Source organism: Thalassophryne amazonica, chromosome 19 (genome assembly GCF_902500255.1).
Source record: "Thalassophryne amazonica chromosome 19, fThaAma1.1, whole genome shotgun sequence".
In the NCBI taxonomy this organism is placed as follows: Eukaryota; Metazoa; Chordata; class Actinopteri; order Batrachoidiformes; family Batrachoididae; genus Thalassophryne; species Thalassophryne amazonica.
The window spans coordinates 43,615,497-43,687,585 of record NC_047121.1 but is presented as its reverse complement, the minus strand read 5'-3'; the positions used below and the strand labels follow the sequence as shown (position 1 = coordinate 43,687,585).

The following is a 72,089-nucleotide window of genomic DNA, read 5'->3' as shown; positions in this document are numbered from 1 at the left end:
TTGTTCTCCAGTGTAACATCATACTGACCACACCTTGCCCTAGACTGGTTTACCTACATTCATGCCTTTGGGTCAGATTGCCACTATCCCCTGCTAAAAGGGTTAAACTGAGTGAAAATAATGAGCTATCTGGAGCTGCTGACGTACCAAGGTTTTGTGTAAGGTTGTGTACAAAAAACATTTTACGCAAGATGAGCGATCTTGTTTTTCAGGAATGCCTGATACCCAAAATCAAGCAAGAACTTTGTTTAATGTCTCTGCCTGCCTGTATTTGTCAGTGTTACTGCATTGTTTGTGTGGTTGCCATCACTGTCCCACTCAATTACATTCATTGCTGCTCATAAATTTCTTTGCTGTTGTTTCTGTAAATTAACAACAATCAATTTAACTGGTGTTGTTATGGATGGAGGAACAAAGATAGTTCAAATTAGGTGTGTCCATATTATCTTGCACTGATTTGTCATTAATTTTGTAAAATATTTTCATAAAAATATAAACTGATCTAAAAACAGATTGATATATTTTGGAGTCAGTTGGAAGACAATACTAGAGAGTACAAATACACACCCTAATCATTTTTATTTCTCCTTTGTCAGCACGGTGGCTTAGTGGTTAGCACAGTTGCCTCACAGCAAGTAGGTCATGGGTTCGATTCCCACCTGTGGCTTTTCTGTGTGGAGTTTGCATGTTCTCCGTGGGTTTCCTCCCACATTTAAAGGTTATGTAAATTGGAAACTTTATAATTGCCCAGGCCTCCTTTGCAAAATAGATCTCAATGAGTCTAACCTGGTTAAATTAAACTGTCTGTTGCTCTAGTGCAAGTCAAGGGTGGCTCATACCATAAAGTAATGTTGAAGGCTGTTTCATTGACATCAAGTGATACGATTTCATATTGCAACCCATCCTGCACTATGATACTGCCTGTCAGAGTGCTACATAACACGCTTTTCACAGAGTAGTTCCAGTACAGCAGAAAAAAAAATTTAAGAATCAATGGAGGATAATCAAGAAAAAAAAAAAGGCTCACGAGGTGCCGTTTGTTCAGTGCAGCAGTTCACAATTAAAATGTTTAACACAAGGAAAGAAGAAAATGCTCTACAGATTTCACAGCAATGAGCATCAAAACAAACCAGGAATTAGGGACAGCGACTGCATGGATGAAATGTTTTATTCACTGTGCTGGAGCTGTTCTGAGTTCAAAACCTGTCAGCTCTTTATCTTTGGCATAGATTACCCACAAACTGCCAGGTGCACGTTCCTCACTTCCTCTTTATTTACATTTAAACAAATAGGAGGAGCGCTCGCTAATCCGTCCCCCGAGTTTGTGAGTGGATCAACCAGGATGTCTCTGGTGTTATAACATCAAACTAGAGGTGGGCGATACTGGGAATTTTGGTATTGATCCGATACCAAGTAAATACAGGCCCAGTATTGCCGATATCGATATCGATACAGATACTTTTTCATATTTAAGCTTCATAGATCCAAAGGATCCAAAAGACCTAGGATAGAATTTCGCCAAACATTGTACATGACAACAAAATACTTTATTATCACAATCAACATGTTTGTTTAAAAAATATCACTCAACACAAAACAAAATCTCCTGAGGTAGAGGGCTGACTCGAGGCGGGCGGTGAGTGGGCGGGCCAGGCTGAGCCTACCTGCATGGGTGTTGGCTGGTGCCGCTGAGCCACGTGACGGCGCAACAAAAGACCGGGGGGGTGATGCGCTGCTCCTTGTTGTGTGACACCGTGCAGTGCTGCTCTTACAGACAGAGAGTAGACTTTGATGAATCTGCATGTGCAGCAGTCAGTGCGTGCGGGAGAGAAAAAAGCTTGACTATCGATCTTTTTACACGAGGATTGTCAATATCAATACCAGCGTTGGTATCGATATTATCGATATTAGGATCGATCCGCCCACCTCTACATCAAACTTCAGATTTCACACAAAAAGTCACACAATGTCTGTTGGGTTGCATGTTTTATATACACACACACACAAACTTTGCTCATTTGAGTGGAAAATAGATTCCCCAGCTCGGCTCAGAAAGAAATAAGCAAATGTTAATAGAGCTACAGTTGGCACATTATGTAGCGAACTCTGCAGTCTTGTATGTCAGCGGGACAGACTAAAGATGTCCCCACACTCTCACGAGCGCCACTAGCTTAGCTTATGGCAAGCTAAAAGTGGACGCTCTTGTTATGGCCGAACAACTGTCCAGTTTCTGGGTATTCTGTGTTAGTACACACCCGTGGCTGATGTGCTTGATGAATTCCTGCGCAAAAAGTAGTTTCTAGATAATTGTGATATATTCCTGTGAGATAATGAGTATATCTCATCTAAATTAATTCTAAAATTTACCAGTAATAAAATTAGAAAGATAACTGAAGTTTTAAGAGTGGCCGTAAAAAATATTTAAGAAACTTAAACTTTATGAGCAACTTCACCTGTTATTGCTCAAGCACATTGGAAACACTGACACGATGGATTTTGATGCGGAAGAGTTCAGAAAGATATGATTGGAATGTTTTGATTACTATTTACGGTTGCCGATGAAAGACTTGGGTGTTAACTTCTTGTTAAAGTCAGAACAAGAAGCTGCACTGAAAGAGATCTATCTGGGAAGAGACACATTCTGTGTGTTGTCGCTCCAACAAGAGCGGCACACTGAGCACACACTCTCTCACAAGCGCCACTAGCTTAGCTTATGACAAGCTAAAAGTGGACGATCTCATTTTGGCCAAACAACTTTCCACAGTTTCTGGGGATTCTGTGTTAGTACGCACTTGTGGCCATTGTGCTTGATGAATTACTGCGCAAAAAGTAGTTTCCAGATAATTGTGATATATTCCTGTGAGCTAATGAGTATATCTCATCTAAATCAATTCTAAAATTTGCCAGTAACAAAATTATAAAGAGAACTGAAGTTTTAAGAGTGGCCATAATAAATATTTAAGAAACGTAAAAGTTTATTAGCACTGTAAACAATGACATACAGTTTGATGCGGAAGAGTTCAGAAAGATATGATTGGAATGTTTTGATTACCATTTACGGTTGGCGATGAAAGACTTGGGTGTTAACTTTGTGTTAAAGTCAGAACAAGAAGCTGCACTGAAAGGGATCTATCTGGGAAGAGACACATTCTGTGTGTTGTCGCACTAACGAGAGCGGCACACTGAACAGTGTGAAAATAAGTGTGAAAGTAGTCCGGCGAGCTCAACCTGTGGGCGCGAGCTGTCCCACAATGCCAAAATAGCAGAGATGTAGGTCCAATGAGAGCGGCACTCTGAGCAGGGTGAAGATGTCCCCTCTGGACGGTTACACTGTTAGGACAGCTAGTGGAATACCACAAGGAAGCAAGGAGGATCCTTCCATGGAACAGCAGGGTGTTGAACTAGACAGTGGTGGGCACAGTTCTGCTAATCCACTAACCGCTAATTATCAAAGCTAATGTTTTCGTTAACGGATTAGCTATTCAGATAATTTTGAAAACCATCAGCAGACCAATTAGCTTCCGATAAATTTAGGTCAGATAATTTTTAGACTGCTAACATATTTTTGTGGGCATAGCGAATAAAGCTTCACAGTTAAAACAATTAAAAAGTCTGAAATCAAAGGTTTTAGTGCCTGCCTGTTACAGCTTTTGTAGCAGACAGACAGCTATGAGAGGTACAGCTGTATCCTCTGTAGGCAGAGGAGAGCTGACTACCAGACAGAAATGAAGAGGAAGAAAAAAAAAAAGTTCATTTCTCTTCACACCATACAGACTAGTCAGCATATCACCCAAGTCATGCACAGGCTGAGAGTTTTGACTTATGGTTAAAATTGTAAACAAACTAACTCCAGACAAGTTATTTAAATTAACATCATATCTGTCATTTTATAAAGTGAAAATATCAGATATAGTTTTAGTTTTAAAGTAATGCACTAATTTTGAAGGTTTTAGACACACATGCGGCAGTGCTGCTGAGCCAAGGAACACCTGAGATTCATCATTTCCTCGCACCTGACACTCATGAGCTCCCAATCATGAGCGAGCTAGTTAAACCCTGGCTCACTTCTATGTGCTCCGACGTTTGAGCTTCCTGCAGCTCATCCTAAGGTAACTTGGCTACTTCTAATTTCCGTATTAGAGTTCGTTGATCTTTTGGTGTTTCTAGACACCTTTCTGTGCGGCACCTATGCTGCACTGTTTCTGGCTTTGAGGGATTTCAGGCTTTCAGGGATTTCAGGGATGATTCTATGGGGATCACACAGATTAAGGAGTGTTACAACCGGTTTAAAGATGGCGCATAATGGCAGAGGGCACGCCGCGCTCCGAGCGGCGATCGACAGGCTGAAACGACCAGATCATTTCCAAACTGAACGCTGTGTTGATCCGGGACGTCGTCTGACTACTACAGAAATGGAAGAAGATGTGGACATACCACTTTTTCAGCACATTCCACTGTTAAAGGAGTTTTTGTCATGGAAAGAGGAGCGGAGGAATTCGCCACGGAGCCGGAGGACAAAAGCACCTCCGTGTTGGTCTCACAGGACATGTTGTAACATGCCCAGCTCTTGCACCATTCGGAAGATTCAGACGGCTTTCGGTGGTTTTTCAGTCATGTGACTATCCGAGAAATTGTGGATGAGCTGGACATGCCACAACATGTCCTGTGAGGCTTCATCACAGCATTGCTTTTTGTCCCGCGCCATTAGCGGCTTCGTCCCAGCGCGCGAATTCCTCCGCACGTCTGTTCATGACAAAAACTCCTGTAACAGTGGAATGTGCCGAAAAAGTCGTATGTCCACCTCTTCTGCCATTTCTGTAGTAGTCAGATGACGTCCCGGATCAACACAGTGTTCAGTTTGGAAATGATCTGGTCATTTCAGCCTGTCGATCGCCGCTCGGAGTGCGGCACGCCCTCCGCTATTGTGCACCGTCTTTAAACCGGTTGTAACACTCCTTAATCTGTGTGATCCCCATAGAATCATCCCTGAAAGCCGTCTGAATCTTCCGAATGGTTTCCACCTGGCTGTCTCTCATAGTTTCTGGAAAAATTTGATGCAGCAAAGCTCCAATTCAGACATTTTCCTCACAATGAAAATCCGACGAGGGGGGTGGACTACTGCTCACTCAAAGTGTGCTCACAGGTGAATGACGCAACCGACAGGCGTGAAAAAACTCACGCATGCGCACAAAGGTTCAAGCTTGGCTGATGCAAGTGCACATGATTCAAATCCATATAGTTTTTGCAAAAAATAAAAAGGTCGGATAGTTTTCTAACAGACCTCGTACAGTGCTACCAAAAAAAAACAAAAAACTTTGTACCGTATCAAAACAAAATGAGTCAAAATCTGTGGAAAGACAATAGAATTGGATGAAACTGGTGATTTGGATACTTCACAGAGAAGCAGGCATCAGGTACCGGATTACACGTTGTGTGAGAGCCAGGTGAGTTACTCTGTTTCGTTCTTCAGTAAGTTAGAATTTAAAGGACGTTGCACATTAATTAATGTCCCGGTTCATAACACAACATCAAAGTATTCATGATTATAAGTCTATCTGGGCACATGTGGTAATAATTAGTGGTTACTGATGTATTTTATTGATGAAAATTAGTGACAGGGGAGGTGATTGTCTAGTGGTTAAGCGTTGGGCTTGAGACCAGAGATCCTTGGTTCAAATCCCAGCCTGAGCAGAAAAAACACTAAGGGCCCTTGGGCAAGGTCCTTAATCCCCTAGTTGCTCCAGGTGTATAGTAAGCACCTTGTATGGCAGCACCCTCACATTGGGGTGAATGTGAGGCATTATTGTAAAGTGCTCTGACCGTCTGATGCAGATGGAAAAGTGCTATATAAATGCAGTCCATTTACCATTTACAAAAAAGAAGCGTTTTGAACCACTGAATCAATATGAAGCAATGGTTCAGTTTTGAAGCTTTTGATACAATTAGATATGGCGACATCTGCTGGCCAATCTTGAACATAAGATTTGCATGGAACAATAAAGGGAAAGATGTCATAAAACAGTCAGGCTCTGTTATGTCTGTTTAATAATAAAGGTTCTATGTGCTTCTTGAAATTTTTGATGATATTTTTGTTTAAAAACATTAATAATATACTTGTGTTAAAATGTGATTGTGCCATCATAAAATACATCATCATGTATAAAATACATAAAATAAATAAAATAAAATACATCATAAAAACAAAAATAAAATACACACATGCTCACAAAAATAAAATACATCATAAAATACATCATCATAAAATACATCATCATGTAATAGAGATATAAATTGTGAAAATGCTTATGCAACTAGGGACTGTTATGACCATTATACATATTTGAATTGACATATAAATGACAGATTTTATGATGTAAGCTGACAATGAACATCCCCTCTATGAAAGACCAGCAGCTGCCACTGGTGAAGTGAAAAACGTAAAATTGTCCATAGGTGTGCATGCAGGTGTGAATGTGTTTGTTTGTCTATATGTGGCCCTACGGCAGACTGGCGTCCTGTCCAGTGTGTACTGCAGGGATAGGCTCCAGCCCCTGCGACACGGCGTTGGATAAGCCGTTGAAGATGAGTGTGTATATACAGCTCAAAAGTTTACATACCCTGGCAGAATTTTTTTTTTTTTTTTTTTTTTTTTTTACCATTTTCAGAGAATATGAATGAAAACACAAACTTTTTTTTCACTCATGGTTAGTGGTTGGTTTAAGCCATTTATTGTGAAACAACTGTGTTTACTATTTTTAAATCATAATGACAACAGAAACTACCCAAATGACTCTGATCAAAAGTTTACATCCCCCTGTTCTTAATATTGTGTGCTGCTCCCTTTAACATCAATGACAGCTTGGAGTGTTTTGTGGTAGTTGTGGACGAGTCTCTCTGATGGTGAAGCTGCCACTGAATGTGTCTTGGACTTTATTTACATCAGTTACAAAGAAATACAAACAGTATGGCACTCTGTGGTAAATCTGTGTGGAGTAGACAGTTCTCAAAAACTGAGTGACTGTGGAAGAAGGAGAAGATTGAGGAAAGACACCAAGACACCCAGACAACCCAGAAGAAGTTACAAGCTTATGTGATTGTGACTGGAGAAATTGTACACAGTGCAAATTTTGCATTTTGTATCACACCCCCCCCAACTTCATAGTAGAGTAGACCAGAAAAGGATTTTCTTTCACCAAAATGAATCAAATCTAGGTGTCACGATTTGGCCCTGATCGGGGCTTTGATTCTATTTTTGATTCTATTTCTTTTCATCACCTTCTGCCCCAGCTTTGATTTATTAATTGTTTGATTTTTGTCAAGTGTTTATTCTCTGTTCTGTTTGGCTTTGTCACTTTGTTTCTTTGTTACATTTTAGATTTTGGCCATAGTTCAGTTCCGTTCTATTTTTGTTTAGTCGGTTTGTGTTTTCATTGTTTATCATTAGATTATCACTTGTTTATTTTGTTCTCTTCATCTGTGATATATTGTCTGTTATGCTTTTGAATCTGGTTTTGTTTTCTGTTATCATGTAGTCTCTGTTTTACTTATAGTTTGTTTAGGCACTTTCTTTTCTTAGTCAGTTCCAGTTTAGTTTCGTCTTAGTATTCATTTTTCTATTATTCGCTGATCAGCTCTTATGTAGTTTTTCTTTTGTGGTTATGATCTGATGGTTGCTTTATTATTCTGCCCTTGCTTTCTGTTTGCCCCTTATGCTCTGTTTTCCCTCATTCTATTTTGTTTGTTCTCACTCCACGCCCCTCCACCTGCCTCGTGTCTTTGTCTCTCACTTTGTTTCTGTCTGCTTTGTGTTTTCTTTCACTCATGCTCTTGGCACCTGTTCACATGATTTTGTCTTTAGTATGGGAACAAAATGGGAATTAGTATGGGAACAAAATGCAACACGAAATTTGCTTGTTGTTTAAACCAACAATTTATTGTAACATTATACAAACAGGAAAATAAAATAATTGCAAAGTGCTACCTGGTAATAAGTTAAATAAAATGTTCTCAAATAAACAACAAATGTATGAAATATTATAAAAAATACATTCCTAGTAAACAGCTTTCCACAAGTAAAGCACACCACAATAGTTCCAGCATGAAGCCTTGTTCAATTTTATTTAACCTTCATATTTTTTTGCCAGAAAAATGAACTTGTCCAAAACTGTCACACTCTATAAGGAATTTGTTTAAGAGAATCAATGTTAAAGAATCTCTTTACGTTTGTACAATTTATTTTATTTTCTATCTCTTTTTATTTATAATAATACTGTGAATGTTATTGTGGCCTTAACTGTTCATTTAATGTTTATTAATATATCTTTTTCAATAAAGTTTTGAAAACCAAACCATTTTGGGAGAGGCAAAAAAGTGAATAAAACCACCTTAAAAATATTTAGAACCACAAATAAAATTGATTCCTGGTTTGTTTATTTATTTTGCCATAAAATTGGCCATCACTTATTAAACCAAAATAACTTCTCAAGGCCAGGGCTTCTCAAATTCTGGGGCCTGTTTAATCACAGTGCAGAAAACAAGGTCAGTTGGCTGAGCGAGCCCGAGTGAGGTCAGCGCTTTACAGGCTGCTGCAGCTGAGGACGGGGAAACCCAATGTCGCTAGGTAACAACAGATACTTTCACTTTCAGTCATCAAACATAAGAAAAGTTTCCGATAACGGCAGGAAAAGTAGCTAGATTTGTCGCAAGTCGCTTTTGACAAAATAAGTCACCAAGAGGGTTTGGAAAGTCGCCAGATTTAGTGAGAAAGTCGCCAAGTTGGCAACACTGAATGTAAACACACGAACTCACCCGTGAACAGCCCTGTACCGAACCGAACGTCCCATACCGAAATGGTTCAATACAAATACATGTATCATTACACTGTTACTGATGTCTGTGTTTGCTCGTGCCACTGAACCCTGCTTGACCATGACTGCGTTTTTCCCTGATCCTGTTTGTACCTCTGCTCCGCTGATTGACCACTTGTGTGCCGTACCTGAGCCTGAATTAAAGACTACTATTTCTTTTACATCTAAGCCTTGTCTGGGAGTCTGCAATGCAGGTCCAGCCACTTCGGGTGCCTGGCACCCACCAAGCATGACACTAGGCTTGCATCTCAGATGTACCTTCTGGCAATTTGTAGCTAAACTTTCACGTCTTATTTTTTAATAAAATCCTCCTCTATCCACTTCATCATGAAGCTTTATAAACGGTGATACAAAATGCAAAACTTCACTGTGCATAAGTTCTCTAATCACAGCCACAGAAACCTATGTACAACCCCAATTCCAATGAAGTTGAGATGTTGTGTAAAATGTAAATAAAACAGAATACAGTGATTTGCAAATCCTCTTCAACCTATATTCAATTGAATACACCACAAAGATAAGATATTTAATGTTCAAACTGATCAACTTTATTGTTTTGTGCAAATATTTGCTCATTTTGAAATGAATGCCTGCAACACGTTTCAAAAAAGCTGGGACAGTGTTATGTTTACCACTGTGTTACATCACCTTTCCTTCTAACAACACTCAATAAGCGTTTGGGAACTGAGGACACTAATTGTTGAAGTATTGTAGGTGGAATTTTTTCCCATTCTTGCTCGATGTATGACTTCAGTTGTTCAACAGTCCAACAGTACCCCTACTCTTTTACTATGAAGCCACGCTGTTGTAATATGTGCAGGATGTGGCTTGGCATTGTCTTACTGAAATAACCAGAGACGTCCCTGAAAAAGATGTTGCTTGGATGGCAGCATGTGATGCTCCAAAACCTGGATGTACCTTTCAGCATTGATGTGTAAGTTGCCCATGCCATGGCCACTAACACACCATATACCATCACAGATGCTGGCTTTTGAACTTTGCTTTTGAACTTTCCATTTCAAATGAGCTCGAGCCTAGAGAAGGTGGTGGCATTTGTGGATGTTGTTGATGTATGGCTTTCGCTTTGCACGGTAGAGTTTTAACTTGCACTTGTAGATGTAGCGAAGAACTGGGTAAACTGACAATTGTTTTCTGAAGTGTTCATGAGCCCACGTGGTAAGATCCTATACACAATGATGTTGGTTTTTAATGAGTGCGGGATCAAAGGTCACGGGCATTCAATGTTGGTTTTCGACCTTGCCGCTTATGTGTAGAAAGTTCTCCAGATTCTCTGAATCTTCTGATTATATTATGGACTGTAGATTATGGAATCCCTAAATTCCTTGCAATTGAATGTTGTGAAACGTTCTTAAACTGCTGGACTATTTTTTTCGATGCAGTTGTTCACAAAGTGGTGATCCTCGCCCAATCTTTGCTTGTGAACAGCTGAGACTTTTAGGGATGCTCCTTTTATACCCAGTCATGACACTCACCTGTTTCCAATTAACCTGTTCACCTGTGGAATGTTCCAAACAGGTGTTCTTTGAGCATTCATCAACTTTCCCAGTCTTTTATTGCCACTGTCCCAGCTTTTTTGAAATGTGTTGTAGGCATCCATTACAAAATAAGCAAATATTCGCACAAAAACAAAAAGGTCTATCAATTTGAACATTAAATATCTTGTTTTTGTGGTGTATTCAATTGAATATAGGTTGAAGAGGATTTGAAAATCATTGTATTCTGTTTTTATTTACATTTCACACAATGTCCCAACTTCATTGGAATTGGGGTTGTAGATTTGTGCCTAAGAGAATTGTAATTATATGTATGTTATTACATATGACAATCTTTTGTGTCTTTAAAGAATCTTACTTGTCTCTTTTTGCAAACATGTCCTTCCGTTGGCCTTTGCCAAGCAAAAACCGTTGGATGTGTTTGCATTGAGAGCCCTCAGGGAGCTCTTGTTTCAAGATGAAGGTATCTAGTTTTTTCTTCCAAAGTAAACGTAATGCATCATATGACTCATCGCCTTCAGGTTGGAAAAAGCGGTGATATGTGTGTGTCACTGCAGATGTATCCAACAGTAGCAGCCAGTGAAAGGTTCAAATAACTTCCTCTTTAGTTCAGAGCAAAAAGGTGTGAACGGCTCAAATCAGAAGACAGACAAACGGGCTGTGAGGGGCCATATGGAGTCCATGAAAGGCTACAAATATAAGATGGAGGTATGTGTGGTGTCATTTGATTATTGTCACCTTCCGTTAACAGTCCGTAGCTTTAGGCGTATTGGAAAGAACTGAGACACTGGAGTACCTTTGCACGAAGAAAAAAAACTTTTTCATCTTTGGGCGTAACGACAGGAGGTTTGAATTTTTTTTTTTTTTTTGCCTTGTTTTGGGGGTTTTTGTGATCGAAACCAATCCCACGGAAATGCTTCACATATGCTCTTGCCTATTATTTAGATTTTTTCATTTCATTTTAAAATCTGGCCACATAAGGACATAAGTATGTCATGGGAAACTTTTTTCACAGTCCTGTGTCACCTTCTGTTTGGCGTCGCAATAGTGGGAAGCATTGCAGCTTTGTTTTTCATGTATTTTACACCGACCTTCAACATGTCGAGTTCTGTCGAGCCAACGATAGCCGCAGACCAGGTGAAAAACGTCTGCCAACTAAAAATGATAAAATCCCGATCACCGTTTTGATCTGGCTCTGGCCGTTTGGACAAGCTGCTGCTCCTGGACAGGAATCAAGAAATGTACCTCAAGTACTTTGAGTGGCGACGTTACTTTAAAGTAAAGAAAGCCATATTTTGGGCAGAACACACATGCAAAGCTTGTGAATATTTGCGTCGGCACAAAGAGTACAAGACAATCAATCTTGATAAGTGGTACTGGGGTTGATCGGGCTTTATTTTTTGTGAAGGCTGTCGTTAAAAGATTCTTCAAGGGTTTTTATAAACTCTTCTGAGACATATTTACAAATCAGTTGAGATGTTGCACTCAATTTTAATGCTGGGACTGACCTAATTGGTGAGTGAACTGGATGCCACACAGTTTAACAAGGTGCAGTGTCGTCAGCTGTTTCATAGGCACAGTTTGCGCTGTTATAACTGAAGAGGGGATAAAATTTAAATTAAACTAAATATATATTAATTTATATAGCGCCAATTCATAATGGGGTCGCCTCAAGGCGCTTCACACAACACAACTTAAAAAAGCAAAACAAAATGAATTAAAAGATTCAAAAAACACAGTAAAAGGATAAAAACATAAATAAATAAAAAGAATAAAAGAAGACACAGAATAACATATAATACTAGCGATAAAACAGGGAAAAAAAGATGTCTTCTGTTTAGATTTAAAAATCTCCACAAAGTCTGACTGTCGTATGTGCAATGACAGGGACGTTTTTTCTTCTTTTTAATCATAGGTGGGTCACATTTGATTGGATTAAATTCCATAGCAGATGACATTGTGGAGACATTAAGAATATTTGATAAATTTCATGATATAGATACCAACTTATATACATCCTATAATACTGACTTTAGTGCTACATTTCAAGCATGAGCTCAGATCAGCATTTCAAAAGCATCTTTTCAGTTTTACTGTAACTTTGGCTGCGTAAATGAAAGAGACAAACAAGCTAATTTCAAGCAATAACTTCAAAGCCACACATATTTTTAACACATTTTATATTTTTCCTCATGATTTATGACTGTTGTTTGACTTTTAGAAGGCAACTGCTGCTAAGCAATCAGAAACTAATGGTTTATTTTGCTGATTTCATTCATTTCTGTGCAGAAAGGGTCTCTCTCTCTCTCTCTGTCTCTCTGTCTCTCTCTCTCTCTGTCTCTCTGTCTCTCTCTCTCTTTCTCTGAGACAACCACACCTCATCCTAATTCTCATCATCTATTTGATGCTGGTGACAGTTTTGTTTTGAATGAGCTTTAAAAAATAAAATAAAACTTTTATCCAGGTTATGTGACACAGGTGTGCCAGGACATGTCGCTATCCATTCATTAATTCTATCAGGTCTGGGTGAAGGGTTTGGCTGGACGCAAATGCAGGACTCAGACAACAAGCTCTGTAAGTAAAAGCAGGGTCCGGTACACAGCAAGGCAGTCCAACAAGAGTAACAATATCAAAATCATCAGGCAAAAGGCGTGGTCGAAGATACAGGCAGGTAATCGTAACACACGTGACGCAGGCAGGTTAAGAATACACAAGACAGAGCTGGAGAGAAGGCACAAGGCAAATCAATCTGGCGAAGGAGTAAGGCAAACTGAGGAGCTTATAAACAGCCAGGTGATGAGGTGCACATTGAGAGCAGGTGTGCGTGGAACAAGAGGGTGTGGCCAGAGAGAGGGAAACACCCAGCACCAAGAGTCAGCAGAGACAGACAAGAGAGAAAGGGACAGACAGACCCAAGCAGGAAAACCCCCAGCAAGAGACAAAACATAACAGAAAGTAACAGAACAATCAAACCAAAATAAAGAAAAACAGCAAACAAAACCCAAATCCTGACAAATTCAGTTTTTATTTTCCTCTTCTTTTGCATATTTCATCAAGTATTTTGCCCTGGTACCAGGCATCAGGGTTGCTATCTTAACTGATTTGGCTTGATTTGATTTACACATATTTGTTGAGCTAGCGAGAGAAAGGAGCAGTGTCTGTTTTGGCTACATTCAGACAAAATGCTGGCATGGACTGAAAATAATGGTTTGTTTTTCTGACGTAGTAGTTTCTCTTTTTCTGTCTTTCTCTCTCTCTCACGATTCTCATTCATTGCATACCCAGCACAGCCATTTTATTTCCTCTCTTTTTTCGTGGCTAAATTCACACAAAATCATTTCTGCTGGGTTGAGTGGCGTTATGACATGTTGAGGTTTAAAACGTAACAATTGTGAAACAGTCAGAATGTAACAGTTTATATCTCTAATGTGGTTCATTTCTGTGTCTCTCTCACTGCAACTATTCCATCACCAATCCAGGATCCACTAACCCAAAGGTTCCCAATTTTGGTCCTCATGGACACTATAAATGGAATGTTATTCAGGTGCCTGTTAGCTCTTCATTGGCTGAGCACACCTGAATATGCAGCCCAGTCTGACGTTTTTTTTTTCATCCTCCCGTCACAAAATGATTCAAATTTTCGTGACAGGGTTTTTTAACTCACTATTACTAACCCGACTCCTACCCCCAACCCTAACCTTAAAGTCGACCTGCATTGAAATAAATGTGGTCAGATCTCAGAAAGAAATAGCTTATATGTATTTATAAGACCCTTATGAATGCAGTAAAGTAAATCTGCAAGCCCAAATTTGTAATTCAGCGGAGAAATTTTCGTTTAAAAATGACAAATTTGCAGCTAAAATTTAGCCCTCAGCGAAAACTGTTTGTACATCCGGGTCATTGCAGTGACGTTCGCAGAAGACGGAGCGCTCCCGCCTTCAGTCCGATCCCGCATTGAAATTGATTTTATCTGTTAGTAATATTACTGTTATACACATCCTGGTTTCAGCATCCAAAAGTAAGCTGCAATGAATGTGAGATACAGCTCTGCATGCTCAGTTCAGCGGTGAGCGACATCGACAGCAGGCGACGTTCTTCACCGACGCCTCGCTTTCTGCCTCCGCTGAGCTTACCAAGTCGTGCTCGGTAACCGCCAAAGCGAGCCACTCACATCGCCCATGTCTGCTGTGCAGCTGGCACCACATCCCTGTCTACTGAATGGAGGTGCAGCCAACTTGGCAACAAGTCCAGAGACTACGCTCGCTGTTTTGATGCGAGCGGCCGGTGACACCTGTTGCTGCAAGGACAGACTTTCCGCAGCGCCGCACGTCCCGGTAATCGGAGCCGCAGAGCTCCGTGGCCGCTGAGAGAGGTTTATATCTTTTTAATGACTTGGATTCTTTGCAGGTCTCGCCTCCGTACCCCGCGACGGTAACACCGGAGGCGAAAGACAGTAGATTTTCAATGCGACACCACTCAATCAAACGGGCATATGAAAAAGTCCCCCAAAATAATTTTCAAGCACAAATAAAAGAAATGTGTACTCACCAAATGTGCCGCAAGACAATATGAAGTTTTAAAAAAAGTAGATCCTTCCGTATAAGACAAGAAAAAGGTGCAGATGCAAACTGACGTAAATGCACAAATTACAGTTGGCGCGCGCAATGCATGCTGGGATAGGGTCGTCTCCCTGACGTCTCAGCAGCGTCCCAGATGTGATGACAGTTTTGCGGAGGGCTAAATTTTAGAGGTAAATTTGTCATTTTTAAATGAAGATTTCTCCGTTGAATGACAGATCAGGGCTTGCAGATTTACTTTACTACATTCAGAAGGATCTTATGTGTAAATTTAAGTCATTTTTTGGTCCAAAGATCAGACTGCATTTATTTCAATGCAGGTCTACTTTAACCATAACCCCCCCCCCCCCCCCCCCCCCCCGCTGCACTTTTAATTACGTGTACCCATCACAGAATGAATTACAAAAAACTTGTGCTCCCATGCCGAACATTTTGCACTTTTCGTGACAATATGACAAACCAATAGATTAATATATATTTTGTGCTGCTGAATCACGACGTGCCGTGAGACTGTGTTGGAATATGCTAATCAGCTTTTAGCAGAAAAAGGACAGACGGAAAATGTTCAGGTTTGTGGGGGTCAAAGAGGACCACTGGGATAATCATCCAGCAGGGGGCATATGCATCCATAAGATATTACATAGGCAAAAGAAAGTTGCTTTTTTTATTATTCATCTGGCACATCAAAGATTTGTCCTCATGATATGTCATTTTATTTCGGAGACTTATAAATTACCAGCAATTATTGTTTTTGAGTTACTATGTCAACAATGTGAAAGAGACCTAGCCAGCTAGCGAGCTATTCACTCAGGGTACGTGCCTGCACTTTTCCACAGGCCCAGAATATGTGGGTTTTCTGAGCTGTAATCTGCTGTAATTTCTTTCTTCTTATTATTATTATTTACTGAATTACAAATATTTTACAATTATTTCAAATGTCTGATGTGACATGATTTTCTGCTTTTATTAAAGTTTCTTTGTTTTTTGGTGTGACTGTATGATTGCTGTACATGTTTTTCCCCTTCAAATTTTTTTTTATCATCAAAGTTATGAACAAATAGATGTCACATTTCTTCAAGTAAAACATTCTCATCTGTGCTAGTAATGTACAGTAATCACCTTTGAATCAATTATGGAACTAAAATGTGAAAGCAGTTTTACTATGTCTATCTTCTTGTCATTCATTCTTGGTGTGATCAGTTTTTCTTGTGAGGGCTCTGGTGTAGTTTTTAATAATGCTGACTCTGTAAAATGAATTCATTTTAGAATAATGAGTCCTTTTCAAGAGAATTTTACCTTCACCTATGCACTTGTGAAACATGTGTTACCAACATGGGTGTGTGTGTGTGTGATGTAAATAAAATGCAAAGAACAAACAGCTTGGTTTTCATTCAAACCTGCAAAATTCATTACATTCATTTTTTTTTTAATCTACTCAAACCATTAATTTTACAGCTAGTGCTTGTTATGGATTTTACAGTTATGCTTTAGAGACTATACGAAGTACAACAATATTACCGAACATCCTGCCTGAATGGCCGGATAACTAAAAACACTGTTCCAGTACTGTGGTCTGTGTGCTGAAGATATCACCCAAAAATTCAACATGTGAAGGGCTGAGTCCAGATCAAACTGACAGCAGACACGTTTGTGAAAACAAGGTTTGTGCCATTGTATATTGCCGGTATTAAAAATGTGTTGATTATGTGTGAAATGCACCTGGAAAACAATCTGAGAAACCCAGTAAGAAAAATTTGCTCTCAAAATTACTAAGTCAAACTAATTGCACCCGGTTTATATAGTTCCTCATCACTATTATCCTTATATACAACCCCAATTCCAATGAAGTTGGGACGTCATGTGAAATGTAAATAAAAACAGAATACAATGATTTGCAAATCCTCTTCAACCTATATTCAATTTAATACACCACAAAGACAAGATATTTAATGTTCAAACTGATAAACTTTATTGTTTTTGTGCAAATATCTGCTCATTTTGAAATGGATGTCTGCAACGCGTTTCAAGTCATCTAACTTGATTATTTTCAGACTGAGTAATCAGCAAAGTAACTATTAGTTACTTTGCTGATTACTCAGTCTTAAGAGTAACCAAGCTAGATTACTAGCTATCTTATTAGTTAACATTAATTATTAGTTACAAGATGCCAGCACCTTGTAATAAAGTAACTGTATAAAGCTACTAATGAAGTAACTGTATATAAAGAAACAAAAAGTAACTAAAAAAGTACCTTTTCAAAGTAACTGTGGCAACACTGGTTAATTGTTCAAATTGTGTCTCTGGTGTGCACATTATTCTGATGACTTCTTGTTTTCATACTAACCATTAACAGTTTCCCAGCATCACCTCCACGTGTCGCCAGTGGACCACTAGCTGTAGAAACGTGCGTATGCCAGCCATGAAGTTGGCGTGGGGCACCGCACATTTCCACAGTCATTTCACTTTTGATACATCTGAACGTTAGCGTGAAGACGGACGTACGCCACATTGTTGTGCTTACACACACTTTGTACATGAGGTCCCAGGTCTTTCAACTCATCCTCACCAGTCCATTCAGTATCCTGAGTGGTATAGTTAACAACGTTTACCTGTGTCCCTTGTGGCCTTTTTTTTTTTTTTTTTTTTTTTGCACCTTTTGGATGGTGTTTTTGTGGACTGATCCTAAGTTTGTTCCTGTCTTCATATTCTCAGACACCACCGCAGCTCCACTGATGCCAACCTCGACCTGGCAGCTTTCAAACCACACCCTGGCTGACTCCCAGTGCTTCTTCCTCTTTCCGTGCCTCATCCCAAGTTCCAGTTTGCATGTTTAAACAAACACATTACCCATTTTATTCATAGTCCGCCTCATTGCAATTGAGTCGAGTGTTTCATCCCTGGTTTATCCTAACATTTATAATGTGCTTTAAAAAGGTACTTAGTTACAATTTTGCTGACAAAAACCTTATAGCACATCTTCAGGTAATGTTATATGCTGCCTGGAAAAAAAAAAAAGAGAATTTAACTATTTGTGGTTTTTGAGGTTTTCATCACACAGACTAAACAACACACATGACACATAGGTTTGTGCCTTAGAGAACTGTATTTATATATATGTTATGACATATGACAGTCTTTTGTGTCTGTAAAGAATGTCACTTGTCTCTTTTTGCAAATGTATTCTTCGTTGGCCTTTGCCAAGCAAAAACCGTTGGAATGTGTTTGCATTGAGAACACTCAGGGAGCTCTTGTTTCAAGATGCAGGTATCTTATTTTTTTTTTCTTCCAAACTAAATGTAACGCATCATGTGACTCATCGCTTCCAGGTTGGAAAAAGCGGTGATATGTGTGTCACTGCACATGTGTCTAACAGCAGCAGCCAGAGAAAGGTTCAAATAACTTCCTGTTTAGTTCAGAGCAGAAACGTGTTATCACAGGTCTGAACGGCTCAAATCATAAGACAGACAAACAGGCTGTGAAGGTGACCGTATGGAGTCCACGAAAGGCTACAATTACAAGATGGAGGTATGTCTGGTGTCATTTGATTATTGTCACCTTCTGTTAACAGTCTGTAGCTTTAGGCATGTTGGAAAGAACTGAGACACTGGATTACCTCTGCACGTAGAAAAAAACTTTTTCATCTTTGGGCGTGACGACAGGAGGATTGATTTTTTTTTTTTTTTTTTTGCCTTTTTTTTGTGATCAAAACCAATCCCACGGAAATGCTTCACATATGCTCTTGCCTATTTTGATTTTTTGTTTTCATTTTAAAATCTGGCCACATAAGGACATTAGTATGTCATGTGAAACTTTTTTCAGAGTTCTGCGTCACCTTCTGTTTGGCGTTGCAATAGTGGGAAGCATTGCGGCTTTGTTTTTCATGTATTTTACACCGACCTTCACCTTCAACACGTCCAGTCCTGATGAGTCAACAATAGCCACAGACCAGGTGAAAAATGTCTTGCCGACTAAAAATGATAAAATCCTGATCACCGTTTTGATCTGGCTCTGGCCGTTTGGACAAGCTTTCAATCTGAGTCCCTGCAGCTCTCTCTTCAACATCGAGGGTTGTTTCCTCACAGCAGACAGGAACTTCTACAACAAGTCAGACGGGGTTGTGATCCATCACAGAGACATAAGGAGTGACCTGTCCAACCTTCCAATGCTTCAACGACCACCTTTCCAGAAGTGGATATGGATGAACTTGGAGTCTCCAACACACTCTTCCAAACTTCCTGGGATCGAGAAACTTTTCAATCTCACTATTAATTACCGCCAGGATGCCGACATTGCAGTGCCTTATGGTTCGATCGTACCGGCAGAGGATGACGAAAACTTTGTCCTACCTAAGAAAGACAAGCTGATATGTTGGATTGTGAGCAACTGGAACCCAAACCATGTGCGTGTGAAATACTTCAATGAGCTGACCAAACACGTTCAGGTTCACAGTTACGGTCAAGCCTTTGGTAGCCGCATTTCTGACCAAGACTTCCTTCCCACCATCTCCAGCTGTAAGTTTTACCTTTCATTTGAAAACTCCATCCACAGGGACTACATCACTGAAAAACTGTACAATCCGCTCTCTGTGGGGACGGTACCTGTAGTTCTCGGGCCACCTAGGCCAAACTATGAGAGGTTTATCCAAGGAGACGCCTTCATCCACACTGATGACTTCAAATTGCCTAAAGAGTTGGCCGACTACCTGCTGCTCCTGGACAAGAACCAAGAAATGTACCTCAGGTACTTTGATTGGCGACATTACTTTAAAGTAAAGAAAGCCATATTTTGGGCAGAACACACATGCAAAGCTTGTGAATATTTGCGTCAGCACAAAGAGTACAAGACATTCAATGATCTTGATAAGTGGTACTGGGGTTGATCGGGCTTTATTTTTTGTGAAGACAGTCGTTAAAAGATTCTTCGGGGGTTTCTATAAACTCTTCTGAGACATATTTCCAAATCAGTCAAGCTGTTGTGCTAGATTTTAATGCTGGAACTGACCTAATTGGTGAGTGAACTGGATGCCACACAGACTAACAAGGTGCAGTGTTGTCAGTTGTTTCATAGTTTCATAGACACACTTTGAGCTGTTATAACTGAAGAGGCAACAAATTTCAAATTTAAATTAAAATTTATTAATTTATATAGCGCCAATTCACAACGGGGTCACCTCAAGGCGCTTCACACAACACAACTTAAAAAAGCAAAACAAAATGAATTAAAAGATTTAAAAAACACAGTAACAGAACAAAAACATAAATAAGTAAAGATAATAAAAGAAGACACAGAATAACATAAAATACTAGCGATAAAACAGGGAAAAAAGATGTGTCTTCAATTTAGATTTAAAAATCTCACAAAGTCTGACTGTCGTATGTGCAATGACAGGGACGTTTTTTCTTCTTTTTAATCATAGGTGGGTCACATTTGATTGGATTAAATTCCATAGCAGATGACATTGTGGAGACATTAAGAATATTTGATAAATGTCATGATATAGATACCAACTTATATACATCCTATAATACTGACTTTAGTGCTACATTTCAAGCATGAGCTCAGATCAGCATTTCAAAAGCATCTTTTCAGTTTTAGTGTAACTTTGGCTGCGTAAATGAAAGAGACAAACAAGTTAATTTCAAACAATATGTAATTTCAAAGCCACACATATTTCTTGAGCTGCTGCCCCCGTGACCCGACTCTGGATAAAGCGGAAGAAAATGGATGGATGGATGGATATATTGATATAAGAACATTTCCTCATGATTTATGACTGTTATTTGACTTTTAGAAGACAACTGTTGCTAAGCAAACAGAAACTAATGGTTTATTTTGCTGATTTAGTTCATTTCTGTGCAGAAATGGTCTCTCTCTCTCTCTCTCTCTCTCTCTCTCTCTCTCTCTCTCTCTGACAGCCACACCTCATCCTAATTCTCATCATCTATTCAACAGTCACCAGTCGGTGGCAGCATAGATGCTGGTGAGAATATTGCTTTGAATGAGCTTTAAAAAAAAATTAATTAAAATAAAATAAAACTTTTATCCAGGTTATGTGACACAGGTGTGCCAGGACATGTAGCTATCCATTCATTAATTCTGGTTTCATATTCCTCTTCTTTTGTAGATTTCATCAAGTATTTTGCCCTGGTTCCAGGCATCATGGTTGCTATCTCAACTGATTTGATTTACACATACGAGGTCTGTGATAAAAGTAACGGACCTTATTATTTTTTTCAAAAACCATATGGATTTGAATCACGTGTGATTACATCAGACATGCTTGAACCCTCGTGGGCATGCGAGAGTTTTTTCACGCCTGTGGGTTACGTCATTTGCCTGTGGGCAGTCTTTGAGTGAGGAGTCGTCCACCCTCTCGTCGTTTTTTCATTGTTTAGGAATGGCTCAGAGACTGCTGCTTTGTTTGATAAAAAATTTTTCAAAAACTGTATGGCACAACTGAGTGGACACCATTCGATAAATTCAGCTGGTTTTCGGTAAAAATTTTAACAGCTGATGAGAGATTTTGGTCTGGTAGTGTCGCCGTAAGGATGGCCCACGGCGCCTGATGGCGATCTGCGCTTCGAGGCGGCAGCGTCTCGCCGTTACAAGTTGAAAACGTCCACATTTCAGGCTCTGTTGACCCAGTAAGTTGTCAGAGAACAGAGAACTTTCAGAAGAAGTTGGCATGAGGAGTTTATTCGGACATTCCATTGTTAACGGACATTTTGTAATGAAAGAACGTGCGGGCAGAGTCGCATGTCGGGCCGGACCCGACCGCGGGGGGCCGCGACAGGAAAAACACCTCCGTTGGAAACCTTAACGGGCAAGTTGGAACATGCCCAAGCTGTTAAACAATTTCTCAGTTACTCACTTGTTGAAAGCCATCAAAAGCCGCCTGAATTTTACAAATGGTTTTCAACACGGAGGTGTTTTTCCTGTCGCGGCGCAGACAGATTCGCCGAGTCATCACGGAAACAACTCGGCGAATTTGTGCGCACGTCTTTCATTACAAAATGTCCTTAAACAGTGGAATGTCCGCATAAAGTCCTCATGCCGGTCTGTTCTGAATCTTCTCTGTTCTCTCACGATGTCCTGGGTGAATTAAGCCTTAAATTAGGATGTTTTCAGGTTGAAACAGGCCGACGACGGCGCCTGGAAGCGCTGCGCGACATCCCGCTCCGTGGGAAGTCCTTACACTGACAGAAACACCCCATAATCTCTCATCAGCCGTTAAACTTTTCACCGAAAACCAGCTTAATTTCTCGAATAGTGTCCACTCGGATATCCCTCACAGGTCCAGAAAAAATGTTGATAAAGCAACGCGCGCCGTCCGCAGCGGCTATTCAGACAAAGAGATTCCGACGGGTGGGGTGGAGCACTCCTCACTCAAGGCCTGCCCACAGGCGAATGACATCACCGACACGCGTGAAAAAACTCACGCATGCGCACGAGGGTTCAAGCTTGTCTGACGTAAAAACATATGAATCAAATCCATTTATTTTTTGAAAAAAATAAAAAGGACTGCTTTTTTCATCACAGACCTCGTATGTGTTGAGATATAGACAGCGAGAGAAAGGAGCAGTGTGTGTTTTGAAAACATTCACACAAAATGCTGTCATGGACTGAAAGTAATGGTTTGTTTTTCTGACTTAGTAGTTTCTCTCTTTCTTTCTTTCTCTCTTGCTCTCGCACGCTCTCTCTCTCTCACTATTCTCATTCACTGCATACCTAGCTCAGCCATCTTTTTCGTGACTAAATTCACACAAAATCATTTCTGCTGGGTTGAGTGGCGTTATGACATGTTGAGGTTTAAAACATAGCCATTGTGAAACAGTCAGAATGTAACAGTTTGCATCTCTAATGTGGTTCACTTCTGTGTCTCTCTCACTGCAACTATTCCATCACCAATCCAGGATCCACTAACCCAAAGGTTCCAAATTTTGGTCCTCATGGACACTATAAATGGAATGTTATTCAGGTGCCTGTTAGCTCTTGACTGGCTGAGCACACCTGAATATGCAGCCAAGTCTCACTTTTTTTTTATCCTCCCGTCACGAAATGATTCAAATATTCGTGACGAGGTTGTGTTTTTTAACTCACTATTACTAACCCTACTCCTACCCCCAACCCTAACCTTAACCTGTAATCGGATGTAATTTCTTTATTATTATTATTATTTACTGAATTACAAATATTTTCCAATCATTTCGAATGTCTGATGTGACATGATTTTCTGCTTTTATTAAAGTTTCTTTGTTTTTTGGTGTGACTGTATGATTGCCGTACGTTTTTCCCCTTCATTTTTTTTTCATCATCAAAGTTATGAACAAATAAATGTCATATTTATTCAAATAAAACATTCTCATTTGTGCTAGTAATGTACATTAATCACCTGTGAATCAATTATAGAACTAAAATGTGAAAGCAGTTTTACTATGTCTATCTTCTTGTCATTCATTCTTGGTGTGATCAGTTTTTCTTGTGAGGGCTCTGGTGTAGTTTTTAACAATGCTGAGTCTGTAAAATGAATTCATTTTAGAATAATGAGTCCTTTTCAAGACAATTGTGAAACGTGTTTCAAGTAAGAGTTGCCCCAAGATGTCAAATATGTGGCAATTCCAATTTGCCATTTTTTTGAGATATAAACGTTTGAGGTTAATGGCGCCCCCTAGTGTCCAACTGAGACTATTTTAACCAGACCCTCTCTGCACCATTTCTGCATCAGACATGAGTTTTATTCAGACTGGAGTTCCCATTATGACGGTAAGTCCAGCTTCCTGTGTTGTGTCTTTGCAACAGGAATTTCATTCTTTGTTCCTGATGTTATATGTCGGACGCAGCCCGGAGAACCGACCAGCGTTTGAAGGACCCAGTATAAAATAAGCAGAGCACGGTACAAAGGATAACAGAGTTTAATGAACATAACAGTGCTGTGACAAAATATAAAAGTGCGCGGTCTGGCGTGGTGGTTTTGCGGTGCGCTCCCAGCAGCGCCAACGGTCCGGAGCCAGAACCAACCCGGACCCAAGGACCCCGCCGACACCCCCCAGGTGGCCGCGACAAACTGAGTCTGTGAAAGAAGGAATCATTATGTGAGTCCACACTCAACACACAGAGAGAACGCTCAAAGGTGCACAAACAGCAAACACTTCCTGGCTTAATTACTAATCAGCTTCCCACCCTGCAGGCATGGAACATCCAGTTCACAAAACTCCACTGCAGAGGAAGCTGATTACATGACCAACATACAGCTCAATATAATAAGGTGTGAGGGACACCACATTTACTGACTGTATAAATGTTAGTCACAAAATCTAACGTACCTCAGGAAGTGTGCTGACGAGCGTGAGACCTCACCCCCTCCTCTTTCACAGAACATGCATCAAACCTGGACGTTCTCTGCATCCACTGATGATGAGATGGCTCCCGAGACGATGATCTCACCCGTCTGGTCACAAGGTCGAGTCTCTGGCAAATACACACTGTGTACTCCAGTCTTAAATGCCACCATGTTCCCATCCATGTAGATGCATCACAGCTGTGAGTCCTGACGAGCCGCAGGTGATCAGCCTCAGGTGATCAGGGTGAGGTCCTGATAAACTCAGCTACACAGCCACTCAGTCCCAAATGCAAGCCACCTGGAAGGAAAAACAAATGACAGGACAGAAAACAGAAACAAAAGGCAGCCAGGCCCCCCCAGCCACACAACACCTGAGGCAGGTTTAGGCCCATCAAGCTAATTTTAATAACTTCAGCTTTTGAGGTTCAGTAGACTTTCTGTGCAAAGTTCTGTGTTGATCAAAAGTTGATCAAAAGTCTGTTTTGCAGGTCTTGTGAATTCGTCAAAAAAAAAAAAAAAAACCTATCCAGGTGAAAATGGGAATGGCATAACCTCGGAGATTCAGCTCGAGCCAGTGAACAAACACATCTGTATAAGGCACTTGACTGTGCGATGTACAATTTCGACAGCGGTGCTAAGCAACCGCTGCTCCCAGCCCCACCCGGCTTGGATCCCTAACAATAAGTAACGCACTCAGCTGCCACGGCCTGTACGCACACTCACCATGCAAGACTACTGCTGAAGAGCATGTTGGCGCTTGTTTAAAGTTTGCTGCACAACATTTACACAATCCTGTGAAATACTGGGAGAATGTACTGAGACGTTCTCGATAAAAATCTACCAGGATGATGAAATGAGGGACATTTCAGCAAGACAATAATCCCCAACACACAAGGAAACTCACAGTTGGTTTGACTTGAATCAAATAGAAAATCTGTAGAAAGAAGTAAAGATCAGGGTTCATAGAGGTCAATGTTTGGAAGAATGAGCCAAATTCACACCTGAGCAATGCATATGACCAGTTTCTCCATACAGGAGGCGTCTTGAGGCTTCATGACCAACAAGTATTAACTGCATTTCAATAAGCCTGTTCAATACTCCTTTTCCTTTCTCATTCCATTTTATTACACAGAACTTAATTTCTGTACTTATTTGTTTTGGTTTCTTTCCATTTACTGACATCTGGTGAAAATTGCATCATTAGAAATATATTTATTGAGAAAAATGGTGACGTGTTCAATATTCATTTTACCCACTGTATCTATCATAGACTGTGTAAATTTATTTGTGTGTGTAAAAACAGAACCAAAGATCATGTGATGCAAAATCCACTTGGACAGTTTAATCAAATGCTTTCAATTCTGTTGTGCTTGTTGTGTGTTGGGGGGTCGTGGCTGGCTGTGTTGGTGTTCTTTTCTTTTCTTTGCTCTCTAGGTGGCATGAGGGCTGATTTGTCTGTGGAGAAAGTGCTGGCTGAAGAGTCCTCACCCTTATTAGCGTCATGTGGAACACCTGTGGCAGGGGCTCACGTGCGGCCTTGAAGACTTGCAGCTGAAGCAGATAATTGGATGGCGTTCTGCATATAAGTCATGTGTGATTTGAGCAGAACTGCCGGGAACTCGACCTTGTGACGTTCGTTTGTGAGACGCTGAGGACCGCGCCTGGGTTTGACATATCGAGCCCGTGAAGCAGGGAAGGGTGAGGACACATGCTGTCAGCACACGCTAAAGGTAATTAAGTGATTAAGTAATTGTTGATAGTATCTTGGTGTTTTGTTACACAGTAAACTGAGATTGTGAAGAGAATTGTGCAGCTTGCTTCTCACTGCGGTGGCGTGCAGGACAAGTGATCCTCCACTTGTTGTGAGAGGCTGCTCATTTGCATAAAGTTAAAAAGAAACATTGACCTGAGTGTGTTGCTGATAGCGTGTGTTATGCGAAAGATAGAGTTGTATCTGCTGACTCACCTCACCTTCTCTTTGCTCCACAGAGAATCGGTTCGTCGTGTCCACCTGGGGGGTGTTTGGCGGTGGTAGTGGGTCCAGGAGCGCCGGGCTTTAATCCTTGCGGGCGCTGGAGAACGTGCCACTTATCACTCCACCAGAGGGACGCTTTTTATGTTTTACATTTGTAAGCACAGGTGAAAAATAAATTGTTTCTGTTGGGAACCGCCTTCTGGTTATTTTTACCGCTGGGTTCTGTCAGACGCAGGTCCGCTCCTCAACCCGCGTCGACACATAACAGTGCTGCTGTTATTATCCCCAATAGTTTCCTGCTTCCTCATGCACTCTCTGCGTGTGTAACATTTCCACTGGTGTTTTGTCTTAAATGTAGACAAGCAACATTCAAAACACAGGCGGTTCAAAGGATTCAAAACGAGAACTGTTCTAAGTCACTAATAACTTCCAAATTCCGTTATATATTTCAACTCACATTGTGATGTCTTCTTCCCTTGTGTGAACTCAAACAGTGTCTGAAATGTGGGGTTTTCAAAATGTTTTACAGTTTTGGGATTATGTGGAATGGACATAACTATTCACAATTTGTTATCACACATCTCATTTCATCTGCCATACAGTGCCCTCCAAACGTATTGGAACGCTTGGTATTTCTCGCATTTTGTTTGTCATTTCAAATACAAAATATTTCCAAAATTATCATCTTTACATACTCAAAGCAAATCTCTACAACTTGATATAAATTAATTACAAATATAAAAGCCAAGATGATGGGTTACATAAGTAATGAAACCCTTTGGTATAACACCTGTAAATCAGTTTTATTGCCAGTTTTCTTCAGACAAGTCAGGGGATGGATACATGAACATTTCCAAGTCACTGAATATGTCTTGGACTTTATTTACATCAGTTATGAAGAAATTGGGGGGAGGTGGTGGTCTAGTGGTTAAGGCATTGGGGTTGAGACCAGAAGATCCTCGGTTCAAATCCCATCCTGACTGGAAAATCACTAAGGGCCCTTGGGCAAGGTCTTTAATCCCCTATTGCTCCCGGTGTGTAGTGAACGCCTTGTATGGCAGCACCCTGACATCAGGGTGAATGTGAGGCATTATATGTAAAGCGCTTTGAGCATCTGATGCAGATGGAGAAGCGCTATATAAATGCAGTCCATTTAAATACAAATAGTATGGCACTCTATGGTAAATCTGTGGAGTAGACTCAAAAACTGAGTGACTATGCAAAAAGAGTGAGGAAAGCCACCAAGCACCTGTGATGGACTTTGGCATTGCCCGATGTTGTCTTCTTGCCCATACTTCATGAGGTGTGTTTACATTGTGCCCTAAACCAGAACTCTGCTGAAACTGACCTCTCATATGAGTCACGGACTGCGAGATTCACAACTGTGAAACATCGAATTCTGAAATCAATTCCTCTCACATTTTTAGTAGGAATTTTGGGAAACTTGGTACAATTGCTTGTTATAAGTTGGTAATATATTTTAATATCCTTCAAGTTGAGCCTATTTTACCAGAGTTATGTACCTTGATTAACAAAGCTAGACTTCATCAGTTTCATGCTTAACCCCTTAACGCCCATCGTCGCATATATGCTACAATCTCTGACTCAAATATGCAACTTACCAAATTGACCTGTATGCCTGTTGTTGCAAATTTGCAACATACCATCGTTATTATTATAACATTATAACATAAAGTCATTACCAGAATACCCAATATTACTATCTAGTTTTTGTGCAAAAGTGAAATTAATAATCTCAACATTATTTACCATCTACTTAAAGGCAAAAACACACACAAAACATTTTTTTATATACAGCTATATAAATTCGGGCGTTAAGGGGTTAAGTGCTTGCATTCTGAAATCAACTGCGCTCACACTTTTAGATAAGTTCAAGTAACTTGGTACAAATCCATGTAATAGGTTGGCCATATGCATTAGTGTTATATTGTACAAGATTTGACACATTTTGCTCGAGTTATGTCCCTCGATTAACAAACCTAGACACTGCCAGGTTCATGAATTGTGATTCATTTGGAAGAAATGTTTCTCTTGATTTATAAAAGAAATGTCATCACATAAATTGAAATGTTATCACAATGTAGCAAGCATTTGTACCAAAGCAGCACTTGCCAGTGGGGGAATAGTGTACTCTCTGAGCGCTCTTGTTTGGGTTTCTTGGATTTTTTGCTTGGTGCAAACAAAATATGAAACACTTGATTCATAAACATTTAATGAAAAGGGAAAGTTTACGTACATTTTACATTTTCTCACAGTGCTAAAGTGGCTGATGGCCGCTTTCTGCTGCTCACAGATTAAAGATACTGAACTGTGACGTCTAAACACAAATATGAACCGAACCCTGACTTACCTGTACCGTGACACCCCTAAAAGGGGTGTTGGTTCACCCATAATATTTATTAAGGGTATCGTGGTACACAGAAGTCACTGTTCTTATTTCAAGGCAAATACACTCTGGATTTTCAGTTATTTGCAAACACAAAAGAATTGCATTATCCCTCTCTAAGCTGCTTTGTGATATACCTGAGAAGAGATTATTGACTTTTGTCTTAACAGGAGCTCTGGGTCTTATGAGCAGGATGTCACATGTTACCAGCCTTTAAGTCAGAGCAAACCCACTTCTGGGTGTGCCAGTCCCTTTGTTTACACGACATACCCTATTCTTTGCGAGTCAGAGGAGGAACACAGTGACACAAGCCTCAGCAAGTCGAATTACAGAAGAGACATGAGGTAAAAGTGAGGAAGTCTGTGAAAAATCCCCTCTTCGAGCTGGGGTTGTATGCTACAAAGTCTTATTCTTTGAGAGTCAGAGGAGGAATACGGTGAAACAAGCCTCAGCAAGTGGAATTACAGAAGACGCATAAGGTAAAAGTGAGGAAGATTGTGAAAAATCTGCTCTTCAAGTTGGGCTTGTGCTTTGTGTTACGTGAGCAAGTGTTGGACTGTTTTTATATTTGCATGTCACGGCATGATTTAAGAAGCCTTTTCATTGGGGGGGTGGGTGAGGGGAGGATGCTTATTCCTACTTTTTGATAATCCTTTTTTTTCCTCTTATTTTGGCTCATCAGGGCAGAGTATGTCGACAGAAAGTCCTCTCAGACTTCGACCCCTTCTGCTTGGCATTGTCACTCTGGGATGCATTGTGTGTCTGTTCCTGGTGTATTTTCAGCCACCCACCAGGTGGTTAGTGAATCCTGTTGAGGCAACAGTATCTGCAGATGATATGAAAAACGTGTTTGTTAGTAAGACTGGTAAAAACCTGACCATTGTGCTGATGTGGCTCTTCCCGTTTGGGATCCACTATGACTTGGACGTTTGTGGCTCACAATTCAACATCAAGGGCTGTTTCCTCACATCAGACAAGAACTTTTACAGCAAAGCCAACGGCGTTGTCTTCCATCACAGAGACATTAGCACTGACCTGTCCAACCTACCACTGCTCCCGCGACCGCACTTTCAGAAGTGGATATGGATGAACTTTGAGTCTCCATCATATACCTCCAAGTTGCCTGGGATTAAGAACCTGTTCAATCTGACCCTTAATTACCGCCAGGATGCTGACATTGCAGTGCATTCTGGCTATATCATGCCACTGGAACATAAGGAGACCTTTGTACCAGTGGAAAAAGACAAGCTGATCTGTTGGATTGTGAGCCACTGGAGGCCAGAACATGAACGTGTGAAATACTTCAATGAACTGACCAAACACATTCCGGTTCATGCGTACGGACAAGCCTTTGGGAATAAAATCCCATGGCAAGACTATGACTCCACCATCACCAGCTGTAAGTTCTACCTTGCCTTTGAAAACTCTATTCACAAGGACTACATTACTGAAAAACTGTATAATCCACTATCTTTGGGAACCGTACCAGTGGTTCTTGGCCCACCTAGGCAGAACTATGAGAACTTTGTCCCGGGTGATTCATTTATCCATGTAAACGACTTCACATCACCCAAAGAATTGGCTGACTACTTACTGCTACTCGATAAGAATGAGGAAATGTACCTCAGGTACTTTGAGTGGCGACGTCACTTTAAAGTAAGGAAGCCCTACATTTGGTCCGAACACACATGTTTGGTGTGTGATTACTTGCGTAACCACAAAGAATACAAGACAGTTAAGAACCTGGACAAGTGGTACTGGGACTGATCGTGCTTTATTTGTTTTGCTGTTGAATACTCAAGTTTGAAAGGTTTGTTTTTCACTTAACATCAAGGTCTGTTACTATTTACGAGGTCTGTTAGAAAACTATCCGACCTTTTTATTTAAAAAAAAACTATATGGATTTGAATCGTGTGCGCTTGCATCAGCCAAGCTTGAACCTTCGTGCGCATGCTTGAGTTTTTTCACGCCTATCGGTTGCGTCATTCACCTGTGGGCAGGCTTTGAGTGAGCACTGGTCCACCCCCCTCATCAGATTCCAGCACGTCCGTGTTGGAAGTCTCACAGGACAAGTTGTGACATGCAAAGCTGTTACACAATTTCTCGGATACTCACTCGACTGAAAAGCCACCGAAAGCCGTCTGAATCTTCCAAATTGTTTCCAACATGGACGTGCTTTTTGTTGCACGCCATTGCGGCTCCATCCCGACGCGTGAATTCCTCTGCATGTCTTTCATTACAAAATCTCCTGTAACAGTGGAATGTGCCGCAAAAGTGCTGATGTCCAACTCTTCTGCAATTTCTCTGGTAGTCAGATGACGTCCCGGATCAACACAGCCTTCACTTTGGAAATGATCTGGTTGTTTTAGCCTGTCGATGGCAGCTCGGAGTGTGGAGCGCCCTCCGCCGCTGTGGGCCGTCTTTAATCCGGTTGTAACGCTCCTTAATCTGTGTGACACCCAGAGTATCCTCACCGAAAGCCGTCTGAATCTTCAGAATGGTTTCTACCTGGCTGTCTCTCACAGTTTTTGGAAAAATTTGATTCAGCGCTGCTCCAATCGCTCAGCCATTTCCCTGACAATGAAAATCCGACAAGGGGGGTGGACCAGTGCTCACTCAAAGCCTGCCCACAGGCGAATGACGCAACCGACAGGCGTGAAAAAACTCACGCATACGCACGAAGGTTCAAGCGTGGCTGATGCAAGCACACATGATTCAAATCCATATAGTTTTTTAAAAAAATAAAAAGGTTGGATAGTTTTCTAACAGACCTCGTCTTTCACATTATTACAAAATTTACACACTAGTTTTGCTAAGCCTTCATTTGCTTTTGATTTACTGCTCATCATCTGTTTGTACTGTAACAAAAGTAAAAACACACCATTTTTATTTAATTTCAAGTATGTTAGGAACTCTACCAGTATTAGGGAAAGCAAAGGATTAATAGAGACAGCCAGTGAGCGAGCGAATGGGTTCGCAAAATTTCCTTCAGGAACTCTGTAAAAATTAATTCACATTTGCCTCTGAAAACTTTGGTTCTGATAAGTACAAGTGAGAATGAGTGAGTCTCTTAATTTGGACCAATCCTAACCAGTAACCTAAATTGCTAGTAAGAGTTTTTCACATGCTACATTTCAGCTCCGTGTTACATATAGTAAGTCGATGTATTGTGCCTTTTAAAACTTGATGTTATTCACTCCTTATGAATATGCATGCTGGAGCAGAGAGCTCTCCTTAAGAAATGATTCGATCCACCGACATCAATAGCCTTTTTGCTTAACGATTCCCTTATCGGTCGTTCAGAGTGGCTGTTGTTTTTGGGGGCACCTGCATTGATCCAATTCCCCCATACTTTGGCTGAAGAATTAACCTGCAATTGTCATTGGGTGCATTGTGCTATAGTATTAAATTTCACTCACCACCCACTTTATTAGGTATGCCTTGCTAGTACAGGGTTGGACCCCCTTTTGCCTCCACAACTGCATTAATTCTTCATGGCAAGGATTCAACAACGTGTTGTAAACATTCCTCAGAGATGTTGGTCCATATTGACATGATGGCATCACAGTCGCCCATTCAACCAGTCTGCCCATTCTCCTCTGACATCAACAAGGCATTTTCATCCACACAACTGTTGCTCACTGGATATCTTCTCTTTTTCAGACCATTCTCTGTAAGCCTTAGAGGTGGTTGTGCGTGAAAATCCCAGGAGATCACCAGTTTCTGAAATATACAGACACACCGTCTGACTTCAACAGTCAAGCCATGTTCAAAGTCACTTAGATCCCCTTTCTGCCCCATTCTGATGCTCAGTTGGACTTCAGCAAATCATCTTCACCACCTCTAGATGCATGTGATTGGTTGGTCAGGTATTTTGTTAACAAACGATTGAACAGGTGTACCTAATAAAGTGGCCGGTGAGCACATAATGCAGTGGTTAACTTAGAAATAAATAATAAATAAGAATAAATGAAAAACAGTTTTGTTTTTCTTATGTAAAATTCCATTGACCTTTGTGAAACATACTGAACACTCCCAACTGACTGGACAGTTGATTAATGTGCATCTATATAAAATGGCGACTTTCATATTTAACAGTCTTTATATAAACATGTACTAGAAAATACTGTGAAAAACCATGTCAAAATTTAAAGCAAAATGAACCACAGCTTTGTGCTCAGAATTCTCATTCATTCTTTTCTGACTTATTTATTAATGTGAATTTGGATAAATTAAATTAATTTTCTGTTTTTCTTATTTATTTTTATTTGTAACTGTGAAACCTGCAAATGAACTGACTTATCACTTGGAACGAACCATTGAGATCTGTGCAGGAGATTGGACAAACTCCAGCATTGTTTAAATGTTGTTACACATATTTTAAGTGAAGTTTGTGCTTTCGGTTGCTGTACACACAAAGAAAGCACTTTACACAAAAGGCAAAATGGCCAAAGGCTCCTGGCCTCTTTACTTCCTCTTCTGGGGAGCATTTGAATAAATAAATAAAACACAAATACAGTACACACAGTCTTTTATTTTCATTCCTAATGCTGCTAATCTGTTATGTTGACACATCTTCTTTGTGGGTGTGCACGGTGGCTCCTGTGAGTGCCACTCATTCACACTTAAACCCGGGGTCCACGATTTCAATTACAGCTTGCGTACTCTCTTTTGGCTTGGGTCGGCTCCAGCCTTCCTGGGACCCTTAACCGGAATCTCTTAACCGGAAACTCTTTTAATTATTTTATCGTGACTGCATCAAAATTAATACAGTTACCACTTTAAAAACGAGTCATCATGATATGAAATCACACTTACAGTGAGGCAAATAAGTATTTGATCCACTGTCGATTTTGCAAGTCTTCCCATGGAGAGGTCTGTAATTGTTATCGTAGGTAAACTTTAACTGTGAGAGACAGAATTTAAAGAAAATCCAGAAAATCATTGTCTGGTTTTTAAGCAATTAATTTGCTTTTTATTGCATGAAATAAGTATCTGATCACCTACCAACCAGCAAGAATTCAGGCTCTCACAGACCTGTTAGTTCTTCTTTAAGAAGCCCGCTCTGTGCTGCACTCTTTAACTGTATTAACTGCACCTGTTTGAACTCGTCACCTGTATAAAAGACATCTGGTCAATGACCTGAAGAGAGCTGGGACCACAGTCACAAAGATTACATTAGTAACACATGTTGCTGTCATGGTTTAAAATCCTGCAGGGTAACAAGGTCCCCCTGGTCATGACAGCACATGTCCAGTCCCATTTGAGGTCCACCAGTGACCATCTGGATGATCCAGAGGAGGTATGGGAGAAGATCATGTGGTTAGATGAGACCAAAATACAGCTTTTGGTATCAACGCCACTCGCCGTGTTTGGAGGATGAGAATAACCCCAAGAACACTGTCCCAATCGTGAAGCATGGGGGTGGAAACATCATACTTTAGGGGTGCTTTTCTGCAAAGGGGACAGGACGACTGCACCGTACTGAAGAGAGGATGGATGGGGTCATGTATCATGAGATTTTGGCAAACAACCTCCTTCCCTCAGTAAGAGCATTGAAGAAGGGTCGTGTCTGGGTTTTCCAGCATGACAATGACTCCAAACACATAGCCAGGGCAACTAAGGAAGGGCTCTGTAAGAAGCATTTCAAGGTCGTGGAGTGGCCTGAAATCTTTGGAGGGAGCTGAATTTCAAAACCTGAAAGATCTGTAGAAGATGAAACGTGACCTCTGTAACTGCAAACAAAGGTTTTTATAACAAATATTAATGTCTGTTTTTCTATTGTATCAAGTACTTATTTCATGCAATAAAATGTAAATTAATTATTTAAAACTCATACAATGTGACTTTATGGATTTTTTTGTTTGTTTGTTTTAAGATTGTCTCTCACAGTTGAAGTGTGCCTATGATAAAAAATTAGACCTCTCCATTCTTTGTAGGTGGGAAAACTTCAAAATTGACAGTGTAACAAATACTTATTTTCCCCACTGTATGTCAACTTTGCAATTAATCCACGGCTCTGTTCTTAACATTAGCAGCAGTTTGTTTGTATACATTCTAGTCAACAGCACACTGGAATGTTTGCTCTGTGACATAAACACCACCGGAAAGGGAGTACTACGAGTATTTTGTTATTCAGTTTCCGTAGCTAGTTGTTCTGATTGTCTGTCATATCTGTTCAACATATGACCTCTAATAGCCCAAATATGAGTTGTTATTAATTGTGTTCTGTGCAAAATGTCCTTTATTCTTTTACTTTTTAAAAATTAATACTGCATCTATTTTTTTTTTAAAGCCTTTGCTATGATTTTATTTTACAAAGATGTGGAAGGTTGAGTTGAGTGAGTTGGCCTTGAAACTTTATTTGTGATGCAACCGAATATACTGCACTGTTCTTACATCTGTATCAAATGTTATTTCCACAGTTGTTGCCCACACTGTTATACAGTGCCATGCAATGCAGGCAGAGGTATAAATAGTGATACAAAAGCCCTGATAAGTGATTGATGAGAGAAAGGAGAACGAGTTGTGGTGGTTACGCCTTGCTCCGCCGGCTGTTGTTAGTTACGCCACATCCTAGTTCTCTGGTATTTGCTTTTGTCGCCTCCACTATGGACAGATGGCACAGCCTTGTCATCTGCCTCTGTTGAAGACTGCAAGCCCACATTAGTAACAAGTATGTGCGTTGCCAAGTTTGTTGACATATCATCCATTGGTGTCAGCTGAGGATTAATAGTGAAAGTTCAGGTGGTCATGCCTTAAAGGGGAACAGAAACACCCACTGATTAATTATAGCATGAATAAACACAAAAAATGTGTTCTTTTGATAGTTAAATGGTCAATGAACTGCATTTATATAGCGCTTTTCCATCTGCATCAGACGCTCAAAGCGCTTTACAAATAATGCCTCACATTCACCCCGATGTGGTGGTGCTACCATACAGGGCACTCACTGCGCACCGGGAGCAATAGGGGATTAAATGCCTTGCCCAAGGGTCCTTGGCGATTTTCCAGTCAGGCTGGGATTTGAACTGAGGATCTTCTGGTCTCAAGCCCAACACCTTAACCACTAGACCATCACCTCCCCCGAAAAGAAACACTAAAGACCATAAAACATCTACAGAAAACTTTGTTTTAGTCGTGATCTGAGAGGCTTTGACATTGACCAGCTGCTACCATTTATGCAGGTCAGGCGGGTGACGTACCTGGTTGGGGGGAAGGTGAGCCTCGTTCTGAGATTCCCTGCCAGAGGCATGAACAAAGAGCTTATATATGACTACTAGAGTCCGCACTCCCAATGCTGCCCACTAAACACGAACGTCCCTTCATGGACAGCGACATGACACCTCCTAACCGGGCAAAATACTGACAAAGTTCCCAGGTGTTAATGCATTTTCAATGGGGATTCACGACTGAACACTCGCAAAATACGTGTTAAAATGCCATTACGAAATATATATATATATATATATATATATATATATATATATATTTTTTTTTTTTTTTTTTTTTTTTTTTTTTTTTTTTTTACGCAATTATCCTTTATTGACCAAGTTTCATTCATGAAGTCAGTGGTGTGTGTGTGCACATCTCTGTGTGTGAGTGGTGTGTGTAAGTCTCATCCGTGTTCTCAGACAACACAGGCACAAGCAGAAAACATACACCTGTTTATCAATCAAATGTCACGGACAACGTGACAAAAATAACCAAGACCACTTATTTATGGAAGGAAATACTGTCTCCCTTGTTCCTCCATTTTGCCAACATGCGCAGCTTTCTGGCATATTCCACCTGTTTCTTGATGAGACTAATAGAACTTCAATGAGAGAGCTCAGTAAACTGCCCAGAACACCCCAACCAGTGACGTCAACCGGAAATGCCCTCCACTGACTTCAGCCAATGATGATTTACATGTCAATTTAGTGGCAAATTTGATTCAAATAATATTATCTACACTGCGCTCAAACATTCTGCAAGTGTATGAATAACAATTTTTTACCAAGGAATGCACAAACAAATTCTCAAAAAGCGTTTCTGTTTCCCTTTAAATCAGTAAAGTTTTCTAGTTTTCACCATAGGATTACATCAAGAATGAACACATAAATGTTAGTCACAGAAAATGTCACAAATTGGCTGTTCCAAGAAACTGTCCAGCATTCTCACAGGACTAAGTTTGAAGTGGGGGAATATTTTGACTGTTACAAGACTGCAAGTGATATATTAGATGAAGATGTTCTCTATACAGAAGAATGTTGTGGGTCAGCACAGTCTAACAATATCGTGATAATACTGATAACCATGATAATTTTGGTCGTAATCATGATCTGAACTTTTTCATAATGTGTTATCTCTTGTTTCAGTGTCTGGAGTCATGACTGCCCTGGATCAAGATTCGGCAATCAGACTTTTGCCTGTATGCGGTGAATGTTGCTATCTTGTAGAGATATTCACGTATCTCAGCAGTGACATTCATACACTGTAAAACTCAATGAGTTTGTTGAACTCAAACCATTTGAGGAAACAGATTGCCTTAAGCCATTTAATAAAACTTAAATACAACTTAAACAACTTAACAACTTAAATAAAATAATTTTCAAAAATTTAATTGTTAAAGTTTTAGTAACTTAATTTATAATTAATTAGACTCATGTAAATCTAGTTTGTGTTTTTCAATAAAAAAGTGACAAATAAATTTCTGCCTAAAAAAATTTGCATTACATTTTGTATTAGGTTTTTTTTGATGCATTCTTTGGTTTACTTGTTGACTCTGCGTTGTGTTGTTATAACTCCGCCCATTCACTCCCCTTGGGACGCGAACTCACGATCTCCGGCATGGAAGTCGGACTCTGTAACCTAAAGAAGGCTAAAACCCAGGGCTCTGGCCCTGTGACCAGAGAATTCTTTTGAGCTGTTGGTAGTGAGGTTTACTAACTACATATGCACAGCGACACCTGCTGGCGTCCGTTACATAAACTCAATTAAAATGAGTGAAACAATGCGCTGAAAATACATCACCAACACTTAAATGCCCCAAAGCTTGAAATGCACTTAAAGGAACTGAGTTGTTATGATAACAATTCATTTTTGAGTTAGTTTAATTAATGGAAATGACTATAACGTTTTCAAAGTTTGAGTTACATTAACTTAATTATTGTATTAAAATGGAGTGCTCGGTTTAACAGTGTATCTCTGGGTTTTTAGCTACTGCGACCAAGAGATTGTTGGGCAGAGCTTATGGAGTCATGAGGTCACTGGACAGAGTTGTTGAGCAATGCTGATACCTTCTCAGGAGAATGAAGGTCCAAGTCTTACTGTATGGTTATAAGACTTTGATGTTAACCATTGACTGAAGAAGATGGCTGGATGTCTTTGGTACTACGTAGATCCCTGATTGATGATCCTTGGATATTGCTGGAATGAGTTTGTATCAAACACCCTTCATTTGACTTTGTGTCAAATGAATGGCTACTTAGGGAGACTTAAGATGAGTGTCCCTTGCATTATGAGGGAACCTCAGTTTTGACATTTTGACCATGTGCCACATTTCTCTTCATAATCCTGTACATAGCCACCTCAGTGTTGAGGACTCCAATAACTGGGAAAGCCAAGGCGACACCTACATTTAAATAGTTACTTTGGCGATGGACCAGTGGCTGTCATCCAGGAACCAAGATGGTTCTGTGGTGTATGTAGCAACGTGTTGCACATCCCAAACCTGACCTGAAAGACGGTCTTACATGCTTTTTGAATCTCACACAGATGGCTTCTTTTACACTCCCTCAAAACAACTATCTTCTCTAATACTTGCATCTTGTTGTCCTCAAAAATTGCTTCTTCTCTTTTAGACAAGTTAAACTGCAAACTGCGTGTCTTTGGTGGGTCCTTGGCTACCATTGGAATGGCTTTGTGTCAAATGAATGATCACGTGGGGAGATTAAAATGAAGAGTATCACACAGAGAAGCAACATCAGCTGCAGAAATTTGGCCAGATTGTGCACGATCCAGTACACAGGTGCTTCAGGGTTGAGGAACCCAGCAGCTGGAAATGGCCAAGAAGCACCCACATTTCACCTAGCTTTGGCAGATAGATGGCTACTTTTGAGAGGTGAGGAGCTACCACTTGTCTGCAATCCAGTACTGTGGTATTCTTTATCGTTTACTTATCAGTTATGTCCTCCTTGTTGTTTGTTTTTTTTTATCTTCTATTATATCTGACGCCTGTTTCTTCATATCTTATGAAGATATTTTATTGTGTTAACTGTTGCATAAGAGATGACGTGTTTTAGGTTGACGATTGTGTACAAATATTAAGAAGAACTTATCACAGCAGAAGATGGGTGTGGTGGGATGCATATGTGTGTTTTTGTAGCTGGCCCTGTAGAATGAAATTACCATATAAGGAATGGAAGAACCCAGTTTCCTTTGAGGCCACCCCTGAGGGGATACCCTGGCATTAGTTTGTGGTGGTCTGTATAAACAGGAAGCTCGAAAAACATCTAAATACTGCAATACACTGTTGTATGATGTTACTTGCTCCCTTAAATTAAATTAAATCTTTGAACTGACACCAGCCTGAATCCTGACGTTTTTGGAGTTTGAGAATTTTCTAACAAGTACCGGGGTGATTCTGTGATGTGAAGTATACCATAAATGCTTATCTAAACTACAACCCCTGGCAAAAATTATGGAATCACCGGCCTCAGAGGATGTTCATTCAGTTGTTTAATTTTGTAGAAAAAAAGCAGATCACAGACATGACACAAAACTAAAGTCATTTCAAATGGCAACTTTCTGGCTTTAAGAAACACTATAAGAAATCAAGAAAAAAAGATTGTCAGTAACGGTTACTTTTTTAGACCAAGCAGAGGAAAAAAATATGGAATCACTCAATTCTGAGGAAAAAATTATGGAATCACCCTGTAAATTTTCATCCCCCAAATTAACACCTGCATCAAATCAGATCTGCTCATTGACATTGACCCTATGTGTCTTTTTGCAAGGAATGTTTTCACAGTTTTTGCTCTATGGCAAGATGCATTATCATCTTGAAAAATGATTTCATCATCCCCAAACATCCTTTCAATTGTCCAAAATATCAACATAAACTTGTGCATTTATTGATGATGTAATGACAGCCATCTCCCCAGTGCCTTTACCTGACATGCAGCCCCATATCATCAATGACTGTGGAAATTTACATGTTCTCTTCAGGCAGTCATCTTTATAAATCTCATTGGAAAGGCACCAAACAAAAGTTCCAGCATCATCACCTTGCCCAATGCAGATTCGAGATTCATCACTGAATATGACTTTCATCCAGTCATCCACAGTCCACAACTGCTTTTCCTTAGCCCATTGTAACCTTGTTTTTTTCTGTTTAGGTGTTAATGATGCCTTTCGTTTAGCTTTTCTGTATGTAAATCCCATTTCCTTTAGGCGGTTTCTTACAGTTCGGTCACAGACGTTGACTCCAGTTTCCTCCCATTCGTTCCTCATTTGTTTTGTTGTACTTTTTTCGATTTTTGAGACATATTGCTTTAAGTTTTCTGTCTTGCTGCTTTGATGTCTTCCTTGGTCTACCAGTATGTTTGCCTTTAACAACCTTCCCATGTTGTTTGTATTTGGTCCAGAGTTTAGACACAGCTGACTGTGAACAACCAACATCTTTTGCAACATTGTGTGATGATTTACTCTCTTTTAAGAGTTTGATAATCCTCTCCTTTGTTTCAATTGACATCTCTCGTGTTGGAGCCATGATTCATGTCGGTCCACTTGGTGCAACAGCTCTCCAAGGTGTGTTCACTCCTTTTTAGATGCAGACTAACGAGCAGATCTGATATGATGCAGGTGTTAGTTTTGGGGATGAAAATTTACAGGGTGATTCCATAATTTATTCCTCAGAATTGAGTGATTCCATATTTTTTTCCTCTGCTTGGTCTAAAAATGTAACCGTTACTGACTGCCACAATCTTTTTTTCTTGATTTCTTATAGTGTTTCTTAAAGCCAGAAAGTTGCCATTTGAAATTACTTTAGTTTTGTGTCATGTCTGTGATCTGCTTTTTTTCTACAAAATTAAACAACTGAATGAACATCCTCCGAGGCCGGTGATTCCATAATTTTTGCCAGGGGTTGTAGTGTTATGCGAGAAATCCTCATAACTCATTGAGTGTTGACAGATTTAGAATGTGTGTCTGAAAATATCTTTACAAAATTTACAACCAACGCAACAACTCATCCAAAAGCATTTGTACTAACGTAGGTCTGCTGGTTTGTTTACTAATGAAACAAAGTACAGTATCTAAGACATAGTGTGAAATACAGTTGTGTTCAAAATAATAGCAGTGTGTTTTTAAAAAGTTAACAAAGCTCAAAATCCTTATAATGGCTTTTACACACAAATCCATTGGGAACACTGCACATTCTATTCAAAATCAAAACATGAAGGTTTGGGCTGGCCACTCCATAACGTTAATCTTGTTAGTCTGGAATCAAGATGCTGCTTGTTGAAAGACCTATTTAAAAGGTATTTCCTTTTGGCATAAGGCAACATGACTTCTTCAAGTATTGTGATGTACTCCAACTGATCCATTGTCCCTGGTATGTGATAAATAGGCCCAAAACCATAGTATGAGAAACATCCCCAAATCGTGATGTTTGCTTTACCATGCTTCGCTGTCTTCACAGTGTACTGTGGCTTGAATTCAGTTTTTGGGGGTCGTCTGACAAACTGTCTGCGGCCCCTAGACCCAAAAAGAATATTCTTGCTTTCATTAGTCCACAAAATGATGCACCATTTTGCTTTAGTCCAGTCAATGTCTTCTTTGGCAAATTGCAACCTCTGCAGCACGTCATTTTTTCAGGACATCAGACTTTGTGGGGGCTTCTTGCCCATGGCTTGGTTTAACATAGGTGTCTTCTAATTGTTACAGTACTCACAGGTAACTTTATACCTTTGGTTAACCTGGAGCTGATCATTGGCTGAGTCTTTGCCATTCTGTCTGTTCTTCGATCCATTCCAATGGTTTTGTTCCATATCTTTCTGGTTTTGGATCGCATTTTAAAATATTTGAGCAGCAATCACTTTCTGGTATTCTTTATGTTTCCCCCTCTCCAATCAATTTTTTTTTTTTTAATCAAAGTACCCCGTTCTTTTTAACAATGTCTGGAACAACAACCAGCATGTACAACGTTTACTTCACTTTCTGTAAAGTAATAACAAATAAATTTGATAAATTTTTCATCTTGTTTTGATTTGGAATAGAATGTGCAGTGTTCCCAATACATTTGTGTGCATGGAATTTTGAGCTTTCTTACTTTTTAAACATTATGAACTTATTATACATTATTATTTGAACACAACTGTAAATACAGAGCATTATTGTATGGCTGTGACGCTATGCGCGCTCTGATTGGCTGATTACTGGTCGGATATTTTCCCATATCGGACTGGTTTCCATGGCAATCAGTCCAAAACGCATATTTTCTTTACAAACCAGAAGCCAAAAACGCGAATAGAAAAAGTAAGTTGGACATGAACGTACTCTGTAAATATCTAAACAGCATCTGAAAAAACACACAGATTGAAAGCTTACCAGATAACGACCGGACCATCTGTTAGCAAGTTCCTGCTCAGCTCCGGTGTTCTGTCAGGATACCGGCTGTGAGCTGAGATGAGCCACTGTTCAGCTTGGCTCCAGCGCTCTGAAGTGAGCAGAGGAGGTGAAGTCTTTTTTTTTTTGGAGGTGAATGTCACATTTGCTGCTAAACCGAACAGCTTCACTTCCACTCTATGAGCTCTGTCTACGAGCTGTCAGCAGCTTTCATATATATATATATATATATATATATATATATATATATATAGGGTACAGGCTGGGATGTGGTCAATAATACGAGCTGAGGTCATACAAACTGCGTCAAGGCAAAAACAGAGGCAGAGTCAAAATACAAGGTAAATGCAGGATTAAGGCAAGGTGGAGGTCGGAGCAAACAAGCAAGGCCAAAACACTAAGAAGCAAACAGGACATGAAGTAAAGGTGAGAGAATGAACAAGTGAACAATCAGGCAGTGAGGTGTGGAACTGTGAGGGCTCAAATAAGGAGCAGACTACTCAAGGTGAGGTGAAGCAGGTGTGTGGAAGGTACTGGAAAGAGGTGTGGTTTGTGAAACAAAGAAGAGGGAACAAAGGCAAGAGAGTGCGAGAGGGCAAAACAAAGCGAGAAGTGACAGAAAAACTTACTGTGAAAAACATGAAGTGCTCAAGACAAACAAATAATTAACGTGAGCAAAACAAAAGGGGCAAACCTGAGAACTAACGTGACAAGTCAAAAAGAGGAAAACAAGAAAACTAATGATTATAACTAAAACTAGAATATAACTGATACTGACTGAGACATAAAAGTGAATACAATAAATGATGATGACAAAACAGACTATTAGTAAAACAGAGAACAAAACAGGTGATGACAGAATAATGCAATAAATAAAACAAGATAACTGATAAACAGAGAATGCAATAAATGACAAACGGAACATAATCTGATAAGCAACACTGAAGATGGACGCCTCCATCTTCAGTGTTGTGGTTCAAGGTTGTAACCAAAACCTGTGACTAAAGCAAAACACAATAAATGTGATAACCAGAACTAATCTAAGACTAAAGGAACTTAAGGGACCTAGAGTGAAAGAATACTAATGCCCAATTACAGAATACGAGGTCTATTAGAAAAGAAACCGACCGTTTTATTTTTTTAAAAAACTATATGGATTTGATTCATATGTTTTTACATCAGCCAAGCTTGAACCTTCGTGCGCATGCGTGAGTTTTTCCACGCCTGTCGGTGACGTCATTCGCCTGTGAGCACACCTTGTGGGAAGAGTGGTCCAGCCCCCTCGTTGGAATTCCTTTGTCTGAGACGTTGCTGAGAGACTGGCGCTGTGCTTCATCAAAATCTTTTCAAAAACTGTGAGGCACATCCGAGTGGACACCATTTGAGAAATTCAGCTGGTTTTCTGTGAAAATTTTAACGGCTGATGAGAGATTTTGGATTGTTTCTATCGCTGTAAGGACTTCCCACGGAGCGGGACGTCGCGCAGTGCTCCGAGGCGACGTCATCATCCTGTGTCAAGTTTATCCGGACATTCCACTGTTAAAGGAGATTTTTTTTAATGAAAGACGTGCGAATGGATTGGCGCGTCTGCTCGCAGCCGGCGCAGCGCGCCCGCCTCCGTGTTGATAACCATTTGTAAAATCCAGGCGGCTTTTGGTGGCTTTCAGTTGAGTGAGTATCTGAGAAATTGTTTAACAGCAGGGCATGTTCCAACTTGTCCTTAAGGCTTCCAACGGTGGTGTTTTTCCTGTGGCGGACGCCACAGGGCCAATCTGCCCGCACGTCTTTCATTAAAAAAATCTCCTTTAACAGTGGAATGTCCGGATAAACTGCTGATTCCGACCTCTTCTGAAAGTTCTCTGTTCTCTCACGACATCCTGGGTCAACAGAGGCTTAAATTTGGAGGTTTTCAGCTTGAAACAGGATGACAACATTGCCTCGGAGCGCTGCGCGACATCCCGCTCCGTGGGAAGTCCTTACAGTGATAGAAACAATCCAAAATCTCTCATCAGCCGTTAAAATTTTCACCGAAAACCAGCTGAATTTCTCAAATGGTGTCCACTCGGATGTGCCTCACAGTTTTTGAAAAAATTTTGATGAAGCACAGCGCCAGTCTCTCAGCAACTTCTCAAAGGAATTCCGAAGAGGGGGCTGGACCACTCCTCCCACAAGGCGTGCTCACAGGCGAATGATGTCACCAACAGGCGTGAAAAAACTCTCGCATGCCCACAAGGGTTCAAGCTTGGCTGATGTAATCACACGTGATTCAAATCCATATGGTTTTTAAAAAAAATAATAAGGTAGGATACTTTTCTAATAGACCTCGTAAATGATAACCAAAGAATGAACCAGTGACGAAAGTGTAACACAAAAGAAAAGCAATAAACAGAACCAAACTGAGATTTATATGACAAAGTAAAAACTTATGAAAAGTTAAACCAGAAAACCAAAAGATGAAATAACACAAAAAACTAAGACCTAAACTCTGAGCTGGGGCCAAGCATGACATAATAGCCATATAATAAATGAATTATTAAACCCACTTGCTCGGTCTGTACGGGAATATCAGAGCTTTGTTTTTCACACATCAGTCTGATATTTCGCCGTACAGACCTCGTAGTCAGTTAATAATCCTTTATTATTTTCAGCTCTTAAATAGCATACTTTTCACAATATGAATATAAACATCCTCAATTAAGATCTGTTAGAGGCGTATGCATGTTGGGGTTCTTCAGGTCACCACGGCATGCTTTGATCTTGCATAACTCCTATATAACTCCACAAAAAAATTGGGACACAGGCCAAAATCGTCCCCTTCCCCCACCCTCGTCTCCATACTCTCTCAAAAATCTCTCCTACGCCCATCTGTATTTGTCAACAGCAAACATGTCCTCTGATCTGTCACCAGTACTTCTTTGCTCACACACACTGAATCCAAATTCCACAAAAGCTGCAATTTTTGAGGAGGACAGGAATATAAGAAAACACTTGTTGTGCATTCAGAGGAGCAGATGGGTTTCTCTCCTCTTTAGCAGTGCGGCTCACATGTCAGGCTCTATGCCAGACCTTCTCACCCACTCGATACCATGACTCAATTTGGTGAGAACTTTGACGGAATGAGTGGGGGTGGGAAAGCTACCAAGGCACTCATCGTCACTCTCTGAGGGGGTGTACAGTTTTGGATTATAGACTTACTAGATTGTACATCATCCCCCCCGGTAACCCCCGATGTGGCTATCCTGTTCGATATAAAACGCTTCAATGAAAGGAAGCTCTCCACGTTGGAGAAGCCGGTTCAAAGGCCAGGTTTGTATGAATCCTCTCATTAAGTGCTGGAGCTGCCCCCATCTGATCCTTAATGGATCCTACTTATCCTGTCATCACCATGCCAACCAGCTGTCAAGTCTGGTGCAGCAAGGCTTTTGTACCTCAGAGCGAATCGACTGTCGTGTTGATCTGTCTCAGTCTACAGCAAGTCTGCACCTCAAAGGAGCCACCAAACTAAATGCTTCTGTTCTTCTCTGAGATCATACAATTAACAGGGGAGAAGAATGTTACTGACACCTTATTGTAAAGACTCCGAGTACAGGTCACATGAAAGCCCGTTTATTAAAGCTGGACAGGCCACAAATCTGTTAGCAGCTGACTTTAGAGGATTAAGGCAAAGGAATATGCAAGATCAGCACACCTTGTGCTCTATGCAGACCAGCACCTGTTATCTGTCAAAAGGTACAATAAAAAATACAAAGCCACATGCACACATGCACATGAATGATTAAAAGCACCAGCCACAAATGATCTTTGCTTTAATGTGCAAACAAGAATACCTGCTAGCTTGCAGTGCTCTTCTCATGACTATTATGCCAGCACACACTAGAAATCAAGCTTTATGGGGACGTGGTCATCATGAGACATCATCAATCAACACTGGATTGAAAGGTTTAGCAGCCTGAGACGGGTGACAGGTGTATTTGTCCTGGAGATGATTCCGTGTTTATTTCAGCAGCTTTGTGATAAGCAGCTGAGCTGCCAAACCGCTACACTTTAGCCGTAATTTAATCAGATAACAGTGCACTTTGTTTAGTCTGACCATGTACAGTTGGAGCTCTGTAATGTACAGCAAGATTTCAAGATAGTAAAACCTTTTGCTTAAAACTGCACATTTGTTGCAACATATCACCGTCCTTGTTATGCAACTCTTGCGTAGGTTAGCACAATTTCTCGAATCACAGACACCAAAGTTTGTAAGTCCTGCAGTAAGTTCAATGATAGGCTAAAAGAAAGTCGAAAACTAGCGAAAAAGGTCAATACCAGCAATCACACAGGAACACAAGGAGCAGATAAAAATCTGGGTAAAAACAACGGACAAACCAGCACAAAGAAACACTAAACTAAAACAGGGTTTAAAGAGTGAGACATGAACAAATATGAAAAATTAGTGTGATGAACAGGAAGAAAGAGAGATGAGAGGAGACACTGTCAAAGTAAAACAAAAAGTAAGCACAAAGTAAGTAAAACACACTGTAAAAAAAATCTTGTCAAATTTACGGTGAAAAACTGGCAGCTGTGGTTGCCATTTTTTCACCGTAAAAAATACAGTGATATTGTATATGGCTTCACGGTAAGGTATATTAACACTTGTAAAAACAACAGTTTGAAAATGTTCCAATAAAGATGAGTTACTGTAAAAATAACGGTGAAATTGTATATAGGCTCATGGTATATAGCTGTACAATTCACAATGTAACCCTGTTGCTTTTTAAGTGAAATACTATCCATTCCACAGCATTTATTGTCCTATTTTATGGTCAATTTCTGTTAAAACAACAGCACAATTACTTATGCCTTGACGGTATGACTGTTCAATTCACAGTATAAACCTTTTAAGGTGAATTTCTATCCATTCCACATAATTTATTACCCTATTTTATGGTTTATTCCTGCTAAAAGCAACAGCACAAAAATGTATCGGAAGTTACAGATAATCGATAAATTCCAGTGTTTTTTCTGGTACATTTGCAATTACTAAGAAGCTGAAATTGACTTTTGAAAGCATCAAAAGCGACAAAAGACCCAAAGAATGAGCCAGTATTTCCATGTTAGAAAAATAAAGTCATACTAACTTATGGTTTTGTGAAAATACTGATAGAATAACTTCATTAATGTCAATTCTGTCATTTGTACAAAGTTAAAATATAACATTACATCTTGTAATGTTGAATAATGCACTAATTCTGAGGTTTTGTAACAAACACAGACCGCAAAGCATTCTGGGTAAAAGTGCCTCTGCTAAACACTGATTGGTTCTTAAAAATTATCACATTATTTTAAAACAAAAACATATATCTGATATTTTCACTTTATAAAACTTCAGACATGACAGTAATTTTAAATAACTTGTCCAAAATGAGTAGGTTAAAATTTGAACCATAAGTTAAAAATGTATGCCTCTGGATGACTTGGGTGATATTCCGTGAATAATACAGTAATGTGCTATTTTTAATATGACTGTCCAATGCTGTCACCATTTCAGCTTTTCACCATATATTTCACATGTTAAAACAATTAAAAATAACATTTTTGACAGTTTTTAAATTTATGGTAATTCAATGTTTACTCTACAACAATAAGCTTCTTCTTGCTTTACGGTTTATTCCTGTTGCCATTTCACAGTTTTTCACTGTAATTTTCACGGACATTTTTTACAGTGCAGATTTGTACCAAAACCGTAAATGTTTAAGAAATAAACAGTGAAGACTTCAGAATTCAGCTCCAAGCATGAAAGACTTAAATTCTGAATAGTTGTGAGAAATACTCTGACCACATAAGAAGAGAACTTGTGAGCTACTTCTGGCAGACAACTCAAGCTACATTCTACATATACATTAACATACCTCCTTCACATAACTATCACATACCTCTTTCTAAAATACATTGCTTGCATGATCCTGTAATTGGGGCGGGCTATTTAAGATGCAGTAATGTCCCAGCTCCCCCTCTGCCTGTTAACGCTCTTCCCCGACTCCACCCCAGCAAACCATCAGTGGGCTCCGATCAGGGAGAAAATGTGCATGTTTCATCATCACATCTCAAGCAAGCGATGATCAGAGTTCATCCGGCAAACTCAAAACTATGTGCTGCTGTCGCAAAAAAATATGCTTCTACTACATGTTGTCAAACTGAAATAAATTTGGGGGGGAAAACGACAAATAAAACCAGAGGAATTATAACAACTAAAAACTGGACCCTCGGGCCATTGTCTTCTTCTCTATATTTATATATAGAATTAATTATACATTTATTGTTATTTGCATTAATTATTAAGCTCCTACATTCATGAGCTTTTGACTAGAGCAGAAGTTAGCTTTGAGTTAGCTGAAGTTGCATGCATGGTGACATCCGCAAAATGTCTTGTAAATCACTCCAGAGGTGTTATCGGGTTACAAAAACAGCGTTTTCAGTTTTAAAAGTGTTTATTTCTTCCAAGCTTTTACATAATATATGACAGGGGTTATAGTTACACACAAATGAAATGGTTTGAAGCTAAATTGTGATGTCACCACGCTAACATCCGCAAAATGTCTTGTAAGTCACTTCAGAGGTGTTATTAAGTTCCAAAAACAGCATTTTCAGTTTTTGAAGTATTTATTTCTTACTAGCTTTTACATAATGTATGAGAAACATGTTATATAAGCACATAAATTAAACATTTTAGAGAGGCCTGCCACTGATGTCATGGTGCCACTCTACTCTGATTGGCTGTCACCCCTACCACTCAAAAAAAAAAAAAAAAAAAAAGCGTAACAGATGGAAACAAAATTTAACATTTTAACCTCTTATATAGCTCTAGGTTAGCTATCTTTGAACTTGTCCAAGGTCTGTGTCCGAAGAATGTTCCCTGTGAATTTGAAGATTGTGGCAGTAATAGGGCTGAAGACAGACAGACGAATGGACGGATATAATACCCAATGACCATATTTGATAGCCTCGGGTAATAAATTAAGAAATCACATTCGGATAGTTGCCATGAAGGGGGAAACTAGCTACAGGGATCAAAACTGTTATTTATTTATTTTAGTCCAGCCCATAAGATGTTTGTTTATGCTGTAAAGTTTGATTTTTGACCAGTTTGTACTGTAAAGTTGGACATTTTAACATGGACTTCTATAAGGAGTGACTTACCCTCACATCAAGCAGCCATTCAAAGAACTGCAAGAGTTAAGATTTCCATATTTGCTTAATTTTTCAGTCCAGGATGTTGGGGCTTTGTTAAATCCCTTGAATTAAAAAGCAAACACAACAACCACACTTTGATTGTGGTAGCATACAGAGGCAACAATATAAAAAATTGTTCCACTGTACAAATACGGATGTAACTGACTGTATATACATAATTAAATGAACTTGCCAGCTGCCTTTTTTATGTAAGCTATAAAATTCTTGCATTATGGTTTGAGAAATAGCATGCTGCATGATGTGTACTTTTCTTTATGACTACTGTCATTTGAGGGATGAACGTTTGCAATCATTGTGCTGCTTATGTAACACCTACACTTAAGTGTAAGTGACATACACTTTAGTTAAAGACAGTTTGATAGGTTTCTTCTTTTTTGTCTTTAGGCTTATATGTCACTGTGGCCACCCAGTTAACAACATAATCAGGTTACATGACTTTTAATATCATGATCCTTGTGATACTAAGCACTTTTTAAAAGCACACAATGTATCAGTAACCCTCCTCACCTCGAAATAATTACAGATTTTACATTTTGCATAGATTTTCTTAATCCAAATATGAAGAGAAGACCTTTAGAAATGAAAAACTGAATGTTGAGTGAAGACAGACGGGGAGAGAAGCTCTCAGACCAGAGCTGCATTTCTTTCATCCTCGTCTCTGTGCTGACCTTCCTGAGTGTATATAAGAGGGATTAGGCCCGTGAGCCTGCCTGGTGGTCTTCCCAGGCTATTTTTATGAAGATGCCCACTCCCTGATGATTTTGAAAAATGATATGTCCACATGCACCATGATTGAAATAAAATTAGTCAGCTGTCAGACAAAATTAAATTTAGTTATATAGCACCAAATCATAACTCAAAGTGCTATAAACAAGCAAAGTCTGACCTTACCCACAACCATGCGCAAGCACACTGGAGAAAGTATGAGATAAAAGGACCCAGTTCTTTAAGTGGAGCAATATATATATATGTGTGTGTGTGTGTGTGTGTGTGTGTGTGTGTGTGTGTGTGTGTGTGTGTGTGTGTGTGTGTGTGTGTGTGTGTGTGTGTGTGTGTCTACATCTATTCCGATAAGCAACTGGTTTATAGGTGTCTCCTGCAAAAGCCTGTACTCAAGGTTCTTGAAGTGGAGCACTATCTCCACCTGGTGGACACTTACCATGATTGCAGGGACAATGAAATTTCACAGAGAGCACTAGCATTTCATACCAATCAATCACAAATGTTTCGCTGATCAATATATATGGACTTCTTGGTTGTTGAGAAAAATTAAAAGGTGTTTTGTTTTTTTCTTAGATTTTTTTTTTTTTTTTTGGACTATATATGCCTTGACCTTGACCTTTGACAAAATTACTCTAAATGTAACCTAAAGATATGCTTTAAACATTCCATCTAGGCAAACTGATTGTTGAGATATACAACAAAAAAGTATTTTCCTGATTATGTTTTCCTTTATCTTTGACCGGTGAGCAAACTACTTCAAACTGTAATCACCTCTAGATAGCTGTCCAAGTAATACATTTACCAAGGTTGATCCATCTAGGTTTATGGTTGTTAAGATAAACCAGAAAAGATGTTTTCCATGACCTTAACCTAGAGTTCCCATGGGATAAAGAAGCTTTTCAACCTACCATCTGTGGTTCTCAAGACCAGGGACCTAAGTGGCTCTACTTTACTCTACTCTTCTATTCTACTCTTCTTTTGTTATATATTTAGATATACCTTAGTATACACTAGTAGAGTTCTACCTTAGAATTGGAATGTATTATAGAAGACATACCTTACTGAATTTTCATGCACATGCGTGTGTGTACATGTGTGAATGGTTGAATGTGAGGCATCATTGTAACCACTTTGAATGACTACAGTGGATGGACAAAAGCTACAAAAATGCAGTTTTTCTAATTACTGATTATTATTTGCAGAAGGTACAACAGATATTTGATAACAGATGCAGAAAACCTGGATTCTTATCAGGCCTGCCGTGATAGCAGACGAGGTCACTATCATCGAGCTGGCCGCTATCAATCTGTTATCTCTGCTCCTCTGGTTGTATTTTACTGTGGATGGACTATAGCGTCTCCTTTTTGAAGTACTGCCAAGGCCATCTCAATAGCTATCAAGATGCTCTGGCAGTATAGTTCAGTACCTGGCAACCATAAAGCTGTTGGCGCCAAGTACCTCCAATAATCCATCTGTAAGTGCTTGTATGGAGCACAGACAGACAAAGGACACAGACTTACCATGACATGTCACGCCATCCAAATGGGGAAGTATCACCAAACTATATATAGAAGAAAAGCGGTTATGTGTGTTCTTTTGAAATTGATGGGTGTCAGATACTTGATGAAACAACAGCTCACCCTGCAATAATCCATCTTCGCTAAATTACATTTGTAATCACGTCTGGCTATGATGGATACAGTCTGAAGGGTTTGCAATGTGTACAGCACCGAACTCCCTTAAAAGGTGCAGAATGGTGCTGTGGAGCGTGCCCATTCTTCCAAGGGATGACTACTAAAAAGGGGCCAGTATTTATAGACAAGCCCCCCTAGTGGATACCCCTAATCCCGCTTTACCCCTTCTCATCCCTGCCTTTATCCCTGTGCCTGGAAGTCACCCTGCAGCCGCCTGCACCACTTCATTCTTGTTGCATATCGACTGAGGTACAGACTTTTCTGTTCTTTTGCTTAATCTTGTTTTCTTTCAGACGCTTTGAAAAGAAGGACAAATTGTTTGGCCTCTCATTGTTGACAAGCGGGAGGAAAGATATCCTGGAGTATTCCAGGACGCTTTGTGTCTCTCCTGTTGTTCTTTATTGCCAATTTCCCTCCTCCTGCTCTTTTTGACCCACAGCTAAGAAAAGCAAGCAACAATGTCCACCAGCGAGCGTTTTGATTGCCATTACTGCAAAGATTCCCTGCTGGGGAAAAAGTATATAATGAAAGAGGACACGCAGTACTGCACTAAGTGCTACGAGAACCTGTTTGCTAACTGTTGTGAAGGCTGCTCTTTGCCAATTGGCTGTAACAACAAGGTAAGTCAGTGGCGCGACTCATTTAAGAAATGTGCTCGATGTCACTAAAGTGTAAAATAAGAAAGTGTGTATAATTACAATGTTTATGCTACTGGTTTTACTCCCCGCACATATCACAACATCCAAAAGGAGATACACTTATAGAGTATCTCCAACCTAGATCTTGAAAGACATTTTTTTGTAATATAACCACTTCTTACGTCTTCTTACATGTTTTATATAACTGAAGTAAAACAATGTATGACGTTATCTCAATTTTGCCAACCAGACGGGTTCAATACATATTTGAAATTGACAGGATCTGTCCTATAAAGATCGTCACTGGCACGAACAGTGTTTCAAGTGTGCCAAGTGCAACCGCTCCCTCGTGGAAAAGGCTTTTGCTGCCAAGGATGATCTGTTGCTCTGCACCGAGTGCCATGCCAATGATTACTCCTCCAAGTGCACCACCTGCAAGAAAACCATCATGCCAGGTACTGTTGGGATGCAAATATGTCAAGACGTTCCTTTTGTGTGATGAACTTGTGCAAAGCTGAACTCTTGTAATGCAAACAAACTTTAACAATGTATTTTATGAAGTTGCCTTTCTGATCAGTATTATTATCATTGGTACAGTTCTACTTTCAGTATTTCAGTAACAACTTTCATATTTTACAGTACTGCTATAGTCATTTTGAAATTTTTCATTTTTACCCGAGGCCATCAAATATGGCCATCAGGTATTGCGAAGGCTTTTTTGTCCATCCGTCCGTTCGTCTGTCTGTCTGTGCTCAGCAAAAATCCAGTCCTATATGACTGCCACACTCTTCAAATTCATAGGGAACATTCTTGGGAAACAGACCTTAGACAAATTCAAAGATGGCTAACCTTGATGTATGAGTATTTTAAGAAGTTAAAGTCACATTCTGTTTCAGTCTGATCTGTTTCATGCTTGAGTGATGCGGTTGACAGCCAATCAGAGTAGAGCTGCACCGTGATGTCAGTCACTGGTCTCTTCAAAACCACTTGAGATTATATACATGTTTCTCATATATTATGTAAAAGCTACTGAGAAATCAACACTTCTAACACTGAAAATGCTGTTTTTGGAACCCAATAACAACTGTGAACTTATTTACAAGACATTTTGCAGAGGTTAGCATGGTGACATCACTTCCTGGTGTAGCTACTTGCTAACAGCTTTGTTTCTGGTATATTATGTAAAAGCTAGTGAGAAATAAGCACTTCTAGATAGATAGATAGATAGATAGATAGATAGATAGATAGATAGATAGATAGATAGATAGATAGATAGATAGATAGATAGATAGATAGATAGATAGATAGATAGATAGATAGATAAGAACTTTATTAATCCCGAAGGAAATTGCATTTGGCCTGCTGCTCATAAAACATCAATCATACAACAAATAAATAACTAAAATAGATGACAAAAATACAATAACATTACATTAAAAACAGTCAGTTGTAAAACTGACAGACTATAAAATTATACAAACATAAAAAGACACAAGACTCTCTTGCTAGATCAGAGTGTTGTGCAATCTAATGGCACGAGGCACAAAGGACTTCCTCAGTCTGTCTGTGGTGCAGCGCTGGGACAGCAGTCTGCCGCTGAACACACTCCTCCTCTCTCTGAAGGCCTCGTATAGAGGGTGTGAGGCATTGTTCATAATTGCCTTGAACCGGGACAGAGTCCTCTGCTCAACCACATCTTCCACTGGAGCCAGCTTCAGTCCCACCACTGACCCAGCCTTTTTAAGGATCCTATTCAGGCGGGAGATGTTCTTCTTACTGGTGCTGCACCAACAGACCACAGCATAGAGGAGAGCACTCGCCACCACTGACTGATAAAACATGTACAGAAGTTTAGAGCAGATGTTAAATGTGCCCAGCATTCAGAGAAAGTACAGCCTAGACTGACTCTTCTTATAAAGAAGGTCTGTGTTGGCTGTCCAGTCCAGCTTCTTGTCCAACACTACTCCCAGGTACTTATAAGATGGTACCATCTCCACATCACTTCCCCCTATGCGTACCGGCTGAGGGATTGGAGACTTCTTTCTGAAGTCCAGAACCATTTCCTTAATTTTCTGAACATTCAGCTGGAGCTGATTCTTTTGGCACCAAGCCACAAAATTCTCCACCAACTGCCTATACTGTCTCTAAAACTGAAAATGCTGTTTTTGTAACCTGATAACATCTCTGGAGTCATTTACAAGGCATTTTGCAGATGTTAGCTTGTACAGTAACTTTCGCTAACACAAATCTAAATACCTATGGAGTTAAGTTTGTTAATTAATAACAAACATTAATAACTGCAAATGCACAGAGGGTGATCTACAAACATTCCTTGATTTGCACAACATGAATCAATTGTAAGACAATAGGATCTTAATAATTAAACAACTGCAAATTATAAAGAACACGATGCTCATACAGCCGAGGGTATTTCAGCATTGTGTGATATTTCCATTTTTACCCGAGGCCAAAATATGGCCATCAGGTATTGCGAAGACTTGGCGTCTATCCATCCATCTGTCTGTCCATCTGTCTGTGCTCAGCATAGGTCCAGTCCTATTGCTGCCAGGGTCTTCAAATTCACAGGGAACATTCTTGGGACACCGACCTTGCACATGTTCAAAGATGGCTAACCTTGGCCTTTTCTAAGGGGACAAAAGATCACATTCTTTCAATTAATCAATATCTTTATTGTCACTATAAAAACAAAGTTCATACAGTGAAATGCAGTTTAGGATCCTCCCTCTGTGGCAGCAAAGAAAGTAAACATATTAAAAATATAAATAAACAAGTACTTTTAAAAATATCTAATATAAAAAAAGTGCATTTGCATATACAGCAGAGCTGAAAAGTGGCTTGTGCAAATTTTACAGAAATAGGGAGGTGTCTGATGGTTTATAAGCTGGGAGGTTGGATGGTGGATGGCAATGATGATGGGGATGGTTGGGTGTCGCAGGGATTGGGGATGGGGTGATGGCTTTCACTGCCTGAGGGTAAAAGCGTTTTTTTCAGTCTGTTGGTGTGGCACTTCATAGACCGGTATCTTTTTCCTGAGGGGAGGGGGGAGAAAAAGAGGTGACCAGGGTGAGTGGGGTCCCCTGCGATGGAAGAGGCCTTCTGGAAACGGCTGATGTATGTCTCATTTAAGGGGGGTAGTGTGGTTCCGATGATCTTCTTGGCTGTTCTCACCACCCGCTGAAGGTTCTCCCTGTCCTCTGCATTGCAACTGTTAAACCACACTGGGCAACAGTACGTCAGAAGGCTCTCCATAGTGGCTCGGTAGAAATTGATCAGCAGCCATTGGGGAGGTGAGCCTGTTTCAGTTTCCTGTTGGGCCTTCTCCAACTGGCAGATGTTGACAGCCCAGTCAACATCTCCTACAACATCAGTTCTTCACACTCTTCCAAAGATTACATGCTGATACAACCAAGGGTACTTTAGTATTGCGTTCTACACTTTTATTTTATGAGTAGTAATGTTTTTACACTACATGGTGTAGAATGAAAAGGGTGGTGTGGAGGGGAATATGTTGGGATGTGAATATGTTGGGAGTTCGTGACTGAACAAGACAGCCTGATGTGATAAAAGAATGAATGATGCCAGTTAGTGACGTCAAGTGATGGGCAATCAGGAATGCTTCCTTGCACTTATCAACAGTTTGGTGTAGATGTACCTTGAGTCACTCAGAAGCAAGGCCCCATTTTCCTATAAAAATGAGGGTACGTTATCAATCTGTCTCGACTTTGTTTCTCTGAGATGTTCCTAACTCTTGGTTGGATAAACTGAGGGATCCGTTTTACTGCTCATCCTGTGTCTCCTGACCTATTCTTTAACCACAAAACTCGAGGGCCAGAAAAGAGGGAAATATGTTTGGATGTTCCTGAACTCAACTGACAGTCTGATATGACAATAGAATGAATGACACCAGTTACCACTCATCATATCAACTGGCAGTTTTGTGTGTCAAAGAGCAAAAACCACCCAGTCTTGGTCTTCATTTTATTTATCTGGGGCCTTCCTAACTCTTGGTTGAATTAAATTGAGGGCCCGTTTGACTGCTCCTTCTGTGTCTCACTACCTATCATTTAACCAGCACACCAAAATGACTTTAATAAGAAAGAAAATTATAGTGTGTAGCAGTGGTTCCCACCTACTCTACACATTTTCCATCTCTCCCTGCTCTGCCACAACCTGATTAGCTGATTCAAGTGTCTCTTAGTACTGTGACTGGCAGCATGGCAGCTCAGCAGTTAGTACTCTCCCTTCACAGCAAGAAGGTCTTAGGTTCAGTGCCACCCATACCCAGTTCCTTTCTGTGTGGAGTTTGCATGGTCTCTCCTTGTCTGTATGAGTATCGTCCAGGCACTTTGGTTTCCTCACACCATCAAACCATGTTTATTTAGGGTCTTCTCTTTTCATTGCCCCTGACCAAGGCAGCATCTCAACATCTGGAGTTGGTTCCTGGGCACCAGACTGTGGCTGCCCACTGCTCCAATTGGATTGTATCTAACTGTAATTATGATGGGACAAATGCAGAAGACAAATGTCATTGTATGTACGAACAATAAAGACCCTTCTTCAATTGGATAGAATAAACACAAGGATTATTTTTATCCCAATCATCTGTTGCTTTCTCTGCACTCATGTAGAGAAAAGCAGCAGTAAGATGCTTTTGTTGCTGCTTTTGTCGCTAAAACTATATCCATGAATATGGAGATTGCTTTGTCTTCACCTTGCTTATAGTTCAGTGTTATTTTCAGGCAGAATACATTTCTGTCACAAAGGTACCTGACTATAGTGATATTCTCTGTGCCAGGTGCCCGTAAAATGGAATATAAGGGGAACAGTTGGCATGAGACCTGCTTTCTGTGCCACCGCTGCCAACAGCCAATAGGAACCAAGTCCTTCATCCCCAAAGATGCCGGGTTCTACTGTGTAGCCTGCTTCGAGAAGCAGTTTGCCTACCAGTGCTCTGCTTGTAAGAAGGTATAAAGGTTTCCAGATGAATGTTTTATGTGACCATTGCAGTGAATCACCCACACACACCTCTGACTCATGTTACTCACACTGTGGCTGACGTCAACAATGTCATTGTGTTTCTGCTTTCTGTAAATTTGAAAGAATATCCCTGTGTTCTTAGCGTTTTCTCATTCTTCCACAAGGCCATTACAACAGGTGGGGTTACCTACCAAGACAAGCCGTGGCACCGTGAGTGTTTCCTGTGCATTGGCTGCAGAAAGCAGCTGTCAGGTCAGCGCTTCACCTCCAGGGAAAACTACCCCTACTGTCTCGAATGCTTCAGTAACCTCTATGCAAAAAAGTGCGTGGGCTGTACCAAGCCCATCACCAGTGAGTCACCGGGTTTTCAATCATTTTGACACAATTCAAATGCAGCAAACTTTAGATTACACAGGTGAAGTTCTCAAATTTAAGTACCCGTTGTGTGATCGTGTGTGTGTGCACAGGTCTGGCTGGGGCAAAGTACATCTCTTTTGAAGAACGTCAGTGGCACAGCGAGTGTTTCACCTGCATGCAGTGCGCCGTGTCACTGGTGGGACGCGGCTTCCTCACCCAACGCGACAACATCTTGTGCACCGACTGTGGCAGGGAAAAGTGACCTCTGGGTCAAGAGCCACAGCCTTCACACAGAGCTCATATTCTGACACAGATGCTGAGCGCTCACTAATTAAATGTCACACAAGGGTTTTGTTGTTAATAGTCCGCTTACACTGTCCACATGCATTTACACACAAAATGTAACGTTTCTACATACCTTTAAAAGAAATATGCCTTAAACACCACTGATTGCTTATATGATTTATGCATTTGGGAAAATTCACATTTTCCAAATATTAAAATATTTCCTTTGCATGTTTAATGCATATCATAGCACTTTGTCAAATTATAGATTATCGCTTACAGTTCAAATCAAGCAGATTATGCAAATAATACTATTTAATTTACAGTTTTTATTATTCACACATTAACCCTCTGGTGTCCACAGACTCCCCGGTGAGTCCAGGTCATTTTATTATATTTTCAGCAATCCCCCTTTTACCCTATGGAGTCCATGGTATAATTGGGTGTTTTTGACTACTTTTGGTTTTACCTTCATAATTTGCCATAAAAAAAACTGTTTACTTTTGCCTTGTTTGGTGTCAGTTTTTTTCAGCACAATGTCACTTGTGTGACTTCACAGTTTTTCTTACATTGTGACATACTACATTAATACCATGAACCTAAATTCACACAAAAATATAAAATCTGACTAAGAAAAAAGTTGTTTTTTACTGTGAAAACCACAAACATGTTTAACATACCATTTTTATAACTTGAATGCAAATATAAATTGTAAATTTCCAAAACATATATACAAATGTAGCAAAGTTATATACAACTATTTACATTAAAATGCAGGAAATGCTTCAGGTATTTTTTGTACAACTATTTACAATTTTTAATTTAATCAGATTAGTCCCATTGACATCGAGATTTCTTTTGCAAGGGAGACCTTGGCAATTATAAAGTTAACAATTCACCTAACCTGCATGTCTTTAAATGTGGGAGGAAACTGGAGCACCTGGAGGGAAGCTCGGGCTGCATTGATTGTCTGTTGAAATCAGCTGGTTTTATTTTGTCTCTAGTTTAGTTTGCTTGGCTGGAAGCAGAAAAGAGGAAATAGTCTTGGCCTGTCTCAGGATAGGGCACACAGGACTTAATAACGCTCTTCTTTTTTTTTTTTTTTCTAAGGGTACATAAACATCTAACAGTCTGCCCTAGCTGTGATCAAATGGAAACTACCAGTATTCATCATGCTCTTATAGAGTGTGAGGCTTATACTGAGCAACAGAGGAGACTGTGTACAATACTGTGAAGAGAGAATAAGACCATGACCCCTGCAAATCTGCTGCAAAACCCATCAAACATCGTGCAAAAACAAATAGCTAAAGGACACTGGATTGCTTCAGCGCATCTAAACAAATGACTATGGCTGCCAGAAGCTAAACTTTTGCTAAATCTCAGCGATCACTCAGGAGGTGGAGGTAAATGCACCTCAAGATGGTGCTGTCTGCCACTGAATAGGACAGAAGAACAAGAAGAACTACTCTGTAGTTTGCTTCTAACAGCCAGCTGCCTCTCACTGCCTGGAATGATGAAATTTATACACCAAGCTGACCTGAAATGAACCATTGTACATTAAATTGACTTTATTGACAACCTTTTGTAGGGGACAAACCATAACAGAGAAAGGGAAAATGCACTGCCACCTGCTGGTGGCAAAGAGTAATGATAATGCAAGGTTTTTGATTGCTTCCATGGTCAGACTCGTCAATAAAGTCGATTTAATGTACAATGGTTCATTTCAGGTCATCTTTGTGTATAAATCTCATCGTTCCAGGCAGTGATAGATATCACCTGGCTGTTAGAAGCAAAATAAAGACAAAAACAAAACCTGCTGATTTCAATAGACAATCAATGCAGTCCAAGCTTGGAAGTACGATTTCACCTTTGGATTTGCCACTTCGCCAGAAGTGACATGTCTCTGCCCCAACAAATATCTCTTCCCGGTACGGCGCCACTGAGTTCCAGCTTACTTTCACCCTTGGTAGCAGCTCCTTTCCATTTAAAGGCACAAGCATGGAAACAGATTGAATCTGTGACACCTAAAAACTGTTTTTTGGGGGTAAAGTACCTCACTATCTGTGTAGTATTTCTTTAGGCTCCAGTTTTAATACCTATTTTAAGACATCTGTTGAGCTACAGCAGTTTGCTGAAAAGGTGTATAATATGGCCCTTTTAAAAGAACTTCAAAGAGCAGTTGATACAAAGTTCACTGTGGCAGATCCTGCTGTGATAAGTGCAGAGCTTTTTATAACAATGTTTTCCCGTATTGGTTACACTTTAGACAATAGTGCCTGTAAAAATAAATCTCTGTTGTATTTTCCTTTCTCGCTTGACCTTGTCACACCCCCACTCATTCACGCTGGGAACAAAAATGAGAAGAATCATTCACAGTTTGCTGAACAGATGACTTGTACATTATCAGTGGACCAAAGGTGCCACTTTACTTCTTGCAGAAGCCATGAGTACCCTTCACTGTGGCTGGGGACAGCTAAAAATGTCTGTCCGCAATTGTTTTACTAAACACAAAACAGGTTTTCTTGATGAGGCTGCTGGATGGGTTGTGCAAGTGTTCTCACGTGCCAGGATGAGCTTAAAAATGCTGATGCGGATTTCCTGTGAAGAAGCAGTCATGAGGATGTAGAACTAACTCACTTTTCACATGTAGTAGTTGTGCAGGGGTCAAAGCGGACAAGTGGAGAGCACAGGTTGGAGTGCCTTCTTTAGTATATTTTTGAACAAATGCTCGGTTTTAGACATAAATTCTACCTGGAAGTTGTGTTACTGGTGAGTACTGGAGAAAGACTTGATTTGGGATTCTCTTTTTTTATTTATTTATTTTTTTTGTATCAACGCAATGGCCTACACCGCATTCACACAAGCACACCTATATGGAAAGCAAGTATCTGCAAAAGAGAAGGACAAATCCAGCATTCAGTGCATTGAACGCTATGATCGGAATTTGTATTTTGGGACCAAAGATGCAACGATCAAACACCTCCCTTTGTTGTCTCACATCACTTCCACGTTAAATCTGTAGAGCCTGAGGATATTTGTTGTGACAATCTGTCCGTGCCCTGTCCTCACTCCTCAGGCATGTTTGTGACGAAGGCAGGCATATGTCAGCGCCCTCCCCTGCAGTGGCCTCGGGAGGTGCTGGCAGCAGCAGTGTGTTTTCCTTACATCGTAACTCTGCACCCTCAAGTGCTGTCTGTGTACAACATGTTGGATCAGCAGTGCAAACAGACTGTGAGCCTCAGCAGAGCAAAAGGTCTGCTGTCCACTTCAGGTAAACCGGGCAACACTGACCCACTGACACAATCTGATTGGTCTCAGTCATTCTCAGGGGTTCAGCACACTGAGTGATTCGGATGCACAAATCTCCCCTCAGATGGCGTGTTAGTGTTCACGGACAGCGCCATTTTTAGCCTGTGTCTCATGCAGCTGGAAGAGCAGATTCATGCACTTGTAGGCCAGAAGAGGGTTGAGGAAGCTTTACTGCTGCTGGATGGACTTCAAAACCACATTCCACGTGACTCATGCAAGGTGAAAAAGCAGTTTACTGATGCACAGCAAGGAGGAGCAAATCTATGCACAACTGCAAATGCTGATATCTCATAGAAACTATTTGGTTTTTAGTTGAGTGGATGGGTTGGAGGGTGAGCATGTTCATTCATACTGGTGTAGCAGACTGAACGGTCCGCTCCGCTCCTAAAAATTGGTCCGCCTTTTGCATCTGCGCATGCATCATTTCAGACCACAGGAGCACACAGCGCCACCGTTCAGCATAAGCAGACTACGCAGCCTGCGTGGGGCACCAACTATGTTGCACTAGTTTGCAGGGCCTCCAATTGACTGAAAAATGTGTTGAAATTATTACATTTCAAAATCAATATGAATTATTTATGAATAGGCCCATCGTTTTTGTCTTTAAACATTGTGTAGGCCCCTACCCCATTACTTAATTGGGGCAAATTAACAGTTTTTTTTTTTGCCTAATATAAAGCCCCCATCCACCCCCGCCCCGATTCCCTGAAATGGTACAGCCCTGTTTGCGTCTTTCTCTGTTCGCTGTGCCGCCTAACCAGGGTTGCCAGATGTGACGATTTCCAGTCCAATAAATGAGAGAGTAGAGTGCACTGTAGAGTGCTCCATTCCCTCTTAGGGTAAGGAAAGGGTGACACCTGCTGGTAAACTTTAGCATTTGTTGTGGTTGTGTATGGTTTCACAATGCCACCACTGTTTTGCTTGATGTGTAGTATTGAGCATTTTAATATTTAGGTAATTTTCTATGTGTCCATAATTTAATATAATATAATGGTTTCATGTAGTTTTCCTATCATTATGGAATACACCGGATACTAGATAACATAATATAATGAAGTGTTTTACAGTTAAAGAGAAAACCTAAACTGATGCATATTTTATGCACTTGTTATCCTATTATGAACAATGGTACAACATGGTATTTTGGTAAAAAAAATTGTCAAAAAATCTTAATGTTTTGGTATTTTTGTTTAGCATTACTAATGATATATATATATATTTTTTTATTTAAAACATTAAATAGTAACGGTTTGAGTAGAACTTGTGTGTGTGGGGGGGGGCTCCCTGACCAGTTATGCTTAGGGCCTCCAAAACCTTAGCAGTGGCACTGGGAGCACGTCTGAGATGGAGTCTCTTCACCCAAAGCAATTAATGGATGGATTAACCATCAGATGATAAAGGTAAAACCTCTTAAATCACTCTAAAGTCAGTTTTAAGCAGAAACAAGGTGAAATTCCTTGACGCTTTGAAATGTCCGATGCGCAGTGAATGCATCAGCTAGTAGCTCGTTTATCCATGGCGCTCTGATGGCTTCTGCCGCCTTTTATGATGAAATAACTCTGAATTTTTGTGGAAATGATTGTTGTAAAGCTTCAGAGATCGGTTGCTGAGATAGATGATGACTGGTGTGCAATTTGAAGCAGAAACAAGGTGTTAATCCGTGACCCGCGTCATCAGAGGGACTGATTTTTAGGGGGGCCGTTCGGGCTGCGACACCGGTAACATTTCCTTATTTAGCCAAGCATATAAAACATATATAAGTAATAAGAGTACAGCATCATTATCCATCCATTTTCTATACCCGCTTACTCCAATCAAGGGTGACAGGGAGCAGCAGTCATTGGGCGTGAGGTGGTTGCCAGTCTATCACAACGCCACATATTGACAATAAACACATTCACACTCGCACACACACCTACAGACAATTTAAAGTTTCCAGTTCATCTAATCTGCGTCAGGAAGCTGGAGCATCCGAAGGGAACACACGCAGAAAGGGCAGGAAACAATCCTACAGGCATCTTGCTGTGAGGCATCTAGCACCACTTAGCATAACCACTAAGCATCATGCCGCCGATAGCGGCCACTGTGCTGCCATTATTCATTAGTATGTCAAAAAGAATGCAAACCTCCACCAACACTAGTTTCCAATTCCAAAAACTTTTACCTTGGAAAAAAAGGCCTGTCAGAAGTGACTTTTCCTAAGCTAAATTAGATGTGATCAAATGTCAGGAGTATGTATTTAGTTCATGCATTTGAATCAAAGTTTTTTATGGTGGTGTCAGGTTTTTTCAACTCTTTCAGTTTCTAAATTCTTTTTCAGACAATTTTCACAGAACATTGGTTATCTCTGCTGTGCACAATTTGTCATTGCTTTTTGGCACTTGGTTTCTGACTGATAACTAGAAGACAGACAAAAACATAAAATTGGAATGTCCATTCAATTTTGGTGGTGTAGGTAAATCCATAACAGAAAAATGAGAGTGACTGAGGTACTTTTGATTGAGATATAATGCAAAATGTACACCAATTGGGCTTTTCAATATTAAATTCAAATGTCCACAAAATCCACAATCCGCATCAGATCCAGATCCGGATTTAAATCTTTAAATTCAATCTGCTTTTTTTTTTTTAACTGCTAGTGTCTTTCTTGTTTGCAAGTTATTACACATGCTTAAGATCATAATTCCAATCTAAAACTGTTCATAAAACAAGAAACTATGAGATATTAAACCAATACATCAGGGTGGTTCCGCTGGGAATTTTTTTTATTACGCTAAAATCAACTCCCCCCCCCCATGACCCTTAATTGGAGTAAGTGGCTATAGAAAATGGATAGATGGATAAAATCAAGTGAAAGAATGATGAAAGAAAACACATACAACAGGACATCACTGAGCACCTTTAGGCTGTAAACTGCGTGGCAAAATATGTTGCCCAGTTTGTGGGTAAATATGGGGTACAATATACAACGGAATGGGAAAATAAAACTGGAACTAAAGAAAGGATAGGAGGCATTTCCAAGGATGACACCAAAACTTTTCTTCACTACTGCAAATTAGTGATGGCAAAGTTGAAATACTGTTTCTGAACACTTCAGAACTTTTGCAGTGCTTCATTACATCACCAAACATTCAGATTTTTCTTCCTCTAATATTGAAACATGACAAAACAAGTGAATACACTAGGATCACAATGTTTTGATAAGCAATACTTAAGTAACAATGAAGAAAGGAGTAAAAGTTACATTATTCACAGGTTCCTTCTTCTATCTTCTTGTGTCAGGATGCAGAAGCAGAGAGAATGTTACTGTGAGCTGCTGTTGTAGGTGTGCTCCAGCTGGATGACTACAACTGAGGGCAACAGATGTTGTCTAAGGTTTAGTGTAATCTGTGCCATATCTAATGTTACAGGTCATAGGATGTTAGAATGAGGACACCCGCGCATTTCTTATAAATTTACCACAAAAATATTTGTTTGGTGCTGTTTCAGTGCAACCCTGCAAATGTACTTTTAGTCTTTGATTGTTCTGTTTCAACAATTACAGTTCACATACACTGAGCAAAACATCTAAATACTAGTAACACGGAAACACTAGTGACAAGCCCTACTTCTGCCATTTGGGCACCACAATTTGAACTGCATTGAAATCAGAGTGAGTTTGTTTTTTATAACAGCTGTGGATTTTTAGATGCCCTATCAGCATTCAAACAGCAAAATGCTTCATTTTCTGATGGAGTTGAAAAATTTGATCATCTATATATTAAAAGCCAAGTGGCATCTGTGTATGTGCGTGCATGTCGACATTGACGTCTGGATCCTAAAATAACTGTTATGTGCAGACGCAGGTTGAGGAGCGGACCAACGTCTGACTGAACCCAGCGCTAAATAACCAGAAAGCGGTTCCAAAAACAAAACAGTTTTATTTCCCCTCCAGTGCAATAATTAGTGTACAACATAAATATTTGGTTTGTCTGGCGGAGTGAAGGACAGCGCGCTCTCCAGCGCCCAAAAGGATTGAAGCCTCGGCGCTTCTGGACACCCCCCAGGTGGACACGACAAACTGACTCTGTGAAGGATGGAAAAGGTGAGGTAAGTCAACAGAGCTACAACAAATATCCTTCAGAGGCACACACTATCAGCAACACATTCAGGTCTGAATTTAAGCTTTATGTAAATGAGCAGCTTCTCACAACAGGTGGAGGATCATCATTCCGTACGCCACGGCAGTGAGAAGCAAACTGCACAATTCTCATCAATGTTCAAATATACTGCGTAACAAAATGCCACATTACTATTAACAATCATTCAGACAATAATCACCTCTGATGTGTGCTGACAGCATGTGTCCCTCACCCGTCCTCCATCACAGGCACGATGTGTCAAACCCTGGCGCGGTCCTCAGCGTCTCACAAACGAACGTCACAAGGTCGAGTTCCCGGCAATTCTGCTTGAACCACTCATGGCTTAAATGCAGAACGCCATCTCATTATCTGCTTCAGCTGAAAGTCTTTAAGTTTGCACGTGAACATCCTCCACAGGTGCAGCTAATAATGCTGATGAGGGTGAAGGACTCTTCTGCCAGCACCTTCTCCACAGACAAAAACCAGTTTGCATACCACCTGGAGAGCAAAGAAAAGAAAACAACAAAAACATCCAGCCAAACCCCCCAACACACAACAATAACCCAATATCAGTATAATTTTGTCCAATATTCATATAAAGGATTCACAAATTTACAGCAGTAATATACTGAAAATTCACCTCTTCTGGAAAAAATTAAGAATTCTGAACATAGGTCAAAGTTCCAGTGACAAGACACCGTGACACAGAACCTCAGTTTTCCTGCATGTCGAATGAGCATCAAACTCCACTGCTATACTACATACAATGCATCCAGAAAGTATTCACAGCACTTCACTTTTTCCACATTTTGTTATGTTACAGCCTTATTCCAGAATGGAGTAAATTAATTTTTACCTCACCAAATTCTACTCACAACACCCCATAATGATTACATGAAAAAAAGGTTTTTGAAATTTTTGCAAATTCATAAAAAAAAATAAAAAAAATCGCATATACATAAGTATTCACACCCTTCGCTCAATACTTTGTTGATACACTTTTGGCACCAATTACAGCCTCAAGTCTTCTTGAATATGATGCCACAAGCTTGGCACACCTATCTTTGGGCAGTTTTGTCCATTCCTCTTTGCAGCACCTCTCAAGCTCCATCAGGTTGGATGGGGAGCAGCAGTGCACAGCCATTTTCAGATCTCTCCAGAGATATTCAATCAGATTCAGGTCTGGGCTCTGGCTGGGCCATTCAAGGACATTCACAAAGTTGTCATGAAGCTACTCCTTTGATATCTTGGCTGTGTGCTTAGAGTCATTGTCCTGCTGAAAGATGAACCGTCACCCCTGTCTGAGGTCAAGAGTGCTCTGAAGCAGATTTTCATCCAGGATGTCTCTGTACATTGCTGCATTCATCTTTCCCTCAATCCTGACTAGTCTCCCAGTTCCTGCCGCTGAAAGACATCTCCACAGCATGATGCTGCTTCTGCCATGCTTCACTGTAGCGATGGTGCCTGGTTTCCTACAAACATGACACCTGGCCTTCACAGCAAAGAGTTCAATCTTTCTCTCAACAGACAAGAGAATTTTGTTTCTCATGGTTTGAGAGTCCTTCAGGTACCTTTTGGCAAACTCCAGGCAGCCTGCCATGTGGCTTTTCTAAGGAGCGGCTTCCGTCTGGCCACTCTACCATGCAGGCCTGATTGGTGGATTGCTGCAGAGATGGTTGTCCTTCTGGAAGGTTCTCCTCTCTCCACAGAGGAATGCTGGAGCTCTGACAGAGTGACCATCAAGTTCTTGGTCACCTCCCTGACTAAGGCCCTTCTCGCCCAGTGGCTCAGTTTAGATGGGTTGCCAGCTATAGGAAGAGTCCTGGTGGATCCAAGTCTCTTCCACTTATAGATTATGGAGGCCACTGTGCTCACTGGGACCTTCAAATCAACATAAATGTTTATGTGACCTTCCCCAGATTTGTTCCTCGACACAATCCTGTCTCGCAGGTCTACAAACAATTCCTTTGACTTCATGCTTGGTTTGTGCTCTGACATAAACTGTCAACTGTGGGACCTTATATGTAGACAGATGTGTGCCTTTCCAAATCACATCCAATCAATTGAATTTACCCCAGGTGGACTCTCATTAAGCTGTAGAAACATCTGGCAAAGCCTGTGAATACTTATGATTTCTTAGTTTGTTTATTTTTAGTACATTTGTAAAAATCTCAAAAAAAAAATTTTCACATTGTCATTATGGGGTATTATGTGTCAAATTTTAAGGAAAAATATTTCATCCATTTTGGAATAAGGCTGTAACATAACACAATGTGGAAAAAGTGAAGCAATGTGAATCATTTCTGGATGTATTGTATGCCAGTGTTACCAACAAAAAGCTGAGTAAACGCAATAGATCTTCAACTATCATTGAAAGTTTAAAATAAATTACCAATAATAATAATAATAATAATAATAATACAAGAAACAGAAAGACATTGATGGCTAATAAACAGTCCACCAGAGATCCCAGAAAGCACTCCAGCTTATCACACTTGTAAGCAGCACGTCACTGTGCAGTGTTGGACAGTCTGCTGTGATTTTTGTGCATTCTGCAACCCTGTCATGTGTCCCATGTTTTAAAATAGTATTTTCTCCAAACAGGAGCTGCAAAAGTCTGTCACATGTCTGGCTGGATTTGTGCATTTCTACAGGGAGGCTTTTTCAGAAGCTATGGGTTTATTCATGTAAGTTCAAAACCTCCTTCCAGGCCTGAATCTTATCTCACTTCTAAATGTAAAAGCAATGCTTGTTGCCCACTTGACCAGTAAAGGTGAGCTGGACCCCAGAGAAATCATCAGCCTTTACCCAAACATGGAATCTTGTCTCTGCGAGCCCTTTCAATCCCGGTTTGATGAGGTGAGCAGGGACAGAGATCTCCACATGCTCTCACAAGAGGACAGAAACACATTTCATCATTACCTGGATTTCCTTGGAGATTTTCTCTCAGCAGTTCGAGGACTGGAGCACAGTCAGATGTGCATGAAGGAGGTGGACAGCGCCCTCCTGAGGCTGTACACAGTAACAGGCGATACTGGCGAACTGCAACGGCTTGTGACTGGTCCCAACATGTGCTGTTTGGAACACTGTGTTCCTGTTTTGGAGCAACATAACAGGTGATAACAAATGAACATGTGTTGTATTCATAATTGTCAACATCATGCATAAATGAAATTTGTTGCATAACAAGCTGCCTGCCAATGGATTTCACTGAATGAAAAATGAATCCGTTTGTGGCATTACACATAAACTAACTGTAATATTTTTCCTTTCAGATTTTTTGCATTAGGTTCACTATATCAAAGCCACGGAAATGATTGTGATGCTATAAAGGTATTGATTCCCACTACTCACGGGCGGCTTTAGAGTGTTTGGGGGGAGGGGGGCATGGTTACATGTTATAGGTTATGTGTTTTGCAAGCAACTTTCAACTCTATGCATGGTGTGAATTCACCCCTACAGGACACAAATAGTAGAACTATAAATACAAATTATAATTTCTTTTGGCTACTCTTGCTTTTGGAGTGGACACCGCAACAGATCCCGCAAAATATCATCAGCAACTGGCCTTGCTGACGCAACTCCAGATGTACTTGGAGAATCACGAGGTGTCGTGAACCATGATCCTTCTGTTTGGGAGGCGGACACACTAAATACTTGCACTGCCATGCTTCCCAGAACTGTCAGTTTAGAACTATTAATACCAACTGCTGTTTAAAAATGAGGGAGAAATTCAAATTTGTAATACCAACAAGCAGAACAATAAAAAAAAAAACCCCGCAGCTGACAACAAACGATGGCATGCTACGTACTTCTCTCTTTCACAATGTTTGACATTTTCACCACATTGTAGTTCCTAATTGTGGTTGTTTGATAAGGACACAACACATTTTAGTCATTTTAGCATGATAAAGCAAATGCAGTGAAAAAGAAAATAAATTCAGCTTGTATTACACAAGTGGAGCCAACTTGGAAGCTTCAATACCAATCAGTCAACAAGGCTAAAATCATGGGGTGAAGAATTGCACATGCATATCAAGACACATATGGTGGGGTTATGGTTGGACTATTAAAATTATTTGTGGGGTGGCTACAGCTTTATGAAGCCCCACCCGAGAGCCGCCAATGCCAAAGCTTCACATATGCAGAATACTGATTGCACGCAGAAACCCAGAGCATTTTAACCCAGTATATTGTTTCAGACTTGGATGACGACTGCAGATGGAAACCACAGACACGTCCTGCACAGATGCATACGGACACATTGTGTGGACTCTCACTCAGTTGCGGGACAGCAGTGTAGTGTGGACATTTGCAGACTGGACCCTCCAAAGAAATCAAGAGGTGCGTGTTCATGATTGCTACCCAACTGCAGAGGGCAGAGCTGCATAATGCATCTTTGCCACTGAATATTTTTGCCTCCCACTGTGACCCTTTTAACCTTCAGTGTATCTTTATTATTAACTGTGAAACTTTCTTGTAACTTTAAAAGAGAGGTGTTCAGATTTTCACCAAGCGATCCCCAGACAACCAGCTGGTGTCACAAGACGTCCTTGATCTCTTAGAGAAGTACCCGGTGGCTTTGTGTTTATATGTGGAGTTCTTAGTTAACGACCTAGACAGTGAGGTGACTAAACAAGTTAATGAATCTAATATCATGCAAATGATGTAAAATCCACCGACATATGATTGGTGTAATCTGCCCACAGGAACAAAGTCATCATAGTTGTCTGGCTCTGGCATATGTTGCTCAAGCACTGCAAGCGAGAGAGGAAGCAGGTTTGACGGCAACCAGACAGAAATTACAGCGACTGCTGTGGGGCTCAGTCTTTTATGACATCACCACTGTATACGGTGTGATTACTTTATCAAAACAACGTATCGGTGTTCAATCAAAGGTTTATGAATTAGTCCATTTTTTTGTTATCACAGAGATAGTGAAGACAACACCCTTCCACACAGAAGCAGCCATCCTTCTTGGTAGGTCAGGGAACCACTTCCCGGCTCTGCAGGTGCTTGTGCATCAGGTGCGAGACCCCCAGGCTGCAGAGGCCTACTGCTACAGGGTTGCCGAGGATCAGGACGTGCACTTCAAGGAGTCCTTGCTGCTTAGTTTGCTTGGCATTTACCTGAGCTTATTCGATACGAGCACCGCTGCAATACATCTGCTCAACAACAACCCTCAGGTGTTTCCAGCACAGGCAGTGTTGCAGCTCCTGCCCGGATCCTGGTCTATTCAGCTGCTCTCGCAGTTCCTACATGGATCCCTCAGGGCGACTCTGCACCAGAGACGGATGGTGAAACTGCAAAAGGCTCTGGTGCAGGTGGAGCTCCTGAGGCACAAAGTGATGTGGGTGAGTTTTTCCACAGTTTTCCTCATTTGTGGTGTTAAGATCTGCTCCTTAAACCTCATTTTCTGCTCCGCAGATGCAGCAGGCCTCCAATACGAAGTTCAGAATGGACACGGGTCAGGTGTGTACGGTTTGCCAGAGAGAGCTTACAGAGGTGGTGTTTGCCCGCAGCCTGCAGGGCGAGATGATGCACGTGAACTGCTCCGGATGTTCACCATCACAGACACACCAATAGAGTTTTGGCTGTTTATACAAAAATGTGTGCACAAGCGCCTCCACGCCCTCGAGAATCACATTCATTTCCAGCTGGATTAGTGTGTGCCTCTTGCCTGATCATTTTGCAAGATTAGACTGTGTCATCCAGGTGCACTCACTTACAAGGAGTCAGTTCATGGACCTTGGACCAGACATGTTCCCTAATTAGGAAAAAGAAAATATATTGTGCAAATAACCAGTTTTGAAATGCGAAAGAGCAAATGGTGCAGTTTTTGGGAACGGCGTGTCTGGGCCATTTCTTACAGAATCTGTAGACAGAAAGAGCTGCAAACTGACTTGTGGAGGACTCTGAGGGGTTATGTATTCAGTGATCAGTCAGTGGAAAACATGGAAACCACCTGTGGTCAACCTGCAGACTAAAGGGAATGTGAGCGTCCGCCGCCACTGTATATATGCATCCTCACCATCATGGTTTCCACTGACTGTAAACTTGTCTGCAGAGCTGGAAATAGCAGGTCAACAGCTGGATGAACACGAGACACAGCGGATGCATTAATATACATTTGTGATTAAAAATAAATCACAATTACAGGTTTAAAAATAAAAAGTAAACACTGTGGGGAAGTGCAGCGTTTGCGACATTTCTGTTAGAAACCAGTTTTACAATAGAGCCAAATGACATGTCTGCGTAAGGAACATGAAGTCAGAGAACAGTTTTACCAAATGCATGCCTGGGTCATCACCCAACATCACAGTGTGTATTCCAAATGACACACAAACTCCTTTAGAGCCGCATATGGAGCACTGAACCCAATGAGGACGCATCACTGAGTGAGGATATTGGCAGCAATGGGGCTTAATGGGGCTGTA

At 40.4% G+C, this 72,089-nt stretch overlaps 4 protein-coding genes across 7 annotated transcripts; all 4 read left to right on the top strand.

Moving 5' to 3' along the window:
- Window positions 1-18,194: 18,194 nt before the first annotated feature.
- Window positions 18,195-20,966, top strand: LOC117500794 (alpha-(1,3)-fucosyltransferase 9-like). Its single transcript, XM_034159574.1, has one exon. It carries the CDS (start codon window positions 18,692-18,694, stop codon window positions 19,835-19,837), a length of 1,146 nt encoding a protein of 381 aa, XP_034015465.1. The 5' UTR covers window positions 18,195-18,691; the 3' UTR covers window positions 19,838-20,966.
- Window positions 20,967-29,018: 8,052 nt separating this feature from the next.
- LOC117532173 (alpha-(1,3)-fucosyltransferase 9-like) lies at window positions 29,019-30,640 on the top strand. Its single transcript, XM_034195464.1, has 2 exons — window positions 29,019-29,159; window positions 29,363-30,640. Exon 2 carries the CDS (start codon window positions 29,371-29,373, stop codon window positions 30,445-30,447), a length of 1,077 nt encoding a protein of 358 aa, XP_034051355.1. The 5' UTR covers window positions 29,019-29,159; window positions 29,363-29,370; the 3' UTR covers window positions 30,448-30,640.
- Window positions 29,028-58,758, top strand: fhl5 (four and a half LIM domains 5). Of its 4 annotated transcripts, none has more exons than XM_034195468.1 (6): window positions 29,028-29,159; window positions 52,384-52,564; window positions 52,863-53,037; window positions 57,399-57,568; window positions 57,745-57,931; window positions 58,048-58,758. In XM_034195468.1, the coding sequence occupies exons 2-6, from the start codon at window positions 52,403-52,405 to the stop codon at window positions 58,197-58,199; spliced, it is 846 nt and encodes a 281-aa protein (XP_034051359.1). In that variant the 5' UTR covers window positions 29,028-29,159; window positions 52,384-52,402; the 3' UTR covers window positions 58,200-58,758. The 4 variants fall into 4 exon arrangements, with proteins under 4 accessions (XP_034051359.1, XP_034051360.1, XP_034051358.1 ...); XM_034195469.1 differs by lacking the exon at window positions 29,028-29,159 and adding an exon at window positions 36,298-37,100; XM_034195467.1 differs by lacking the exon at window positions 29,028-29,159 and adding an exon at window positions 37,783-38,785.
- Window positions 58,759-60,853: 2,095 nt separating this feature from the next.
- On the top strand, window positions 60,854-71,848 carry LOC117531906 (transforming growth factor-beta receptor-associated protein 1-like). The gene is given in 13 exon segments (XM_034195096.1): window positions 60,854-61,010; window positions 61,047-61,206; window positions 61,299-61,493; window positions 61,596-61,750; window positions 68,257-68,339; window positions 68,421-68,768; window positions 68,928-68,985; window positions 69,855-69,883; window positions 69,885-69,998; window positions 70,147-70,279; window positions 70,362-70,506; window positions 70,585-71,006; window positions 71,080-71,848. Coding segments are annotated over 12 exon segments (1,986 nt in total). The 5' UTR covers window positions 60,854-61,010; window positions 61,047-61,061; the 3' UTR covers window positions 71,239-71,848.
- Window positions 71,849-72,089: the final 241 nt, after the last annotated feature.

What these genes read in the sequence shown, in the direction of transcription:
- LOC117532173 (XM_034195464.1), top strand. Translation starts at nt 29,371, where the DNA reads ATGTCGACAGAAAGTCCTCTCAGACTTCGACCCCTTCTGCTTGGCATT.
- LOC117500794 (XM_034159574.1), top strand. Translation starts at nt 18,692, where the DNA reads ATGCTCTTGCCTATTTTGATTTTTTGTTTTCATTTTAAAATCTGGCCA.
- fhl5 (XM_034195468.1), top strand. Translation starts at nt 52,403, where the DNA reads ATGTCCACCAGCGAGCGTTTTGATTGCCATTACTGCAAAGATTCCCTG. An exon ending in CAATTGGCTGTAACAACAAG is followed by an intron (nt 52,565 to 52,862) that starts GTAAGTCAGTGG and finishes TGAAATTGACAG; the next exon opens with GATCTGTCCTATAAAGATCG. An exon ending in CTGTACCAAGCCCATCACCA is followed by an intron (nt 57,932 to 58,047) that starts GTGAGTCACCGG and finishes GTGTGTGCACAG; the next exon opens with GTCTGGCTGGGGCAAAGTAC.